The sequence below is a fragment of the Mya arenaria genome, chromosome 12 (assembly GCF_026914265.1).
Source record: "Mya arenaria isolate MELC-2E11 chromosome 12, ASM2691426v1".
Taxonomy (NCBI): Eukaryota; Metazoa; Mollusca; class Bivalvia; order Myida; family Myidae; genus Mya; species Mya arenaria.
This window is the reverse complement of record NC_069133.1, coordinates 62,433,312-62,497,369: the sequence shown is the minus strand read 5'-3', so window position 1 is coordinate 62,497,369 and position 64,058 is coordinate 62,433,312. Positions and strand designations below refer to the sequence as shown.

At 35.3% G+C, this 64,058-nt stretch overlaps 3 protein-coding genes across 7 annotated transcripts in view; all 3 read left to right on the top strand.

The window, feature by feature from the left end:
- Positions 1-3,641: 3,641 nt before the first annotated feature.
- Positions 3,642-32,057, top strand: LOC128211527 (ATP-dependent RNA helicase DHX58-like). Of its 4 annotated transcripts, none has more exons than XM_052916424.1 (13): positions 3,642-3,680; positions 14,851-15,002; positions 22,639-22,731; positions 23,407-23,561; positions 24,439-24,623; positions 25,308-25,506; positions 25,963-26,131; positions 26,294-26,389; positions 26,620-26,792; positions 27,051-27,126; positions 28,181-28,408; positions 28,771-28,938; positions 29,437-32,057. In XM_052916424.1, the coding sequence occupies exons 2-13, from the start codon at positions 14,858-14,860 to the stop codon at positions 30,069-30,071; spliced, it is 2,322 nt and encodes a 773-aa protein (XP_052772384.1). In that variant the 5' UTR covers positions 3,642-3,680; positions 14,851-14,857; the 3' UTR covers positions 30,072-32,057. The 4 variants fall into 4 exon arrangements, with proteins under 4 accessions (XP_052772384.1, XP_052772383.1, XP_052772386.1 ...); XM_052916423.1 differs by lacking the exon at positions 3,642-3,680 and adding an exon at positions 3,692-4,043; XM_052916426.1 differs by lacking the exon at positions 3,642-3,680 and adding an exon at positions 3,994-4,012.
- Positions 32,058-45,369: 13,312 nt separating this feature from the next.
- On the top strand, positions 45,370-55,547 carry LOC128211526 (ATP-dependent RNA helicase DHX58-like). Its single transcript, XM_052916422.1, has 12 exons — positions 45,370-45,489; positions 46,319-46,411; positions 46,938-47,092; positions 47,405-47,589; positions 49,233-49,431; positions 49,940-50,108; positions 50,319-50,414; positions 50,652-50,824; positions 51,080-51,155; positions 51,815-52,042; positions 52,409-52,576; positions 53,082-55,547. The coding sequence occupies exons 1-12, from the start codon at positions 45,447-45,449 to the stop codon at positions 53,714-53,716; spliced, it is 2,220 nt and encodes a 739-aa protein (XP_052772382.1). The 5' UTR covers positions 45,370-45,446; the 3' UTR covers positions 53,717-55,547.
- Positions 55,548-58,897: 3,350 nt separating this feature from the next.
- LOC128211525 (uncharacterized) overlaps positions 58,898-64,058 on the top strand; it is a 14,082-nt gene continuing 8,921 nt past the window's right edge. For both annotated transcript variants that reach the window (XM_052916420.1, XM_052916421.1), the window contains exons 1-2: positions 58,898-59,458; positions 59,898-60,038. In XM_052916420.1, the coding sequence (XP_052772380.1) occupies positions 59,900-60,038 (139 nt within the window). In that variant the 5' untranslated portion in view covers positions 58,898-59,458; positions 59,898-59,899. The remainder of the gene's footprint in view (positions 59,459-59,897; positions 60,039-64,058) is intronic.

The following is a 64,058-nucleotide window of genomic DNA, read 5'->3' as shown; positions in this document are numbered from 1 at the left end:
GGCCTTGACTAGTACCTATCTACATATAAATCCACGGGCTTGACTAGTACCTATCTACATATAAATCCACAGGCGTGACTTGTACCTATCTACATATAAATCCACGGGCTTGACTAGTACCTATCTACATATAAATCCACGGGCTTAACTAGTACCTATCTACATATAAATCCACGGGCTTGACTAGTACCGATCTACATATAAATCCACAGGCGTGACTTGTACCTATCTAAATATAAATCCACGGGCGTGACTTGTACCTATCTACATATAAATCCACGGGCGTGACTAGTACCTCTCTACATATAAATCCACAGGCGTGACTAGTACCTATCTACATATAAATCCACGGGCGTGACTAGTATCTTTCTACATATAAATCCACGGGCTTGACTAATACCGATCTACATATAAATCCACATGCGTGACTTGTACCTATCTACATATAAATCCACAGGCTTGACCAGTACCTATCTACATATAAATCCACCGGCGTGACTAGTACCTATCTACATATAAATCCACGGGCGTGACTAGTACCGATCTACATATAAATCCACGGGCGTGACTAGTACCGATCTACATATAAATCCACAGGCGTGACTTGTACCTATCTACATATAAATCCACGTGCTTGACTAGTACCTATCTACATATAAATCCACAGGCTTGACTGGTACCTGTCTACATATAAATCCACGGGCTTGACTAGTACCTATCTGCATATAAATCCGCAGGCGTGCCTATTACCTATCTACATATAAATCCACGGGCTTGACTAGTACCGATCTACATATAAATCCACAGGCGTGACTAGTACCTATCTACATATAAATCCACGGGCTTGACCAGTACTGATCTACATATAAATCCACGGGCGTGACTTGTACCTATCTACTAATAAATCCACAGGCGTGACTTGTACCTATCTACATATAAATCCACAGGCGTGACTTGTACCTATCTACATATAAATCCAGAGGCGTGACTTGTACCTATCTACATATAAATCCACGGGCTTGACTAGTACCTATCTACATATAAATCCACAGGCGTGACTAGTACAGATCTACATATAAATCCACGGGCTTGACTAGTACCTATCTACATATAAATCCACAGGCGTGACTAGTACCTATCTACGTATAAATCCACGGGCTTGACTAGTACCGATCTACATATAAATCCACGGGCGTGACTTGTACCTATCTACTAATAAATCCACAGGCGTGACTTGTACCTATCTACATATAAATCCACGGGCTTGACTAGTACCTATCTACATATGAATCCACGGGCTTGACTTGTATCGATCTACATATAAATCCACAGGCGTGACTTGTACCGATCTACATATAAATCCACGGGCGTGACTTGTACCAAATATATAAATCCACAGGCGTGACTAGTACCTATCTCCATATAAATAAATCCACAGGTTTGACCAGTACCTATCTACTAATAAATCCACAGGCGTGACTAGTACCTATCTACATATAAATCCAGATGCGTGACTAGTACCTATCTACATATAAATCCACAGGCTTGACCAGTACCTATCTACTAATAAATCCACAGGCGTGACTTGTACCTATCTACATATAAATCCAGAGGCGTGACTAGAACCTATCTACATATAAATCCACGGGTGTGACTTGTACCTATCTACATATAAATCCACAGGCGTGACTAGTACCTATCTACTAATAAATCCACAGGCGTGACTTGTACCTATCTACATATAAATCCACAGGCGTGACTAGTACCTATCTGCTTATAAATCCACATGCGTGACTTGTACCTATCTACATATAAGTTCACAGGCGTGACTTTTACCTATCTACATATAAATCCACGGCATGACTAGTACCTATCTACATATAAATCCACAGGCGTGACTAGTACCGATCTACATATAAATTCACGGGCGTGACTAGTATCTTTCTCGAGCATGACCAATCTTTTCGAAATATTCTTACGCTTAATGCAAGCAGAGTCTACAGATATGATAATAAATAAATTCAAAGTATAACGGGGCTTTATGAAGGCACATAATGAATACAATTATGAAAACAAAGAAAACATTGAGTCTTAGGAGTACAAGGTACAGCGGCTGAAAGTTTAAGTACCAAATTATTGTTTGAAACCTCGTTCTTCAGCAGTTGAACAAGGTTGGAGGTGAATGGGGTATATGGCGTGTTTTAAAACACAAATAAACATTTAGTTTAAAGATGTCTGAAGGGAACTATACATATACTATATATATTTTCAAATGCTGTCAAATTACACATACAATTATTATAATTATTTATGCAAATTATTAAAAAGAGAATGTATTGTAATATGAGAATTCTTCCATATATATATATATATATATATATATATATATATATATATATATATATATATATATATATATATATATATATATATATATATATATATATATATATATATATATATATATGTATCATATATATTATAATTGTTTCATCGTTGACAATAGTTTTATTTACATTTTTGAAACGAAAATGTCGGTCTCCAATGATGCTTCAACATTATTTTTGCTTTTACTATTTATTTCCATAATGGCTATTGAGTGTACATGAGTCGTATATAATTTAGTATGCCCTCCAAACCATATGCATTAGACATGCTAATAAAGTTTCTGTTTATCAATAAAAACAGGATCCTCGCGTAAAATTCCTCGGGTTCGAACTAGAGATTGCTTTTTTGAAAAAAAGCGCTAGTCTCACCTATTGTGTGGTCGTACCTGAGAAAAAATAAATGATGGACATGAAATTTGTAATTTTGGACTGGAGACGATCGAACAGTGAAGTTTGGTTTATTCACCCGTATTGAATAGTGAACACTTACTGTGACCGTGACCTTTGACCTACTGATCTCAAAATCAATATGGGAAACCGTTTTTTCTCCTTAAGTTTACCGCGAATAAATGAATACTGCCATGAATGGGGGAGACATAATCACACTCTCGCTTTTTATTCCCTATATGTATTGATGTATCTAAATATTGCCCTCGACCTATGCCAATTATGAATTAAATAAACATATTTATATCAGTGATTATTAATATGCATATGCAACTACCTCAAGACGCTATGCTGAAAGAACTGACAGTCGACAGCCATTCATCGCTTCAAGCGCTTTGATTATTTTTTCCAAATCTTGTGCAACATATACTTCAATAGCCGAGTTGTGGGAAGTGAGCACTTAAAAGGAAAACCTTTAGCCTGCGTTATAAATACCCAATTTTTACGTCCCAAACCACGTGGGAAGACCAAACTGACAATGGCGTCTTCGCCTATTTCGTCGGAGGATTTTGTCCTTTCTGTTAACAGTGTTTTAAACTGACCTTGGTTCTTTGTTTTTACAATAATAAAACGGATGATTATGTATTCCGACCTGATTTTTCCTAATGTAAATGGAAATTATAATTCATAAGACGTAGAAGAATTATAAATGGGTTTATCTTTATTAAGAGTATATATTTCTCACCCTTCTCTTCGACAGGCAGAGCGGTAGTGCATAGCATAATAGTTTAATGCAACCTGTATCGTGCACAGCACCGGAAGCTGCGCACTGGATGTCACAATTGTCCAAGTCTACGCAGCGTGCCGAATAAGATTGTTCAGCTTTATAAATTTTACTTTGTTTTCGTGAGTACAGGTTAAGAGTACATCACATCTTTCTTAGTATACACTTATGTACATCATTGGCAATCCGGTTTAAGTTTTTTTATACTCTTAGCTTTTTGTAATATGCTGAAAGCGTCCTTTGTTGTACTTAGCATGTTGTTAGGGGTCGTATTACCAAAAACATCTTAATATTTATACTCAATGTATCATCTATCCGTGTATACCGTCTATCGATGTAATCCGAAACATGCCGAATAACGATCACGTGAACGGGTACCTGCACTTCGGATTGTTTATATTCATTCAAGAGAACTGTCAGCTACAAACATTTGAAGATCGTGTCGTTTCTGCGCGTAAGAATTCCCCAGAAATTAAAACATATACGTAATTACATTTTTTTTCTATATTCTAATTCAACTTTCTAAATGTAAGCCATTGCTATTGCTAGAATCTCGCAAAACCCAGTAACAGTAAGCAACGGAAGTCTTAGTACACCGATAGATGATACACACAGGCTAAAAGACAAAAAATACCTATCTGCGTTTCTATGGAACTTAGGTAATTTCGTGTCTAAATATAGAACGGAATTTGGAATTCCAAAAGTTCGCTAGCTAAATATAGAACTGGAAGCTGGAATTCCGGTATTTTCCAGTACAAAAATAGAACCTGAATAAGGAAATGCGCACGAATTATATCTTGGATACGGCATTTATCGTTGTTTACGTTTTCGAATATGGGACAATGAGTAAAGAAACGTTCCCCATTTTTTCTCTGCATGATTGCATGCTTGTGGCAGAAGTAATGGGAGGTCCGAGCGGGAGTCACAACTTTACACGTTATCAATACGAAACAACGCCCTGTGAGTATATTTGTAAAACTAATAGCTATAGAAGCAAAAATTAGTGTCAGTCACGTTACTTGACACAGGTTTAAAAACTGTAAGTGAGATACGTTACACATTCTACCCGATGTCCATTGCCACCCAACTAATTTGAGTAATGCCTGGGGTGGCGGGGGCCGGGGGGTGTTGGGCAGGTGGGCTGACTTGAAACCCGAAAAGGCAACTCTTACAATTGTATTTTTACGAGACAACAGAACGAATGAATACTAAACCACCATTAATTTATCCTCGCAAAAACTGCTCAGTGCATGTACAGTCTTTTTTTTCCAAAAGTAGTACACCTTGACTTGGCTGTGGGATTGTTCCCAATGTCGATTTAACTGCTTGTGAATTATTAGTGATGGATTGACCAGGGGTTGGTGGGGGCACTTATGGTAAGGTCACAATTTATAATATATTAAGCGATCAGCACCCCCTCCCCTCCAATCTTACACAGTATCATGGTATCATGAACAAGGTCTGCCTTCCTAGAACCTAGTTATTAGGACTGAAAACTAGAAAGCTACTTAATATATATAATTGCATGTGCACATTTTTGTATTATAATCAGACTGAATATATTTTATATCTTTATATTTAGACTGGCGTGAGCTTGTGTCTGCTGTGTGAGTGAATACGATGTCATTCTTTTCACTTTCATTTCCTGAGGAATGAAAGAACATTATGGATTATGTTTTATTAAAAGATTTTGAATTTAGATGCATTGATTTTATTTTCAAGTGCTACGGACTTTTTCTAATTTTAATTTCAATTTGATATTGTTTTTCCTTTAAGCTATCACATCCAATCAAAGAGACATATGTGTTAGGCGGTCATACCTGAGCAATATAATGCTCGGGCAGAGTATCGTCGCGCCGCTCATGATTAAATGCAAGATCGGGACAACTTGGTACAGACATAAGCATAAGAACCTCTACCAAGATTTTCTCCAAAACAAACAATAATATTCAAAGCAATCAAAGGTAATCTACTTTATTTTATTATTTTGGTATCATTGCTGCCAAAATGGATTTTTTTATAAACGTTTATTGTTTATATGTCAAATATTGTTAAGCATACTGATAAGTGAATACAATTTTGCAATTTACTGCCTTCTAAAGGCTGTGTCCAATTTCGAAAACATGTCCGTTTTTTCCCCCCAAAATATAATTGTTTCCCTATTTGATAAATGCATATGAAGTTAATGAACAAAAAAGCAATGTTTTTTTTTAATAATCTATTGACAAGACTAACTCTTTAACAACATAATGATGCATAAAAAAGTATAAACATTGCATATTTATCATTTTATTAGCTATTTTGGTCTGACTTTGTATTTTTTTAAAGACAACTTTTTTACCAATTTGCAAGGCACAGGCGGTGAAAATAAGTAAAAAAAATCGTGTTTATACGTTCATGACACTAGTTTGGAAAAATATTTGTCATGGCTTCGCAAATTTATTATACTAAACCAGTTGATTATGTAACAAAAAATCTTAATTGATAATGATTACTGTTGTTTATTCATTTATTTTGCCCCCATTCGAAGAAGAGGGGGTACATGTACATTGCACATGTCGGTTGGTCCGTCCGTCGGTAGACCAAAGCTTGTCCGAGTGATGACTCCAGAATGCCTGGACCTATACTCACCAGACTAGACATGGAGGCTGGGCCTGACCAGTAGATGACCCCTATTGATTTAAGGGGTCATCTGGTCAAAGGTCAATGTAACAGTGAGCTTAAATGCAAAATGGTTGTCCGAGTGATAACTCGACAATGCCAGCACCCATGGCCCACAAACTTGACTTTGAAGTTGGGCCTAAGCAGAAGATGACTCCTGTTGTTTTATGGGTCATCGGATCAGTCACAGTGAAATTGAATGCAAAAAACATGTCCGTGTGATAACTCGACAATGTCTGCACCCATGACCCTCAAACTTGACAGTTAGGTTGGAGGTTACCAGTATTTGACCCCCATTAATTTTGAGATCTTTAAGTCAAAGGTCAATGTCACAACTCATAGTGTCATTAAGATGTACGTCATTTTTACTTATTTCCTAGTGCTATGAGGAAACATGTATATCTGCAAATATCAGTCATCATATACAAGTATCAGTCATCATCAGAACATGATTAACAACTGTACCTACTATCCTCACACTTCGAACGGTCATAATCTTAAAACTACCTCAAAGGCATCCAATGTATAAAACAAAACAGCTGCCATTTCGGTCCATGCATATTTCATTCAATTATCCATAGATTCCGGACAACATGGCGCTCAGGGGGCATAATGTTTGGCAAAAATCTATTGTTTGATTATGATTCTTTATGATACTCATTTACACTGCATAACCAACTTATTTCAAGCGGTTTATCTTATGCAGGAACCATAGGCCTTCTAGTAGATGCCATCATATCGGTTGTGGAAAAGAAGTCATGAGGCCTAATAGGAATCTCAGGCCAGGCTTGTATGCCAATGACCTCGGCCATTCTCCAGCTGCCCTTTCACAAGTTCACACATTACCGGTAATCGTTACATGTATGTCTGTATTAGTTATCTCCAACCCATAGAGAGTGAGAGATACTGTTTATGTTACCATGAAACAGCTAATTTTAATACAGAAATTTCTTGCTATCAGATCCATTTCTTGTGTAAAAATAATATTGGTATCCAATCCGATAGGATATGAGATTTTCCAACCGGGTTGAACACCAGCCTCCAACCTGTTGAGCGAGGTGCAGACACTTTAACCATAGAACTTCTCTAACCTTATCAATGTTTTTTGTGCAATGGATCAAAATGGATATGCACATTGTCATGATATTATCATATATACAAAGGCAACATAGCGACAACTCATAATTATTGCATTTATTTAAGAGTTTATTATTGTTCATAAAATTCTAAAGATAAAATAAATTAAGCTCATAACACTTCTTCTCAGGTGTGCATGAAATAACCTTTTAGTCTACCTTTTTTTCCGAAGTTATGCTCCCAGGCATGTAGCATGTTACTTGTGTTAATTTTGAAGAAAATAATGCTTATTATGTTTTGTTAATTCAGCTGAATCTCATGCACATTGATGAAATTTTAATAAGCCCTCCACTCTTCCGAGACTTGGGCTCGACAATTATGAGTGGGTGCATTAATTAGGATAAATACGGTATGTAACAAAGGACTGTTATGAGAACAAGGAAGTTACATATTTTAACACATTGTTCTGAGATTGAATGCAACTTGATTGATAGAACTGTTTTAGGTATTACAAAATAAAAATTCTAATTTCAATGCAACTATGAACCAGAAAACTATTTATATCTTCTTCAGTATGCCCACAAGCAGTTCCACAACTAGTGGGAGAGATCTTTACAGGTAAACATTATGGCTATACGTAAGCAGCTTTTTTCAAGAAAATGTTAGGATTAAGAAACCCAGACAATATCAATTTAAATACCCACAGTTAGCTGGTTATACATATAATCAGTTAGCAAATAATAACAGTTCAAGTGTACTAAGATGCCACAAAAACTATCTACAATTGGTAATTGAAACCATTTCCTTTTTTGGGGGAAGCAGACAACTACATCTTAGCAATTTGCTCTTTATGTCCTATAGTTTGAATTGCAATATGCTATGTCAGACAGCATGGTTTCTAAGTGTCTAGAAAAAAAATACATTAGAATTAATTTTATATTATTTGTATCCTTATGTTATACAAATTAAGATCAAAACAGTGGTTTACTAAAATAGTGTATCTATGTTAAGTTTTATATATACTTTAAGCAGATAACGCACAGCAATGGTTAGTGCACATGGAGATTTCAGTGCAAGCAGAGATGAGTTGCCGAACTATAGGTAACCTTATAGACTGTTATACTATAATTATCATTGTTAGCTCACTTACACTTACACAAACAATACAGTGTCTTATAGCAGGAATGGGAGTTTTCATATACATATGAAAAGCTTAAAATGCAGTTATTAAACAAAATCATTTTATTGTGTGTTATTTTGATTTTTTACAACAACTATAACAATGATAATTTTGGTGGTTGTGGTGATGGCCGCGATGATGATGATAGATATACATGTACGCAGTTCTCTGGCTTTAAGCTTTTACTTTTCATACTGGGACACATCAATTATCCAATTGTAAATAATATCTGTATTTTAGTTTTTGTATTTATGTTTCTTAAAACCATTACAGTGCATCAACATGTGGAAGAAGTGTCAGTGCCAGTGCGAGTATAAAGATTTGGCTACAAATTACGGGTAATTTTTCAAGACTGCATCATTTATCATTCTTAGAAGTTGACAAAACGGTCAATCTTTCAGATTGCAATTGTAATATTTGTTTTTTTGTGATAAATATTTATAAATTTATACAATCAAGTACTGTAACAATTCTATTTTATTCAGTGGTTAACACTTACAACTATAATGTTAGTTTACAATGTAATATTTTACATACATCAATGTTCATTTTGAAAATCATTTTACTCATTTTATTCATTTTAAATGTAATGAAATGAATAAGTTTCCCTTTCAGCCCATTTCAGATGGTGACAGACCATAATGTGACCAGTGAGCTATACAACATGTAGGTATCACATTCATGCACACTTTAAACTACTAGATGTGTATGTAAAGTAATGTCTATTCATATAACGAAATATCAACTTTTCAGCAGCACATCATCCAATGGTTTCAGGCCATGACACAATCTAAAACAAAGGATAAAAGCTGTCAATCATGAATTTATGAACTGTATATGTTAGTGCAAAGAAAAAGAAATCATCAAAATCTATTTATGTACTGTATTTATCCGTATAATGTTAACTTACATGTATCATATATATGGAATGTTATGAAACTTTATACATTGGCAACCCAGTTTCTGTGATGACTTAGTTCGGGGTATTAAAATCCCTTTAAATGATAGCTCAAGTTTCTGTTTATATTTGTACATACAACTAACTTATTGTTTGCAGCAGTGACACAGTGATTTGCACCTGTTCCTGCTATACTGTTATGCAAACTTTACGGGAAGAGAAGATTCGGCTCCAGATCAGGGTGCTCAGAAAATAGCTCTGCAAAGAATGAACATTGGATACTTTTTTGTTTGTGTGTAAGATCTTAATATATTTAACGGAGTGAGCACCAAAAGCTATATTTTACAAGTGGCGTAGCACAAAGGTACACCACCTGTGAAATATTGGCTTTAAGTTTCACAATGTTAAATATATTCCTATCTTACACTGGAATCAACACGTTCTTTTAATTATATGCATAAAATGATTTGAAACATTCCTTAATGGAAGCTTTTCAAAAAAGTGGGCCAGATTTAATGTCATTTCAGAAATGACATCGTTGAAATCGTGTACCAGCCCTTTGCTCGTTGATTTGTAACACCTTTTTGTGGAGGCATGCTTAAATCTAAAAATGATGAAAGATATCAAAATCTTATTTCACCTATTGAAAGAGTGAAATATCCTTTTCAATTCACCAATGAATCTCGACATCATCGTAAAGCATGTACTAAAAAACTTACATGTACTTGTTAATAGTATGTGTTGGCGAAGTAATCCCTGTTTTGTAACCGATGTTGAGGAGCAACTTTATTGTCGATGTTGTTAGCATTTCCACCGTCATCGATCACGTCTGGCATTGGTATGTTCTGTGCTTAACAGATTTTGTGCAAAACAGCAGAACAATTCTGTAATTCAGAAGAAACAATGGATTGTTTGGGTTCAGAATATCAGGAATTAAAGTATACTAAAGTGTATTCTTATTCTTTCAATGTATTAGGCTTTGATTAAAAGAAGGTTAAATAGTAAGTACCTGTCAGTGTTGGGTGTTTGTATATAAAACAAATCAATATCAACGGAATCTTTATTCCCATTAAGAATGTGAATGCGTCCGTTTCTAAATAATGCCATACATCAACTTTTAAATATCTATACATGTAGCTGGTACAGTGGGTTCATGATTTGTATTATGTGGTATTCTATGCCGTTACTTTCCTGTACGTGGGGGAATGAGTTGAATAAAACAATATGTGATCAGTTAAATTTCTTTGTTATGATTATGCATGTAAGGATGTACATAAAACGCACCTTAAAGCTCATACTAACACACGCCCATACTGTATTTGTATTTCACCAGAAACATCCCTAATTGGTTTTTACGTTTTGGCATCTGCATCTTCGTGTGGAAATAATAGCCAAAATTTTCATCTCAATGTCATCTGCCCATGATACTGTCTGACAAGTTTCTAAGCCAAACATGATTTATTGTTTTATTATTTAAACTGCTCTTCAGACCATGGATACATTGAAACATAGGGTCATCTGCAGGTCATGCCAATATAACAGTTTTGTTTTTACATTTGAAATAGTGCATGATTCCTTTATACAATTTATTTAGCGCTGTCAAGCATACTTTTTAATACCTGCAAGCTTCATCAGGCTGCACCCCGATTGCACCATGGGGGGGGGGGGGGGGTCACCGAATCATCTCTTCAGTTGACCTATGCCTCTTTCCACCTTGGCTCTGGTAGTTTTATGGGATCTGAAATTAAAACCATGATACATTTACATTGAAGAGTGAAAAGAAGATCACTTTCTTACCACCGCCTTGATATAATAAATGCACCATGAGAGCACATATATGCACCAATTAATTGTTCTCAGAGTAATCAAATAATTCAGAAAGAAAAAAGGGTAATAAAGGGGGCATTGTTGATTTTCTTTACATTGACAAAAATAGGTTTAAGTATATCTCGTGAAAGCTTCTCGTGTTACAGTGTGCCGTACTACATGATAGATCTGGATGTCAACAACCCTGTTAATAACACTCAAGTTATACAATTTTATTTCAATGTTGACAAATGTTTCAGTAATTGTAGACCTTTTTCTACTTTATAAATTTCATTGAGATCATCATAAAAAGACATTCTGTCACTATGGCCTGATAAATGATATGCTTGACTGCAGGCGTATTGGTCACAAGTTCGAAACTTCATGCTGGTGAAAAATTTTAATACTTCTTTTTTTACTAATGTAACTTTTTGTTATTATGTGTTTTTAAAGGTTAAGTTCATGTACCCACATATTTAACACAATAAATGGAAAACATTTACGTGTTATATGCTGTTTGGCTACCAGACTGGGGATTAAGGTATGGGGAAAGTAGCCATCTTTGCCCCGCATATGCACTTCCCCATAAAGATGGTATTGGCCATTAGGGATGTGACCTTCATCAAACCGAGGGTATGACTAAATTACGAAAATAGGCTGTATTGTATTTCATCTTTCATTTTGTTTTATATTATACTCAACTGAACTCGATATTATTTTATTAAATCACAGTTACATTTAAGTAAAAGCCTGTGAAAACTCAATACTACTACAGTTTGACACAAGTATTAAGAGGTGGATTTATAGCGGCTTCACAACAAGTTTGGAATTAATCATTATACAAAATAATTATAATTAATTGGTTAGGGGATTGTGGTAAGTTTTAATTAGTTTTATTTTCATAACAAAAAAAATTCACATATTTGAATTAAGGTACAATAAAATCGATACAGTAATGAAATAAAGAAAAACAATTGAACACATGATCAGTATCGTTTAAAGTGATTAACTAAGATTTAACAATACAAAACTCCTTAAGTAAGCGGGTTCTTACAATATAAAACTTCACCAAAATTCAGGATATAAGTAGTAGAAACGACAATGTATGTTGTTGTTTTCCTGATAGAGTTAAAAAAGGACATATAAGTTAATAGTGCAGTTCGTCACCGTTATCGTTTAGATAACAAAACATAAACTTTCTGTTGATATCGCTCAAAATACTTTTATTTTCACCCAAAATAGTTTTAAAAATAGCCAGTCTTTCAAAAAGTTGAATAAATATCGACTAAATTCGAGAATAATACATTTTTTTTAATCCTATTAAAGGCAAATGAAATCGCCAATTTTGTGTACCAAACATCGGCGAACGAATCCGTTGCCTTAAGCCATAAGTTATTTCAATACCTAGGGACCGGGAATTAGGAGACCGGATAAGACCGGAAACTACGATGAGAGACCGGGAAATAGTATCGTCCCGTAACATTTGGAACTCCTCGGCCATTTTTACCGATAAATCGATTTCGTTTTCGATAAAAAAGGCCGAGGAATTGCGAATGGCCCCGAAATTTGCGTTTCAAGTCATAATGGAAATCTTAATTCGGAATCATAGGAATAAAATAGAATAATTTATTTTGGATTTAAACATACAGTTCATCATCCATTAACATGATCATACATATAAACAATAGTCAATATACCATTTAGTATTACATTTAGAAAGCATTACAAACATATCAAATATATACTATTACTAAGAAGAACATGCATTAAAACATATTATCAAAGGAAATGTTAACAAATTTCCAACTAATAAGCATATAGCACAGTTTTAAGCCTTATTTTTATGAAACATACATGATACAAAAAACAAACAATAACAATAACAATACAATATCAATGAATAAACAACAACACATCATTGAGTTAACAAATTATTTCGTATTTTACGCGCACAATTTATGAAAGTCACTATTTTCAGAATTAGTGTCTCATTTATTGTGTTTATCACTCTAAAATTTTTATCATGTTAGGTCTTTCAATATAATATTAATATAAATATCGCATAGGTACCTAAATAGGAAAACGGATAAAGGACTTACCGAACTCGCTTATTTAACGTTCAAGAAACTTTCCTCAACTTTTAAAGAAGGTTCGATCTTCCTTAACATTAAAGGAATAAATCGTCGCCTTTAAGGAATATTTTAAGATTTTGTAATATCACTTAAATTATTCTTAAAGAATATTTAAGGAATGTTTGTGCTAATTAAGTATAAAGTTAATAATAAGATGCTTCTGTAATACGGGCCCTGGTTTCATAACTAAAATGCTGTCTATTTGAGGAACAAAGAACATTCGGTAACATCTGATTTGGGTTTTCACTTTACCAAAATTGCAATAGTCAATATGCCCCACTCTGTATTGGTATTGGGACATTCTTTCACTAAAAGACTACAAGCGGCGGCCTTGTGTGTTTCTAACCAAACAACGAACATGAGTTTGTCTCTTGATAGCATGCAAGTCTACTGGCACGGCGTAGGTAGTGGAATCATTTTACCTGCTGATAGGCCAATTTTTATGGGACAGCTCATATTTAGTATCTGAACTTGATACTGACATTTCATTTCTTGATGATGGTAGCAATGATTTATGAGACCACTGTATTTGTCCACTGGCCAATTAGTTCGCAAGGTATTCTTGTTTGCCAATTCCATGTCCCGAAACGGCAGCAAAAGGGTTGTCATTTCCGTTATTCTGTAGCGTCGAGATCAAGTTGCTTTTATTGCTAGTGCAAGGCAAGTGGTGCTTCTTGTTCGAGCAAGATGTCAGAGTGTAAGTAGCCTAATATTACACGGTTCACACAATACTTTGTTGCCAAAAGTATAATCCATATATACACAGTAGCCGTGACATGCCTCGATATTATATATGTCCGTACGCAGTTTCCTTCGTTTTGCAGAACGGCAACTTACATGATCGGGACATTTGCCCATGTTCGACGTCAGTCTACATTTCACAACTTTTGTGTACTACTTTTTAGTTTCATTCATGCTTATAATTTGCTGTAAAACATTTGCAGACCACACCCTAAAATTGGTGCTGATATTGTCATTGCCTTTCGCATTCTCAACACGGTACAACAACTACGCGCACTCACTTTTTATAAACATTATCTTTGTTCTTGTGCGTGGATTGTTCATAAACCTGGGGCAAGTACTCCTTTTTGGAAATTAAATTACCTTGTCAGTTATGAAAGCTTGTCTTCAAGAGAGATCTGTCAAATATATATGGAGGAACATACTAATGGGGTATTGCTTGTGTACCTCCACAGTATTCATCATTTATATAAATACTAATGTGGTATTGATTGTGTACCTCCAAAGTATTTAGCCTTTTATAGCTGTTAATGTACTAATGGGATATTGTTTGTGTACCTCCAGTATTCATAATTTATATAAATACTAATGTGGTATTGATTGGTACCGCCAGAGTATTTAGCCTTTCTATAGCTGTTTATACATATATTTTGGTTATGTACCTTTACAGTATTCAGAACTTTAATATTTGTATATACTGAAGAGATATTATGTGTGTATCACCAATGTATTCAGATTAGTGTCTAGAGCACTGCATTTTTGTGAAAATACTAACCTATAACAGTTAATTATTACAGCATCATCATGGAAAAAACAAATCCTAAAACGGCAAAAGGGGGGAAGAGGAAACAAGAACAGTCTTCGCAACCTCCACCAAAGCACAACAGACTGTCCACGTTTCCTGAAGAGACAATGTCTAAAGACGAAGATATGCTGGCGGAGAATGACGGTACGGACAAATCGATCCATAGTTTTTGCTCAAACTCCTCTCTGTAGGCTGATATGTCATTTGTTGATGAAAACGAGCTAAGCGTAGACAATGATAGTTTACTTTTTGTCGACAAAAAAGTGATTTATCTGGGTATATTTTCGACAGTACATCATCGATTAGATAGGAAAATAACTCACAAAGTCCTGAATGGTGAATTTTTAGAATTAGCTTTATTTATAAATAAGGTCAACCATGCTTAAGAAACCACTACTATCACAAAACTCAAAATTCCACAGTCATCTCAGTACGAAAACCTGCTACTCATCCCATCACTTCTATACAAATACATGTATGGAACAAACTTTTCCAATTCTTTGCTGACATCTCCACTACAAAATATCCAAATCAGGCAACACACATGTCTATCATACAGCAAATGTCCGATACTTGTACGACACGCCAGTGGACAGCTACGAAGAAAAGGCCAGAAAACTACGTTTTGCAACTCAATCAGTCCCTTACAAATCGGGTCAGTGTAATAAAACCCGCTGAACTGTTTCGCACAACTGTAGTAACATGTTGCCCACCGCTGCAATAATACAACAATAGAACACAGCAACCTGACGAACAAACCAGTCACAACTCACCCACACAACAGTTATACAAAATTGACTAGTTTTTCTTTGCCAACACCATTCAACAAAATAACCTCCAGCCATACCTTGAATGTTATGATAATCTCAAAACTTAATACATTGTCACACTTTAAAGGGGCTGTACACCAGATTTTTAGTAGAATGTGTTACGCTTGGATATCATAATTGTAAAAAGTACCAAAATGTAAAAATAAAATAAAATAATATTTTAATCGAGTGACATAACTAAGCTATACACCTAACTCGCTAATATCACGTGATAACACCGACTATCCCGCACAAAGAATTAATTCTACTAGGTAGACATACCCAGTAATCATTTTTAATGGAAACATACGAAATAACTGCTACACTTAAATAAATTGTAAACTATGTGGTACTTCAGTTAGTAAGTTTCGATGCATTGTACACATTAATGTCAAGTTTATGACAGTTTTCGACAATTTTCTTTTTTTTTCTTGCAAATTGATCATCTGGTGAACAGTTGCTTTAAGCAAAGGTTTTTCATTAGAATCTGTGGGCTCTTTAACACAACACATTGCAAATAATGACAAATCTGTCAGTATGCACACTACCTTTGCTAAAAATAAGCGGAGGTCAAATCAGATCATGTATAGGGACCTTACAAAAACACCATTAGGGAATTTCATTTGTAGCCCTCTCGGTGCAGTATCTAAACGCGCACCCGAAAATGAACTCGGCGGTTACTCTTGAAACATTTGACCATATCGCAGCTCTTAAGTGGTAAAACCGCAGCAATTACAAGGGCTGACATTCAAGAGGCTTTTTAATCCTTATCTCACTTTAAGACTATCATAAACTAGGTTTCTTATGTGACAACGAATACTATTTGTCACAATTTTGCCAATGGGGGCTCTTTCATATGTGGTCATATTTGAACCCTTCTCATCTGTTCTGAAATGGATTTTGCAAATAAGCTTCATATTTGATCAGTGTTCCATATCAGAGATGATTTCATATTTGTTGGAAAACAAGGAACATATTCCTTAAAGGTGAACTGAACTGTAATTTCTACTTCTTAATTTTATTCATTCTTTCTACTAAACGCGCTCAAGTTTAATATACAAAGCGTAAATTTTGCTTCTACGGTCTACCGTTACCACGGAATCCGGCCTATGTTCTGCCCATTCTATGGTTGCTAGATGAATTAAAGCCCTTGAAAAGAGTGGAGACTGTGTTGTCTCCCTTTGTTTTAAGTGCGCATGCCCAGCGAGTACCACAATGCATTGCTTTAATTTCCCGGAAAATGTTAGATATTTTTGGGTTTCTGATATCGCCAACATATTGATGTAAGAATTATATCTATAAAATCTACGAAGTCGGTTTGAATAGCGATACGAAATGTTTTATATGAAGTCAGTCTGTATCCTTGCGATAAATATAGACGTGTTACTTCCCTTGGATTAAAATAAGCCATTTTAAATGGAGGCCATGACAACACTACTTTCAGACACCGTCAATGACAGAGAAGTCAGTGGCACAAAATAAGGTAGCGATAATGAAATGCAGACGATCTTAAAATTTTACGACCGTGCTCGTATGTTGGAGCAGCTGGTTGAAACGGATTGATTTATCAAACAAGAATTGCAGTGTCAATTAATTGTAATATCTTGCGAGGACTTGGACAGGTTTATAAAAACATAGGAGAGTTTTTGACTCAAGGAAATTGGAACAACCAGCATTCCATAATATTCCTTTACATTTGGCTGTTTTAAGTCAGCATTTTTAATGGAATGCTGTGTTGCACTCTACTTAGGAAGGTAAAATTGTGAGTGATAAAGGTGAGTGATTTGATAATTACATGTACTTTTACAATTACTTTTTGTACTTTTATCAAAGAATGACCCCCACAATAACAGTTAACAGTAAATCTGTCAGGAAAAGTGGGCTAAATGACGGGCTCGAAGCTATGATCACTAAAACACTAACTGATGCCTCATGTTCGTATGGGATTACCCACAAACTTCACCCCTCTCCCTTTTATCTAAAGACTTATCAAGACACCCATGCATTTAACATCAAAGTAAACCTTGGATGAACAGTGCATCCGGTTTTGTACTCTAGCCAAAAAACACTCAAAAGTTATCATGGAATTCTTATTAAATTAGCTAACCAAGCTGCTGCTTCCCCAAATACAATCCACAGTACAACAATAAGGCAACTATCAATTCATTGCTGGATTTTCATCCCCCGACATCGTTTTTTTTCGCCACCACTTAGAAATATTGACGCATATAAAAATGTTGATCTTGTGTACCGGTATGCATTTGCATATCGGTCCAGTACTGTCTAGGAACTGAGATTATTCTTCGATGTAAAACATTAACTTGTAAAATAGGAGAAATGTTATGATCTTGATTGTGGTTCGCCTAGAAACTAATGTTTATGGCCCCTTTAATATGCATTAAGAAAAAGCATGAACATTCATCTAATGAACAACAAAATACCCCCATTTAAAAAAAAGATGGTTGAAAAGCAATTAATCTAGCAATTAATTTATATTGGCCAGAAAGAGACTTTTATATTTTAAAGACTGTCATTCACATTTTAAATACAACAATGGTTGGTTTTCATTTAAGTGATACTCACCTATTTTGCCTATTTATTTTAAGTATGTTGTAAAATAAATCTGTAAACAAATCATTGAGCTAGAGTTATGGGCCTTTAGCCCCCATAATCACATGATTTTACACTTTTAGGAACCGCTTAAAAGGGAGTGATCCATAAAAAAATAAAAAAAATAAAAACAAGAAAGACTGAAAAAGTCATAAATCAACAACTTAAAGAGTTTGTGGAAAGTTCAGTTCATAATTCTGGGTGAAAATAAGGTTCAGTGACTTCACTAGAAATTTGTACTTTTTACTGTCATCAAAAGGCTGTTGATACTAGCTAAAAGGCTGCTGATCCTTCAATTGTGCAATTTTTAATAGAGGCTTCATTTACCATGGGAAATTCAAGGGTGGATTTAGTATTTGATACTGGAAGGCATAATTTAGGGGCAAAAACAATTAATTTGCGGCCCTACATCAGAACTGAAATGTATTTGGTTAAAAGCGTTGGCAGTGGTGTTTGAAATTTTCACAATTTCTTGATAGAAATGGTGCATTTTAGGGATATCATTTTATTACTCTTTTTCTACTATATTGAAACAAAACTGATCTTAGATATTGGGAGGGGGGCCGATGCCCCCATCCCACTGGATCTGCTTGTGAAATTCTCTATCAAATTGTGACAAATCAGTAAAAATCAAATTAATAAGTATTGTGAATAATGTTTTTTCAAGACATTATCTAGATCTGCGCTATGTGCAGTAATAGAAGAAATTTATTGTCATGTCTAAATATAAAATTAAAACTGCACTCTCAGAGATCCAACGTTTTGACAACTTTTTATTTTTTTCTTGGAATGAGCCAATTTTTGCAAAAATGCACTGAAACTAGTTTATAAGACTGCTGACAAAAAAAAAAGATCTCAGATTTTTATATTTAAGTTCAAAAATTGATGTTTTATGCATTTTTCTTAAACCGTTAGTAACCATTTAAGCCATAAAACATGAATTTTCAAATGGAAATATGAAGTTCTATGATCTGATCTTTTGTCAGCAATCTTATATCATATATTTGCAGATACTTACGCAAAATTTGCTCTTTCCAAGACAAAGAATTAAAAAGTTGTAAAACCGCTATATGTGTGAGAGTGCAGCTTTAACATCAGTCTTTACCACTTTGTTGTTTAGACTCTAGAGTTGCAAGTTTGTCCTTAATCTTCCCACATGACTTCATTCTTTGAAATTGTATCACACTTACCTTAATTTATCTAGTATTTGTATAACTCTGTCAGATTCCGTGAATGGCAGATTGTGACTAAGCATCCCATACACTACAATGCACTGGTTTGGAACTGCCAGTGCATAGTACATTCATGGCATACTAGTCATGTTCAGATGTTTGTAGCGATTTCACCAATTTCCTATGTAGAGAATACATGTCTTTGGTCAAAACCAGCATGAACCATGATGAAGTTCTCTCACCTTTAGAATGAACAACATATAATTGCATGCACTTCTCTGCATATTTCACAATAGAAAGTTTTGCAAAATTAATGTTATAAATAGATGCATACATTTGAAGTTTCTGCTAAATGATTGAACATTATGTGCAGGTTTTATCTAGCTAACCTTCATGTAAAATTTGGTTGACATTTGAGAACTTTTGCTTAGCAAATCATCTATTCCATGGCTAATTTACATAAAAGGGATGTTACTCTTTAGTCAAGCCTATGGTTAGAGACGGCCTTTCTTTAAATACAAACTTTGATAGTACTCCATCAATAAATACATAGGTTTTTGAAGCTACTTTTGTTGTAACATAGCACGAGATTCCTTTTGTCAGTCAAATGACTGCCACTTAATCAGCTTGGCATTGCCATCGTTTTGCGTGCCTGTTATGCCAAGTTTTTCATGAGAATTTAAGTGACTAAATTTTTGATGGCTGGCAATTTTTTTCTTGGTCTTTCAACATCACATCTGTTCAAAGGAGTGGATTGGACAGAGGCAAAGCTGTTGCCTATTTGGGGTACTTAGGGGTAACACACCTAGCCCCAATTGAAATTCTAGAACCGCCCCTGCATATTAGACTGATTCTGGTACACTCAATTATTCACAGATTCAGACTTCAGCCTGGTTCTGGAACACAGGATCGTCAGTTTGAAACTGTTTCAAACGTTCAGTGTTTGACTTGGTTGAACATATTGATTCGTTTCATTTCCTTCTGTTAACTTTCAAATTAAAAGCGCCTACTTAGGAAGATTAAGCAGAATCCATATGTTTTACTCGTTATTTTGGTGATAAAACCATGTTAGTGGACGCGGAAGTTGACATGTCGATTGACTGGCTCCCGTTTCATCTTCATTCTCTATCAAAACCGAGAGGCAGTACCAAGGGAAGCAACTACGCACGTATAGCAACGCCAAGGGAGGCAAGTCAGTCGAGTTTTTCGGAAAATGCCGAACAGGGGGTAGTTTGTAACAAAACTGCCAGCTTATGAAAATGATTTGAACTGAATAACATATCGTATCAAACTTAAAAATTATCAATCTTTTATATCGTTATGTAATAATTAAATGTCAAATATCAGTTCAGTTCTACTTTAAGCCTCAACACATTTCTTTATTTTTAAAAAAAAACTTAGGACTACCAATAAAACTTTTCAAAACTGTTTACGCGACTACAATAGCCGAAGTCCACGGAATTTTAAGGCTCGCACCAAAACTGGGAAAAAAACTACAATCGATTCCGCTCAGCATTAAATCAAGACAATTGCTGCAATGAAAGAACACTTTTGTCAACAGTGTCCCTTGCTGCATTGACAAGGCGTTCATACGAACGGTTCTGGTCAAGGTTCAGTACCTTTGTGTCGTCTAAGACCGGGACCTTTTGTAGTTTACCTTCTACCACAGACACGGTAGCCTCATTCGTTGCATGTCTTCACCCTCAACAATATTCTCCTTCAACAATCAGTAGTCATTTATCTGTTATTTCCTACAAACATTTGATAGCTTCCCACACTGAACCATGCAACTCATTTATAGTAAAGGTGCTCACAAAACTAAAACTTAAGCTGAATGCAGGAAACTTTACTTCTGATAGATATCAACAACTTGGTTAATACTGTTGTGTATGTCTTTACAGCCGTAACATACATTTAACACGTGTGTCAGGCTCTTATTTTGATTGCATTTCATCATATTTTTCAAATGGTTGAACTCTTACTCTCAAAAATCTAAAAGGTTCATGGAATTGTACAATTTGCAGATATCACTTTCACAAGAACTGCAATCCACATAAACCTGAACAACTACAAAATAAACAAATACCAAAAAAAAAAAAATATCATCATTATTCCGCATTCAAACGTTATCTGTCCGGAGAAACTTTCACTTCAAAATGAGAGGCACCACTCATGGTCCATTACTCACCTAATCAGTAAATTTAGGCACCTATTTAACAAACTCCTTGAATTCGCACATCTGTCACATAGACAATACAGTTTACAAAGCTTTCGCACAGGAGCTTATACGCAAGCAGTCACATCTGGCAAATCTGAACAAGTCATTATGCTTATGGGCAGACGGAAATCTAGGGCTTTCAAGATATATATCAGACTCTCTCATATAACCTTATAACATTTTCACTATGGTGATATTGGCTGTGTATCACCTTCATTTCTAACGACGGGCATGATATTGGCTGTGTGTCTTGCACCATTACGCACCAATCCTCACTATCGCAGTTTGCCACAATAACACAAAACCACTATGTTATATCAAGCCACATCCTTTCTGTGCACATACTCGTGTTACTGTTAATTTCATGGGTGAAAGTTTTCAGTATTGATACTGAATTCAGTATTTTGGAAAATATTTATCCTATATAATGTATTGTAAAAATGGCATTTCCCTATGTAAACACCCTATTTTCAGTATTTTGAAAAATTCAAACTTTCACCCATGTAATTTATGTTTCATTTTTTTGTGTTTTACTGCCGATAAATGTTTTGATCATTTGATGTAATGAAGCTGCTTTTCAGCTTGCCATTGTTTTTTGTTCTACTTTATTTGTGTTCATTACGCCATACGACGTTGAATTCCATGGGTGTCATTTACTTTTCACGTATTGTATAAATATATATGCAGTGTTTTGCTTGTGGAGTTTTGTATTGATGTTCCATGTTTGTGGTATGTGATTGTTTTTTTTTGTGTTCTTTGGCGTTGACCCCTTGACATTAACCTTTTTAACCTTTTTGCCCATCTTGATGAGACTTTTAACATTCATCAAACTTTTAAATACATACTATTAAAATCATATGGATAAAACCGACTTACACCTGTCCATTTTTATTGTGAAAATTTAATATAGATACTTTACTAAAACTTACTTACTTTAACTGTTTAAAGAGTTACTACAATATATGTTTTAGGTATCCAGGGTACTGAAAAAAAAGAAGAGAATGCAACACGAAACGAGCAAACTGTCATGAGCGATGAAGAGTTTGAGATAAATACTGCCACAGGTACGTTAACAAGTATTCAGTTACTGTTTGTATTTTAGTATTCTGGTTAAACAGCCTTATGTGGTGGTGGTGGTGATGGTGAAGGTGGTAGTCATGGTCGATGTGTTGGTAGTGATAATGGTGAGGTGGTGCAAGTTGTGGTAATGGAGGTGGTGGTTGTAGTGGTGGTTGTAGTGGTGGCGGTGGTTATGGTGAAGGTACCGGTAGTGGTGATAATGGTGATTGTGACGCTGCTGGTGCTTAAAGTGCTAGTGATGGTGTTGGTTATGGTGATTGTGGTGGTATTGGTGCTGGAGGTGATAGTTTTGATGATGATGTTGGTGGTGATGATGCTGAAAATGGTCGTGTTGTAAGTGATAATGGTGGTTGCGGTCATGTCATTGGTGTCGGTAGTGGTGATAGTTGTGTTGGTGGTGATAATTGTGATGGCAATGATGGTGGTAATGATGGTGATAATGGTGCTGGTGGTTAAAATGGTGATAGTAATGGTACATAATGGTGAAAGTAATGGTGGTGGTGGTGGTAATAATGATGGTTGTGGTGTGGCTTGTGGCGGTTGTGATAATGTTGATGACGTTTGTGGTGAACATTTAAGAAAAGTAAGTATTTGTAAGTGTTTGATGAATATCGAATTGAAGACAATTGTGTGGCAAGGCGTTGGGTTTTTTTTTCCAGATCAAGAGGATCTTGGATCGAATGTCGATGAAGAGGATATAAGTCTACGAGGTTACCAAGAGGAGTTAGCAAAAGAGGGTTGTGAGGGTAAAAATGTCATAGTTGTTGCTCCTACAAACTCGGGCAAAACCAGGGTAGCATGCAAAATTATGCAGGTAATTCATTGTTTTTTTTTAAAAATCATCTTTCAAAGAGTTTTTTGGAAAAAGTGTGAAACAGTTAATGTGAAGGCCAATCGTCCTAAACTTTTATATATGATCATTGCATGCACTATTGCAGTAAAGCAACAGTTTATATTCAATTTTTTTATTCAGTATTGTTTTTATTATCGAAACAAATGATGTATTTGTATTGCAGAACATTACTATTTCATTATGTAAGGAATGGATTGCGGGATAGATGTCATTATCGAGATGTGAACGCATTTGAGGTGATTAAAGTGTATCGATTCCAAGTGTACTTTGATGTCATTATCAGGGATATGAACGCAATTGGGTTGATCCAAGTGTGTGGAGTCCAAACGTACTTCACCAGCCCAATTGGGTTAAAATCCCCGATAATGACATCAATCCCGCAAGCCATTACTTATATTTACACCGACAGTTCATTATTTCATTCCAGAATTGTTAAAAAAATACTTCATTTCATTTAAGAAAACCTTTCAGTAATCCTTTCTTACACATTCTGTAAATAGAACAAAATTAAAACACTTACGGCAACAATACATTTAACATATCATAAATTAACACTTTCTTTAATGTTGAATTATATTTACGGGACCTGCGATCCGAACATATTCGAAGATGCTGCGTTCATCGAATGATAACCTAAATTGCCAAAAGGCAGTTCATTTGAGGAATGGAAGTTGCGGTGTAATTATTTAAGGAACAAATTGCGGGATTGATGTTATTATCGGGGAATGAACGCAATTGGGCTGGTCAAAATGTGTTGAGTTGTCAATCTAGGTAATTAATGTACACTTATTACGCCATATGATGCATACTTAATTTTTTTTCACAATTATTTTTTAAGGTTCACCTAAGACAGAAAAAAGCAGAAAGAAAGATGGGTCGTATTATATTTCTTGTCGAAAACGAAGCTCTAGCCATTCAGCAAGGAGAAGTATGTGCAGAACTACTTCCAACTTACAGGACAAAAGTGTTCAGCGGAAACGTCCACAGGTTGAAAAAGCAAATGCTCTGGGATTTCCTTGAAAGGCAAGTCTGTGTGTAATGGTTATGAAAATTATTCTTATATCATATTACAATAAGGCATTGTGAGATTAAGTGTCTTATTCAATGTTTGTTTGCCCTTGCCTTTAAACAAAATGTTGGTTATTTTTAAGGCTGCTTGGGCCTGTCACTGTATTTTCCCTAAGTTTGACCAACGACCATTTCATTTTAGGGTTATGTGACCTTGAATATGATTTGCAGTTTGTGAAGCGAACTACACCCACCGTATCGATATCGTTCTGTTTCTTGGTACGCATTACCATCATAATGGATAGTAGTGCTTAGCGTGTTTTTCGAGACTTATGGCCAATTTCGAGTCTGATTTGAGTTGTCTGGAAATCGGGATTTTACCACATTTGGCCATGTTGTTTTAAATATATCAATCTGAATCTTATCACACATTTCTTGACCTATTGGCATGTCGTTTTTATTGACCTCGGCCAACTCTTGGTTAAATGCCGCTGAACATAAGTTTTAAACTTTTGTCTAAAGTAAAGCATTGCGATTGACATTGTGGCATATAAGAATGACTATCCTTGATAAAATCTAAAACATTTATAATGTCTCTTATTTGATTATTTGCCTAGGTTAATCAATACCATCCTGTGTCAAGGTGGCGTTTGGATTTAGTAATCACTCCTGTGATAGCTCTAGTTTAATTTATTGCAGAAGAGACATCTTTGTTGTAACGGCACAGCTTTTTTTGAATGCTTTAAAAGCAAAGAACATTGAAAGCGTCAGAGAATTTTCTCTGATTGTGTTCGACGAATGTCATCACTCAAACAAACAACACATGTATAATGAAATTATGAGCCGATATCTTGACCTAAAACTGCGGGAGAAAGTTGAGTCTTCTGAACTGCCCCAGGTGAGTATCCATCGACGTTGCGTTTGTTATAACATCTCACCGTATTGAATGGCTTGTCGGTCAATAGTAAAAACCACTTGTCCTATCTTGTTAAATAGCAAATCATTTTTATTATTGAGCGACAAGCCTTCTGGTAAGTGTTGACATTTATTTTGAAAAGTTGAATAAAAGGTAATAATTATTACAACTTGCAATGACCTATGCACGATTTATATTGGGAACCATGAAATAAAATGCTGTAAAAAGATATATTTTAATTATAGCAATTATGTTAAAATGGGCGAACTGCAACACTACATCCTCCTATTAGCTTACCTCGTTAGTCTCTTATCGGCCTCGTTTCTATATATGGAACTAGATTCACGTATTTTTTTGTGTTGTTAAGCTTTTTAAATTAAACGATCATATTAAGATTCTACAAATTAATTGTAATTTCTACATAAGTCTTCTTTTCAGATTGTTGGACTTACTGCATCTTTGGGCGTTGGTGGAAAAACAGAAAAGGTTCAGGGATTAAATCATATGAAAAAAATAATGGCAAACATGGACGCAAAGTTTCTCTGTACTGTTAGGACGCCAGATACAATTGAGCAATTGAAACGATTTGCGAACCCGCCGGTTGAAGGTAAATCATACAAATTGACAACTGACTATTTTAACGAAAGTATTGCGTTTTAAATAAAATTAATACATTTTAATTAAATAACAAATTGATGAATTTTTTTATAGAATTGAATTACAATACAGCTATTTAAAAGGTAAACGAGTGTTATTTTTGTTATTACAGAATTATTGCCCGTACATGGAAGAGATGTCGACTTGTTTAAAATTGCTGTACAGGAAATAGCCAAAAACATGTTTGACTATATGACACAAGCTCCAGGTAAATTTAGGATATAAGTGGATATTGAACATTTTGACGGGCTTGAATTTCTACAAACAATCTATAACATTGTTTTGGCAATGTTTTCAGTATAATTAGGATGATATTGTTTTGTGATTTCTCCTTAAATTTTAACTTTAAAAAAATAATTAAAACTATGAGAAACATTGATAGAATGTTTACCCTAGAAGAGCTGTAAGTTTTACTAATTCGAAGTTTTATTCATCTAGCTGTACGGGATGCTGCTTCTAATGACAAATTTATACAGACGATATGCAGATTTCCAGCATCATTTGGAACCGAAAAATACCTGCAATGGAATGCGGATTTCATGAAAGCTATCGCCAAAGTCGAATCAAAAGACATCCGCCGAGTGATCAATCCTCATCGAATACATTTAGAAGTAATTCTGTAGCATTTAATTCAGCGGTTGGTAAAACCACATTGATCAAACTACGATTTTATGAAATTTATACGCATGATTTGTTTGTTGATTTGTTAAGAAAAGCATTTCTAAACCGCGGGTCATTTTTAAAATCGTAAATCTATGAAAATTGCTTTTGATGAAATAGCGCTACAAAATATGATGAGCTTGTGTTCAAATATCGTACGATATTTCGTGTAAAGTTGGACACAGAAGTAGTTTTATGTGTCTTTCCAGATGTACAACAAAGCCTTAATGGTTCATCGTGATGCAAGGATAAGAGATGCATTGGACATTCTTAAAGAGTTTGCAGGTGATGTTTATATCTAGCCGTTGAGTAGTTGAATCTGCTTTATTAGTTTACCTTATGTGTTTGACAATTCTTTATTGTCACAAAGTTGATGCTGTCTGGTAAGACTAATACTTTTTGCTTATGTTGAAACAAGTGTAAGGCTGCGCCATCATCAACTAGTCTTTCGCTCGACTATTCGAAGAATAAGGAGGGCTATACTAATGGCCCCCGCGTCGGCGTCGGTGTCTAGTTTATGTTTTAGAGGAAGTTGGGATTTTCACAATACCCTTCATTCAATTCACTTAATAGTTCACACAGTTGTTCAGTGACATCTCATTATGAGGTGAGATAACTCCATATTATCCTTGATACAAGATATGGCACCTGATAGACTTAGGAACTTAGGTTAAATTTTTAGGGCAGGTCAAAGTTTAATGGCAATTCTGGATTTTAATTTAAAAAAAACACTTCTATACAGAGGTTACATAACTCCTTTTTAACCCTAAATACAAATTATGTTGCCTTATTAGTTAACCTTATGTGTTTTACATTTCTTCATTGTCTTCAAGTTGATGCTGTCTCTGGTAGGACTTATATTTGTATTTGTAATTTACTTATAATTATTGACTAATGAAGGGACAAGTGTAAGGCTGCACTTTTATTTACTAGTTTATACAACCAGTGTTTTTATGTTTCACTGAGCGTTCTAAGGCGGTATGCCCAACATCTGCTGGCTAAAAACAGGTCCTTTGCAAGCTACTGGCTACTGTGCTGTCTTTGTAGTTAACATTGGTCATTCTTGAAGAGTTTATCGAACACTATAGGAAAGTTCCAGCAGAACATCCTACATACACCTTACTCATGGCTATTGGTGTTTAAACTTAGAATACAAGCAGTTTTAACACTTATTTGATTAAATTAATTTTGCTTATATTGTAAATCCAATAATTTACCAGTCCATAGTTTGCGTAGTGTACAAGTCTCACTTTGTGCGCAAAAATAAGGGTGAAGAAAACTTTGATTCATATTGATACATGTGTCGTTGCAATCATTTACACACATCCTTCCTTCTTAGAACCACGAATAGAAACATTCGCCAACGAACCAGAGAACCCCAAACTGATCAAACTAGAGGAGATACTGTTAAGGGTCCTTTCCAGTAACCAGAATGCCCGTGGAATCATATTTGTGCGAACAAAGGAGTTGGCTCAAGCATTGGTTAGATGGGTGAACGAAACAGATAGTTTGAAGGGACTTAATGCTTCCGAATTCACCGGACAAGGTGCTGCAGCTTCGGATGGAGGTCTGGTATTTCAATGATTAGAAATGTCAGAGGGCTTAAACAATATGTGTATAAAACGATGAATTACATTTTTTTTAAGTGACACTCCAAAAATTATTCCTCTCTTGTACAATTAATTACCAACTGTTTGCATTTATGATATTTAACCAAAACGATCTGGAGGATTTAGAGTAAAACAAATCCAGCATTTTTAAAAGTAGCTTTTTGTCAAGCTCCTTTATTTACGACCACAGTTTATTCTTAAAATCTATTACTTGGTACTTCAGACATCAGCTTGGAATTCTATTGATGTATTTAATCATGTTTGAATTTCTTTGTCTGTTTGATCTTTGGATTTAAAAGGCTAAAAACATTTCTTTTAGGGATGACAAAGAGTGGCCAGAAAAATGCGTTGCAGTTCTTTAAAGATGGACAACACCGACTTCTTATTGCGACGTCTGTAGCTGAGGAGGGTCTTGATATATCTAAATGCAACCTTGTGATTCGCTATGAGCATGTCACTAATGAAATCGTCAGACTTCAATCTAGAGGTAAACACTTAATACAATTAATCAGCCAACTGATCGAATTGCGAATATTAACATTAGTTTATTATTTGTTTGCTCTATTGTGAAGCTATGCAACTATATAAATTACTTTCCAATCTATTTCTTGGGTAGAAACCAGTACACATGATCTTTTTGAGAGACCCAGAAAATGTACCCCTGGTGGGGATCGAGCCCTCGACCTCTCTGGTGAGAGGCGGAAACATTAGTTATTAGACTACTCGCACCATCTACAGTTACATACACCGACGATGAAAGAGACAAATATGTTGTCTTTAGTGTGTAAAAGTGGATACAAATATATATAAAAATAAAAAAGGAAGTTTTGTTTATGCCGAAAAAAGCAGTGCGCATCACAGAATTGAATATTATTTCAAAGCATTATTAAGATTATGTTATAAACACAAGATAAGAAACAAAATGTTTTTAAACGTTGTAACAGTTCATATATATCTTTCTGATACCACCATCTACCAATTGTAGGGCGGGCGAGAGCAGAAAATAGCTTGTACTATGTTATTGCGGAGGAGGGGTCTTGGATTCTGGAAAAAGAAGAAAGGAATTTTCGGTGTGAGAAACTTATGGAGAAAATCGTCCCCGATCTACAATTGTTCATTGAAGACCCTGCAAATTTCTGGGAGAGGGAGCTCTTAGATATTCAAGAAAAAATGAAACGGGAGGAGGAAAGACAAGCTCAACAGAGAGCAGTACACATGGCAACTACAGGTGCCCGCTTTGAATGCTTCAATTGCAGTTCTCTAATTTGCTTGTCCGACGACATTAGAGTCATAAAAGGGGCACATCATGTTATCATTGATGAAGAAGCAAAACGACGTCTTATTCTCAAAAAAGGGGCTACCGACTTTGAGGAACCAGAAGGCGCCAAATATGGAGGGGTTTTGTTGTGCGCAAATGAGGAATGCCAACGGCAACTTGGATCGGTTTGTACTTACAACTGCACTGAGTTTCCATTGATGGGGCTCAAGAACTTCAGGGTTGTTGATCAATCTGGAAAAGGCCGTCAGTTTAAGAAATGGAATCAGGTCAATTGCAGACTCGAGGAGTTTACATTTGATGAGTTGAATGCTGTTGTTGCCGAAAGACTTGCCATAGTGTAGGTTACTGGCATTTTGCATTTGACGGAACATCTCGTTTTGTGAAATAACAAACGGACTGTACTAAATCTAGTTATTCGACGCCCTTTTAAATACTTGATCAAAAGTTACAATGTTGTTGATTCTAATGCGATGGTATTTGCATTTTAAAATGTACAAAAGCCTATCTAAAACACTGATTTCGCTGACATTTGTTGAAATAGTATGTTTTAAATTCGATCATTTTTTTAATGTGTTAAATTAATATCTGTAAAATGAAGATGTTGGTACTCATGAAAGCTTCACATATTAATGTCATGCATTTTGATAATTTGTACGTCGTAGCAACCAGGTCTTTATATACTAAGTGATTGTGTGATTAGCAAAGTTTAAACGCAGTGGCAACAATAAAACATGACGCTTTAATTTTAAACTTTGTAAATGTTGCGACAAGTGAGGTTATGCGCATATACACTTGTTTAAACCTCCATTTAACTCGTAGTCCAGATAACTTGCGCTTCTTTGACTGATCTAAGGTGGTAATCCAATCATTCATTGATACAGCTATTGTAATGTATGTGTGGTCTGGTTGTGGTGTCTGTGCATTTGCGTCTCTCGTTCACTGTGTTTCGGCCCTAACTTTATGCCTCTTAACAGGGGTTATACTTGATGTTTGTACTACTTAGCGTGTCCCTTCAGTTTTCATTATGGCAAATTATAGCAAGTTGTTGATTTTGTTAAGAAAACACAACCCGTATTAACTGAACGTTATTTCTTTTAATGGTAATGGTGTGTGTTTTTTTTTTTCCAAAAAAGAGTCAAGTAGTATGCACGTCATTTTGCTGATATTTAAACATTGATTTGTCAGCCTCTTTCTACGCCCGAACCAAAACGAATCGTAGGGCTTATGTCTGAATGTACCAAACCTTCTACATGGTGAATTATTAAGGTACTTCATGGCATTAACACCAGGAACATTTGTTTAACTTTGTCAAGAAGAAGAGTGTGTTACCTATAGTACCTTCCTCTATGTATGTAATGCATTCAGATAAAAGGTATACCAAACGTTAATGTCTAGTATAAAGTAATTCCCCAATCTATGCATATAGATACAGGGTACAGCATACCGTCCATGTCTAGTATCTAGTGATAGTGCCTAAGGTTTCGTTATACACATACGCTTGTCATTGCAATAATGTCAAATGTTGATGCCTATTTACACATTTAATGTTCGTGTCATTTTGAAGAAGTATTGCCTACACATATTTTTAATTAATGTTGAACTACAACCATTCTAGGCGAAATATGTGTGTTTGTTATTTGTTTGGAATATTTTTCACACATTCTTTCTATGCACATCAGCCTCTTTGAAACGACACCAAAGCGATATTGGGTTGGCAGGCATTCAGAATTCATGGTCAAGTACATCGAATACCTTAATATTAGTCAAATGTAATAGCTGAGGCGAAATTGTGGCATGTGAAATTCAAATTTGTGTAATATAAGATTAATCATCGTTGAAGCACTCGTCTGGTATTGTGTCGGTTTAAACAATATTCATTTTTTATTTCCAGATGTATAAAGTTTGGTCATTATCAAATCATTCACTGTTGCAATGATACTTATAATAGGTAGACAGGTGATATAAGCAAAACAAATTAACCATGACAAAATACAGAGCATTAAAGCTTATAACATGTCTTGATTTAGTAATGTATTGTGTGGGTCAGGTTTTTTCCCCCCATTTATGCGAGCAATGATCTAAAACCACAACTTTGTATTTCCGCTTTAGTATACAAAGTTTTTGGGTTTCTGAATTTTTGACTACGGTGCTTGCTTCTGTAGTTTGTATTGTATTATTCATAATGAAGTCACGTTTATGTCAGGAATTAGATTATGCTTGTCGAACTCGTCATAAAGGACTTTTTTTTTTATTTCATCTCGTTTTTAAAAAAACCATATTTGATGTATTTAAAAGTCAAATCTGTGATTATGTAATAAATTTCTGCATTTGAATATCTTTTTTGGTTATAACTGTGATGACTGTAGTTGCTAAGTATTGTTTGTTTTGTGTGTTTGGTTGTTAAAAGTGGGAAAATGAGAGAGGCGAGGACACTGACAATATTGTATTGTCGATTTGTAATGACATCGGCGCTCAGGTCACAATAGAGGAAATAGACCGCACTGAATGAGGCCATAATAAAGTATTTTTCAATGAAGACTTGAAAAAAACACGTGCAAATCTGCTCTTCCATGCTTGTGGTCGAAGTTTGGTCGTGTCGAAGGCGCCTGGTCGTCAGATGGATCAGTTTTTGTAAGGCTCAAGCACGATGATTCCTTAGCTGTCAAACAGATTGACTGTATCGACGACTTAAACCAGTTTAAATCTAACGCAGATATTGCGAGGTCAACTGCACCAGTGGGTATCACATTATCTTCAAAATCATAATCTATTGAAGCATTTTCAAATTTACTTACATGATTGAAATTTTATCTTTGTGGCTTCTTTAACAGAAATGATTGATAAACTACGATACAATTTGTTTTTGTAAGATATTTTCCATGATTTAACAATTTATGCTAGGTTTAAAAAATGTTCAATTTTCAATAAAATACCAAGAGTATGTACTTATAATAATGTGTCTACAGTTAATATGATTCATTACATGCTGGCATATTTGTTGCATGAAGATGATTATTTACATAGACTGATTTAATTACTTTTCTGGTCATCTTGAACTACTTTATTTGTTGTGTCTCCCTAAACTTATAAAATTAATTGATAAGGCCACAACAAATTGATCATTTGTTCTACGGATTTTGCCAAAAAAAAAACGGAGGAGCGAGCGAGCGAAATAAAAATAAAAATACTTTTTCCTTAATTTAAGGCAAATCAGAGGCGAGCGCAAGGCGAAAAATTAAAAAAAAATAAAAAGTTACCAAATTTATCATACAGTGTATGTCAAGAAATGCTTATTAATTGCAAACATAGGTTCAGTTATTAATGAAAAAGTTTTGATTGTATCACATGCAAATCTGTCTCAATATTTAACAAATGGCAATAAGGTCCAGTGCTTTACTATTAACTTCAATTTAAACGTGAATTTATTGTAAAGACAACATTCCTCATAGTAACATACAATTATTTGAAGACCAAAAAGAAAACTATTGTATTCATTCCGTAACTTACTATTACAAAAAAAAAACATTTTAGACTTGTAAGAGTAATTCATGATTTGAATCAGGTCTAAGTTTGAACCTCTTGAAGCACATGATTAAATTGTAGTGACTTTGACATTGCAGAAGATCGAAAATGTAAATAACACAGAGAACATATCTAAAAAAGACACTGTGGATTAAATTGCGGGACAACATAAATGAAGCAGTACCAAACAAATCTGCAAATGTGGCACCAGTCATTATATTAGAGCAGATGGTGGAATAAAGATATTTCCCTTTAAAGAACCCTACTTTACCCCGAACCTATGGTTTATAGGTCCGTGCCTTGAAAAAGAATATCATGTCGGCCTCCATAGCTTCAATGCCCATAAGAAACAGGCCACTTTAATTACAGGCCATTTTATACAAATCGATCAAAGAAAACAAGTGGATAAAAACGAAGAATTGAGAACATTAAAACAGTCATTTTACTTATAAAAGGTTTTATTTTCTGGTTTTACTGATGGGTTTTTTATACTGTCCATGTGTGTAATGCACTAGTCAATTGTAACCACGCCCCAATGTCCGGGGAATAGAGGGGATTTTGACTTTCGGTCCAGCCAACCCCGGGTAAATCCACTGCATTCACCCGGCACTGTGGGGCCACCTGGAAGGTAAAAATTTGGCCCATTTCCCCGACTATCCCTGCTATACCCAAGGACCTGGGGGGAGGGGGCGTGGTTACCGTGGATTGACTGGTTCATAAATATAATGTACAGGCTGTTTCTAAAACATTTACAAGTCCTACTATTTTTATCTGTTTATAACGATAATGATTATATGAAAACTGAGAAATGCATTTTAGAAAATTTAAAAAATAACTCACGAAAACATGTTCAATTGTTGTAAGTCGTGTGTCCGTGTATTTTAATATAAGTTTTGCGCTCAAAATTCGATTTAGTTATTATTTAACACAAAATTTTGAGTACAAAACAATGAATTACTTAAAACACACATAAATAATTATTGCTTTCGACTCTGTGAAACTGTTGTTGTTTACTGAAGACTGTAATCTATTGACTTTGACACTGATTTTCATTTAAAACGTGTATTTTACATTACGAAAACTGAAAGTAACCCGAAAATTAATACCGGAAATAAATAACAACGGTGCGTCCTGCAAAATATTCCCGACATAAAAGACTGTCAACAAATATCGGCTGTTTTGCGGTTACCCGGTCCTGATTTTGTCCTGACACGAGGAAATTTTGCTCGCGAAAAATGTAAAGCATGGAAATACCTTCAAAAAAGGCGAAGTCGACGTTGAAAGATTAAATTCTTCGTAAAAGAATTTCAGAAAATAGAGGAAATTCAGAAGTAAACAAAAAAAAAAAATAATATGCGCGGCCAAATAGTAAGTGCGGGCGCAAAAAAAAGTTTTTTTTTTTTTTTTTTCGTTTTTCAAATTTTAGGTTCGGCAAATCCGACGAACAAATGATCAATTTGTTGTGGCCTAACGAAATAATTTGATTTGTTAATAATTACCATGTTAAATTCAGAAGTGGAGTTTAGTCTATTGTTTTCTAAAAAATGTACACATAATTTGTAAAATGTTAAAAAATAGCATTAAAATTCAGTCAATGAGGTAATGGCATATGCTTTTTGTTAATATGCATGCTATAGAACAATACTCATTTGCAATTCATTATCGTCTGTACATGGATATTCTTTCTTAAATTCTTGTCATTAACATGAAGCACACATTCATTTCTACTATGGAATGTCATTGCTATTCTTAGGCATTCTTATTTTTCTTTTTTACATAATATACTCGACTACGCTTCCAACATCCAAGTTTTTTCCGTCTGTTTATTTGTACTTGTACTTTAGTCTATACGCTCTCTTTATATTTTGTCAAACGTCCTCATATAGATCTTTGAACATGGTCAAAATCAGATATACTATGTCCTCCATACGCACTATCATATGATTACTCATATACATGCTCATTGCTTTTCCTCTCTTTCTTTCACTATCAGTGTAGTGGTGGTGTGGTTCTGGATACTTCATTTTCTAATGAAGAAACATCTTGGCCGAACCTTGTTTGTAACATTGTGTCGCCGATAATACTAGCATATCTCTTTTTGTTAGATCAATTACATGAATAGGCAAACAAAAATAAACGTCGTTCGAAATGCTAAATATAGGTACAACGGCCGTTTCCATCTTACTGTGAATCTTTTCTTCCTTCTGAGCTTATCAAGCTCTTTGAAATGAAATATCACAGCTACATCTAACTTAGGTATTCTTGCACGTCAAATATTCCAAGTTAAATACGTTGATAAGATTTATCTTTTGCGTTTTATCTTTATTAAGAATTGTTGGGATAAGAGTGAGGTTTGTGCACATAAACTGATTTAAACCCCCAGTAAATTTATATTTTACTGACCGTTCCAAGGCGGTACCTAACAATTCTTGATAAACATACCAATTATTTATATATATATATATAGTATTTATGCACTGTGCTGTTTGTAGAGTTGTGTGCTGTTCTATGTTTCTTGTTTGTGAATTTGTGTTATATGTCTTTGGCGTTTGCCCATTGCTACTAAACCGGGTTTATGTTTAAACTTTTTGCTACTGAGCATGTTTCTGTAGCTTTTTGCATATATTTTGATTAATGTATGCGATCGAAGTGCAATTGGACATTAAGTCACACGGCAAGTGAAACGTTTAGTACAAATGCAAGTTCTCTATCATTGCTTGTGCTTTATGTTGTCCATGGTAGTTTTAACTTGGTTGCATATTTTTTCTTTCACTGTCAGGTGATATTTAACTTAATCCTGGTCCCATTTCAAAGCACGACTCTTCCCCTGGTAGTTCACATAACGATATGTCCACAAATCTTTCAACTTTTCTGTGTTGTCCGAACTACCCTTCTATTATGCACTATAATATTCAAAGTCTTCTACCGAAACTGGATTTATTGTCAACTGAACTAAGTTCTTTCGATATCCTTACCTTTTCTGAAACTTGGTTAGCTAAAGCAATTACAGATTCTAATCTCTGGCTTCTCAAGACCAGTTCGGCGTGATCGGCAAGGAGATTCATATGGTGGTGTTGCCGTTTATATCAAAGACGCTATCAATTTTTAAAGAAGGAATTATTTTGAGTTAATTGCGCTAAAGTGTTCTATCGTCCTCCTTACTCTGATAATAACTATTATAGCCTTATTGAAGATTATATAGGTTTGGCAAGAGAAAGTGGTATTGAGGATATTATCATTACAGGTGATTTCAATCTGAACACATTAATCGATAGTTCGGGGCGCAAAATCAACTCTTTATCACAACAGTTTGCCATTGAACAATGCATCTCAGATCCAACCCCCTTTACAGAAAATTCTTTCTCAATTTTCGAGCTTTTATTTATTTTCAATTCAAACTTTTTAGTCCAAAGTGGAGTTGGAGAGTCATTTCTAGATCAAAACGAATCATTGTCGTATTTTTGGAATTTTTAGATACCATAAACTAAACCGACAAGGAAGGTTACTCGGCGTAGAATATGGAAATATGACAATTGGAACTATACGGAACTTTGCCTGAGTCTTTCGGACACTAATTGGTCACTAGTTAGGAAAACAAATATTGATTTGTTCACCTCTTATTTTACTAAATCAATTGTTGATATTTCCAAAACAATGTTATAACTATCAATTCTCTTGAACCTCCTTGGATGAATAATGACATTAAAATGAAAATTCGACAGCGTAAAAGAGCTTATAACTCATTGTTGATCACATAAAATGTTTAACTTTGAGCGACTATCTTGTCTGTGTACGTCGTCTGTAAAACAAATCTTTAAATATTTAATAACATTAAATAAAGCCAAATTACGCTTAACACTATCATTAGTGCAATTCAACAATATCATTATCATTGTGTCATCTACATTGTAAACTGTACAAATGTCCGTCATTAAATATGTACTTTTGCTTAGGTTTGGAGAATGACTAATTAAGATATATTTATCTTTCGTTCTAATCCTTTTCTAGATTGTACATGTGTTTTCTGTTTGTCTTTATGTTATGTGTGTATACGCTGATGAATAAAATATGTTTAAACTAAAAGTGGACATACCAAATGCGCTACTACGTCATTGTTGTGATGTTAAGCCTTTTTTTAAATCATGTTTTTGATTGGTATTGTTCCAATAAGCGAATTGCATGCCAAGAACCTCGTAAAACAGCGAAAAGACGAATGGTGAATGCTTGCTTAAAGCAATTAATTTTTTAAATGTAATGTCATAATTTGAAAAGGTATTTTTATGATTGTGTTTATTTATTCATTGTTTTACATTACCGTTTTTGTCTCTATATGAAAGAATTCATACATTGCAATGGTATCAGTATTTCTTTATCACTAACTTAGGACTGTATTTATAAGGATAAATAAGGAAACGTAAAATAGGTATTCTTGTTATGGATGTAGTAAAGCTTACAGTAAATAACTTAATATAAGAGTTGTTATGTGTTATATGTAAATACACAATTTAGATGATAGAGCTTAAGTTCGTTTAACTAATATTGCATAAATCTAACACAGCTGTTAACTTTCGAATTGTTCCCAAATTGTCCTACCTAAGTAGGAAGAAAGGACATTTATAGTTTAATTTTTTCGAAAAGCAATATCTTGCTTATGTGAATGTTCCATTTATTCAGAAATGAACAAATTGTGTATCTGACTGGTTTCTTTCTACGTATAATTCCGCGGGCGTGTCCATTGTCTTTCTAAATATTATTAATCGGGCGTGACTAGTATCTTTCTAAGTATAGTTCTACGGCCGTGATTAGTATTTTTCTATGAATAATTCCTCAGGCGTGGTTAGTATCCTTTCTACATATAATTCTTAAGGCGTGACTGGTATCGTTTAACGTATAATTTCTAGGGTGTGACTAGTATGTTTCTAAGTAAAATTCCTCATGCGTGACTAGTAATTTTCTGAGTATAGTTCCTCGGGTGTGGTTACTATCTTTCAACGTAAAATTCCTCGGGCGTGGCTAGTATCTTTCTACACACATTTCCTCGGGCGTGTTTGGTATATTTCTACGTATAATTCCTCGGGCGTGTCTAATATCTTTCTGAGTATAATACCTCAGGCGTGACTTATATCCTTCTACGTATAATACCTTAGGCGTGACTAGTTTCTATCTGCGTATAAATACCCTGGCGTGACTAGTATCTTTCTACGAAAAATTCCTCGGGCGAGACTAGTATCTATATACGTATAGTTATTTGGGCGTTTGAAGTATCATTCAAAATATATTTCTTCGGGAGTGACTAGCATCTTTCTACGTTTAATTTCTCGGCGGTAACTAGTATCTTACTACGTATAATTACCCAGGTGTGACTTGTATCTCTTTACGAAAAATTCCTCGCCATTGTGACTAGTATCTACCAACTCTCCAGCTCTCCAAATCAATAAGAGACCTTTCTTTTTCAAATGGAGATTTCGCCAAGTCATTTTGAAATATCGTTTTGTTTTAAATTTGCTGAAACAATGTCATTAGTTAACTCATTGAAAGTTTCAAAGTGAATTCTTAGACTTATTGCAAGCAGAGTCCACACATATGAAAATAAATAGATACAAAGTATAACGAGGCTTGATGAAGGCATATAATGAATACAAATATGAAAACAAAGTAAACATTGATATTTATATTTATGCAAAAAGAGTTTAAAGTTGTCAGAAGGGAAATATACATTCAGTTTCAAATGATGTCAAATTACACATGAAATTATTATAATGTTGAATCTATTGAAAACAGAAATATCAACATTATGCAAATTATCAAAATCCCCGGAAGTGAATGCATAACTATATCTTACAATTCCGTATTTCAAATATGCATGTAATTTCGACTCGAACGGTGTTCCATGTGAAAAACACAATGGTAAACTAATCTATATGAACTCAATATTGTTTAATCATACTTAACTTATTTAAAAAAAAGATACATATTGCTAAGTACAAAATCCATTGGCATTGAATTGCAAATTGCATATTAGAAACTAAGGGCAAAACTCAGACAATCGGAACCCCATCTGTGAACGCAATATCTTCTCAATTAAACCAGCCATTACAGGTATTGCTCTTGAAGACCAAACAGCGGACGCAAAGACATCCGAGCATACAGAGAAGTCAGAGTGAGCCAGTGTTAAGTACATACAGATACAGAAAACAACAGCATGTTTTGCTCTCATCCCTCGGTATGGACAACATCGAATAATTTTCCCCGACTTTGCGTAGAGATAAAAAGGGGTTATCATCATCATCACAATCTCGTTATTCTAAATACATCGCTACTATCCTCAGTCCACTCAATAGCTGTTCCCTGTGCAGTTATTAATTTGCTTCATCTATCCCCAGTACACCTTCAGCTCATCAAAAATATGAATATCTCCAGAACAACAAAACATCGTATTGATATATTATACAATACTAGATGCTATAATTACAATAAAATCTCTCGTATCAGTTTTATGCTCTTTTTTTTTTTTTTTTTTTTGTTTTATGTTTTAATTCGTACCATCTTACTGAACATTTGTAAGCGATCATGCAACTTTCGGCAAGAATTGTGCTATTATACAGGAGAGGAGACACATTCCCATCATAGTTGTCTATTGCACAGAACCAAGCTGTTCAAAACATTTTTATTTTGATAAATATATCACCTATATATACAAAACATGATAAATAACAACTTGCCATATGTCAAAATCAAACGCTTATCGATTTATCACTTTTTGAGCTATATTCGGTGTCCGTTCCCACACAGTGAGCCATACCAAACACGTCTTTTTCAATTTTTGCGTTACTGAGATGGTTAGCCGTCAACAGTTACTATACATGTATGTATGTCATAACCAAATTCCATACATGCCTGTCTTAATTTACCTCCTTTTAATATTTTTTTTTAATTTGATTACCGTTATCATGCATATCATCATAAAGTAAAAAACCGACAAAGTACAATTTTGTAGACCGCTTAATTGTCGAAGGTTGAACAAGATTTGCCTAAAACTTAACATTCTTGTTTCGATGTCAATTCGAATAGGAAAAATCCTGTACCACCACACGCTATTACGTTTGGTGTTGTGGAGCGAAGGCTTAAAATATGTTTCAGAAATTATACCTTTTCTAATAACTCTAAGATTCATGTTGGCAAATCGATTAAAAAGAGTTGGAACACCCTAAATGCTTGTCAGATTGTCCGCACGTTTCGGCTCGACTTCCTAGTGGTTTATGGGCTCATCTTGGGAGTACAAGGTACAGCAGCTGATTTCTTTTACCAAATTATTGTTTGAAATCTCGTTTCTCAGCAGTTGACCGTGGTTCAAGGTTGGAGGTGCATGGATAATATGGCGTATATTGCTTTTAAAACACAACAGTGTGTAAACACAACAGTGTGTGTTGGATTTGCTCTGAATAAAATCAGGTCAAATTGCGGGTTCGTGTATAAAAATCAGGTTTATAAAGTAGTTAGGGCTTCTGGTAAATTCAATTTTGAGGGTTGTCGTATACCAGTTCATAGCAAATTTGATAATGATTATATGAGCCGTATGTTGAATGGTTCCTTTGGTCTTTAGGTTTGCGACTGGCTTCGTAACGGTTTATCTGTGGATTACAGTTTGACAATGTTTAAAATCATGAAGGCGCTGAAAAGATTCCATAGCATATTTTGAAGAACTTGAAAAAAAAGATTTAGTCTATTCAGGAAGAGTCCGTTTGAAGATGGTTTAGTTTTTTCTCCATTAAACACGGTGCCAACAGTTAACCCGGATGTTTACAAAAAGACATTCGCCATGGCTAGTCCGCCTTCTGTGGGGATGGTTTTTCAACGGTGCATTTCAACTATATAACTATTACTTTAGAGGTAACTAGGAGAGATTACACTCAGGAGATATTGAGAGAGGTCACTGCCTATTTTAAGGAATTGCTAAAATAGGTACATTTCTGTTGACAGGGATCTTGTTGCGATTATGTTGTAGAGAAACTACCAATAAACATCCTATTCATGATGTAGCTCATAAACATTAATGGTGATGGGACAAGTTTTTGCCTCTTTTCAATGGTGTTCACTTATTGACCATAGTGAATGGTCATAGGCAGATGGAATGTTTAGCTTCTGGATACAGGGGTTGTCTCTCTCTAGGGTTTTTCATAGTGGTTTTCCTGATATTATTTCAGATTTTAGTCTTCGTATCAGTTCATAAGAATTATAAGCTGTTGTTATTTGCCTGAAGATTTGGAGTAGTCAATTAAAAGGTAAGAAAATTATCATTTTTAGTGATAACATAGCAGCTTGTTTTGTCGCAGCAAGGTGTCATTTATTGCAGGATTTGTTAAGAGAAATCTGCTGTGTTGGCAGCAGTTTATTATTTTCCGATTAAGGCTGCTAGGCGTATACTAACCGGCTGGATGACGCGTTGTCGGGGTGGCATTTGCGGTCCATAAATAAATTGCAGTTTTAGGAGTTTAATCCCGAAGGCTTGGTTTTAAATGAACCATTGGTAACAGATGAAGAATTTAGATTTGTGCATGATTGTTTTTTTATGTTTTAGATGTTCAGCGAATGTATTTAAAGCATGATTTGCAAATTTATATAGCGTTTGGAGTACTAATAAGAATTTGCGAGTACAGTAGGCGGGTTTTATTTTGTTTTGATGGTATTTTAACTTGTGTTACGTGCCATAATCTACCGTAACGTTGCAGTTGTATTCTCAGTTCCTCAGCAGATCTTTTAGGTCTGTGAACAGTATCACGACTGACATTAGAGGTGGTATGATTCTGCATGCTTGTTTAGGCCTTAACACTGATCATACTAATAATTGTATTTTGAATTTGTCCTTGAGATATTTATCTAGTTGGAAACCTCACACCGTTAAAAAGGCAGAACCGGTCACACTGCAGATTCTTATTCTAATGCATTCTTCCGACCCTTCTAATTCGGTTGTTTGGTGTCTTTTTTATTTGCCTTTTTCTGGTTGCTCGTAAATCTTATTAAGTTCCCTCTTCTGCATTTTGCATTAATGTGGCTGATTTCTTATTTTTGAAAGTGTGCGTTAGTTTGGAGATTACATATCAGTTCATTAAACTATTCAATTTGGTGAAAGGGCGGCTATTAGTCCTTTACTTAGGTTAAAAGATTGATAGTTATTTCCCGTTAAAGCTTATGTACATTCATAAAACATCAATGTGGAGCGTTGAATGGTTCTTGAATTACATATCTGTTATTTCAGAATAAATTAAGAGCTTTTATCAGTGCTGTTGGTCTGGATTCGAATTTATTTATTTTATTTTCGCAGAGTTTTTGCGACATTGTCCTTTCAGTCAGAACGGAGATGTTATAATTGTTGGGGTGTAGGAGGTCAGACGCCTATAAATGTTATTAAGATTTCACTTTGGTTGACAATATTGTTGATATTTAAACTTTAAGCGATCACAATTTTTGATTTCCTATCTGGCTTGGTTTTTTATCTGATATTTTAGTCAATATTATATCAAACTCAATAGCCAAGCATGCATCACGCAGGTATTGATTTTGCTGCAGTTTATCTCTTCTCAGGTATTAACATTGCGCAGATCCATTAGAACGTTTTCCACATCTGTTATCCATATTTTTAGCGAGTATTATTGCAGCGTAGTTAAAGTGAAAAGAGTTCTTACATTGTAAACCGTCCATATACATCCGATGTTGTTTTCGATAGAGAATGGCCGAGGAGTTCGAAATGCAGACGCTTTTAAAGGGGCTGTACTCCATATGATGAAATAGCGAACAAAGAGAAAAATGACGAAAACCGACATAAACTTGGTATCGATGTGTACAATGCATTGAAACTTACTAACTAAAGTACCACATAGTTTACAATTGATTTATTTTTTCGCAGTTATTTTCCGTATTTTTCCATTAAAAGAGATCACTAGGTATGTCTACATAGTAGAATTCATTCCGTATGCGTGATTGGCTAGTCGATGTTATCACGTGTTATTACCAAGTTAGGTACATAGCTTAAATATTCCAACCGTTTAGGGTAAGCCTTCGTACTTCGTACCACAGTGGATACAACACTGGACTCCATTTTTGGCGACACTGGTTCGAACCCGGTCTCCGACTCGATTTTGTTTTTACATTTTGGTATTTTTTTACAATTACGATATCAAAGAGTAAACATTTTATTAAATAATTGTCCTGAGATTCGTTACAGAACAAAACATTTTTGGTGCCTATCTGGTGTACAGTCCCTTTAAAAGCTATTAAGATTTCACTTGGGTTGGGTTGACTAATCTGTTAATAATTAAACTTTGAGCGGTCACAATTATTCATTATCTATCTGACATGTTTATCTTTAGATATTAGGGACAATATAATACCAAATTGCAAAGCATGTACCAGGTATTGATTTTGCTGCAGTTCATCTCTTCTCAGGTATTAAATTGCGCATTTGGCAGATCGATCAGAACGTTTTCCATATCTGTTATCCATACGTTTAGCAAGTATTCATGTGGTTACTATTATGACACCAACATCTGCCCAGTGTTTGAATAATTAGTGAATATAACAATTTAATCACAGTGATTCGTGATCCACACGCAATACATATCGTAAAATACGGTAGTCCGTATTCCATACCAGTGCAATACGGCCGTATTCCACTCTTGTGACGTCACGTCATAGCAAGTGTCTTTGCGCGATGTTAAAATGACGTCATAAAACAAAATAGTGCATCGTTAAAATGACATTTACTATGGTAACATGTGGCATTTTAGTGATCTAATCAGTAATGTATATAATAAAAGGGTTATTAGTACTGCGTTTTGATCCGGAATGTCGTATTCAACTCTCGTGGATTTTTGCAGATTTTTAATTCTCTCGCTCAGCGCCTCGTGAAATCCGAATCTGCAAAAATCGAGTCGAATACAACCTCCCGGATCAAAACGCAGTCATAATCCCTATTTTATTATGTACCCATCATAAATCCACACGCAAAACATATCGCAAAATACGAAAGTCCGTATTCCACTCCAGTGCAATACGGCCGTATTCCACTTCTGTGACGTCACGTCATAATATCGTTGCGCGATGCTAAAATTACGTCATAAAACAAAATAGTACGTCGTTAAAATGACATGTGGCTTTTAAGTGATCTAATCAGTAATGTATGTAATAAAAGGGTTATTAGAACTGCGCTTTGATCCGGAATGTTTATTATATTATTGTACATGTATTCAATGCCCTTCTGTGTGAATCACAATGTCGCATGTGTGCTATCATTATTTTTTTTTTTTTTTTTTTTTGCTTTTGCTTTGTTTTGTGTGGGAGATTGCGGCTTCTTTGATGTCAGCTGCTGTTGATTTAATATGTGACACATTATATCGTGTCATTTGATAATTATTTGTTGAGAAGTACATGAAGTATTATATTGACCTTCACTTGTGGATGTGAAATATCTTCGTGTGTAGTAACTTATTCGTATTAAACCTAGTCTTTAACATATTGGGTTGGTCTTTCTCAAGACAGAATTGAATAGGTTATGATTTACGCTTGTTTCATTGTTAACGTTAACAGTTTTATTAACATTTTTTAAAATGAAAATAATGGTCTTTGAATGATGCTTGAACAATTATTTTGCTTTTACCATTTACTATTTTCCAGAATTGACTATGCCCGGCAGACCAAATGCATCAGAATAAATGCATTGGACATATTAATAAAGTTCATGATTAAGGTTTCTATCTACGATGGCAAGATCCTCGCCCAAAATTCCTGGGGATCGAATCACACACGCTCTATTTATTCCCTATGTATTGATGTATCTAACTATTGACCTCGACCTATGCCAATTGTAAATAAAATGAACATATTTAAATCAGTGGCTTAAAAATATGCGTATGAAACTATCTCAAGATTCTGAGCTGAAAGTTCTTGAAACAAACGAAGAATTCTTCACACACTTTCTATTAAATTCGGCATTACATGACTACAATCAGAACTAAACAGGCCGACAGCCATTCAACGCTGTAAGCGCTTTGATTATCATTTTGCAATGTGCAACATCTACCTCAATAACCGAGTGTATTGTGCACTTTTCCCCTTAGACTGCACAACTTATATCCTGGATCGAATATTTCAATGTGACGTCACAAATCACGTGGGAAGATCAAACTGACAAACTGACAATGGCGTCTTCACATATTTTGTCGGAGGATTCAGACCTATCTGGTAACAATTTGTCTCTTTCACTATTTATAAAGTGTTTCAAACTGACCTTTGTTATTTGTTTTTACAATAATAAACGGATGTTTATGTTTTCTGGCCTGATTTTTTTATCAGGAAATGGGAAAAATCACCTGAACAACGACAACGTTTTCACTTTTGAACAGATGGATTTTAATATCACAAAATATATGCAATGTACATTATCATAACAAGTAGGCCTAGCTTAGTAGCATTAATGCTTTAAAATTTTATAACATCATAAAAACACACACCTTACACACTAACATGTATACATGTACGACTTTAAGTACACACAGTTCTACAAGGAAGTTTGGAGAACCATTTTTATTACAAATTACATGAAAGAATATAGCAGTTTCACTAAATCATCATTTCCATTTGCAATCACGTTTATTATGTTACTGCTTATCTATAGTTTTGTTTTTAATGCTACACTGTAGAGAGAAATTGTTTAAAAAAAAACGTTGAGTTACAGAATGTAAATCTGTTCGTTCTACTCTGACACATATGTAGTCTCGTATATGTTATCAACCGAAACCAATAATGAACATGCATTACATGCTGGTTAAACCTGCAAACAATCTTATCTATCTAGTTCATGGTTGATCGTGATTTAGGAGTATTCATGTTTTCGATTTAATAATAATTAATGCCCTAGATGGCGTTCCGTTCAGTTCCGGAAAATACCGATAGGCTTAATGGTATACATTTTATTGTAGCAAAAAAGCATTTTTATGGTGAAAGTTTAATATATATATACTTTACTGAAACTTACCTACTGATTAAATAGTTACTACAATGTATGCTTTAGGTGTCCACGACACTGGGAAAAATGAAGGGAATGCGACACGAAACGAGCAAACATTCCTGGGCGAGGAAGAGTTTGAGATAAAAACTGCCACAGGTACTTTAAAAACAGTGTAATATTTAGTATTCTGATTGAACAACCTGATGTGGTGATCGTGTAGATTATTGTGGTTATGGTAATGGTGGATGTGGTGGTAATAGTGGATGTGGTGGTGATGATGGTGGTGAAGATGGTGATTGTGGTGTTGATGATGGTAATGGTGGTACTGATGGTTGGTTATGCTGGTGGTGGTAATGGTGGTAGTGGTGATTATGAAGATGGTTGTAGTAGTGGTGGTAATGGTGATGGTGTCGATAGTGGTGATAATGGTGGTAGTTGTGTGGTGAAGGTAATGATGATGGTGCTGGTGGTGATAATGGCGATGGTGGTGCTGGTGGTGAAAATGGTGATGGTGGTAATGGAACGTGGTGGTAATGGTGATGGTTGTGGTGGTGATTGTGGCGGTGGTGATAATGAAAGTAACGGTTGTGTTGAACATTTTGGAAAAGTAAGTATTTGGAAGTATTTGATAAATATCAAATTGAAGAAAAAGTGTTTGTAGCAAGGTGTTCATTTTTTCCAGATCAAGAGGATCTTGGAACGAATGGCGATGACGTGGATATAAGTCTACGAGGCTACCAAGAGGAGTTAGCAAAAGAGGGTTGTGAGGGAAAAAATGTCATAGTTGTTGCTCCAACGAACTCGGGCAAAACCAGGGTAGCATGCAGAATTATGCAGGTAATTAATCTTTTGAAAAATCATCTTCCACAAGAGTTTTCAGGAAATAATGTGAAGAAGTTATGTAAATGCTAAACATCCTACCATTGTATATGATCATTTCTTGCATTATTTTATGAAAGCAACAGTTCGTTCTCATACATATTTTTATTCAGTATTTTTTTTTATTATTAAAACAAATGATGTATTGTTATTGAACACTACAATGACATTACATAACCTAATGGTATCTGATGAGACTGCATTTGAAGTAATTACACTTATTACGCCATATGGTGCATACTCGATTCTTTCACAAAATTGTATTTAAAGGTTCACCTAAGACAGAAAACAGCAGAACAAAAGAATGGTCGTATTTTATTTCTTGTCGAAAACGAAGCTCTAGCCATTCAGCAAGGAGAAGTATGTGCAGAACGACTCCCAACTTACAGGACAAAGGTGTTCAGCGGAAACGTCCACAGGCTAAAAAAGCAAATGCTCTGGGATTTCCTTGAAAGGCAAGTCTGATAAAAACATGATGCAATGAAATTATTCTTATATCATATTACAATAAGGCATTATGCGATTCAGTCTCAGATTTGATATTTGTTTGCACTTGCCTTTAAACAAAATGTTGGTTATATTTTAGGCTACTGGGCTTGTCCCTGTCTTTTCTCTAAGTTTGACAAGTCATTGCGTTGTTACGTTTATGAACGACTTATGGTCTGAATGCATGCATATGTTTATATTAAAAATAGAAACATTTTTTTGGTGTTTTTGTTTACCTTGTGCTTCTAGGTGAAATTATTTTCTAACCCGACTTAGATGTTGAACTGTTTTTATACCCCCGTAAATACAGCGTAAATACAGTTAACTGTAGTCGCCATACGGTTGGTTGGTCGGACGGGTGGTCTTTTGGCAAAATATTCTGAAGCACTGTGATTCTTGGCACTCATAACCATCATGTTGGGGTAGAAGTGCCCATGACCGAGATTGTCTAGAATTATATGCCATTGAATATTTGTTTTGCCTTTTGGCTATATTGGAGTTTTTGGGGGCAAATATTTTCCTATTTTTAAAGGGAACCATTACCACAATGGTGTTAAGTAGTGCATTGATTATTTTTCATAACATACGGCCATTCGAATGTTTTGCACACTTGGTTAGATATAGGGAACTTCTCAAACAGTTTAAGAGGTATTACCCTGATATCTGCTCCCAGAGTTTTAGCGATATCACTCAGATACTTGGAACACACTTTTACCATGATGGGCAGTAATGTCTGGCTTATTTTTCGTATCCTATGGCCATTTGATGAAAGGGTTATGTGCACTTAAATATGATTTGCACCTGGGCTATATTGGAGTTTGAAAAGCGAATTACTCGCACAGTTTAAGAGGTAGAGCTCTGACACTTGGTACATATTATCACCATTGTAGGTTAATGTGCCTGATATATATTTCGTGATCTACGGCCATTTTATGTTAGATATGTGTGCCATTTAATACGAGTATTTTACACATTTGGCTAATTTAGCGTTAATGGAGCGACTTTTTCCCAGTATTTTAGATATATCACTCTGATACTTGGTACACATTACAACCTTGATGCAGAGTAGCACTACGCGTATATTTGTGACCTATGACCATATTATGTTAGAGTTATGTCCCCTTGACTGTGGTTTGAACTCATAGCTGCTATTGGTGTTTATGTAGCGAATTTCTTCAACGTTTCAAAGACCTCGCTCTGATTCTTGGTACGCGTTTCCACCATAATGCATAATGGTTCTTGGCGTGTTTTTCGTGTCCTATGGCCATATCGAGTCACAAGTTGAGTTCGTGGAGCAAACTCTGATACAGTTTTAAATATATCAATCTGAATCTTGGCACACTTTTATTTATCTATTGACATGTCGTTTTTACCGACCCCGGCCAACTCTTAGTTAAATGCCGCTGAACATAAGTTATACACTTTTGTCTAAATTAAAGAATTTAGATTGACATTGTGGCAAATAAGAATAACTTTCCTTGGTAAAATCTAGACACTTTTATAACGACTCTTATCTGGTTATTTGCTTGGGTTAATCAATAACATCCTCTGTCAAGGTGGCGTGTGGATGTAGAAATCACTGCTGTGATAGCTCTAGTTTTATTTATTGCAGAAGAGACATCTTTGTTGTAACGGCACAGATTCTGTTGAATGCTTTAAGAGCAAAGAAAATTGAAAGCGTCAAAGAATTTTCTCTGATTGTGTTCGACGAATGTCATCACTCAAACAAACAACACATGTATAATGAAATTATGAGCCGATATCTTGACCTAAAATTACGGGAGAAAATTGAGTCTTCTGAACTGCCCCAGGTGAGTATCCATCGACGTTGCGTTTGTTATAACATCTCAAAGTATTGAATGATTGTCGGTCAATAGTCAAAACCATTTGTCCGATCTTTTTGAATAGCCATTTGTTTTTTCCTATTGATCGACAAGCCTTCTGATAAGTATTGACATTTATTTTGAGAAGTTGATAACTATTTTCACGATAAAAGTGCGGTAAAAGTGTGTACGTGGAGCCTGTAAAGATTATTACAACTTTTAATGACCGATACACGATTTATATTTGAAACAATGAAAACATTGCTGTAAATATATTGATATTAATACTAGCAATTGTGTTAAAATAGGCGAACAGCAACACACAATTTTTCTAGTAACTTACCTCGTCCATCTCTTATTCGGCATCGTGACTATATATGGAAGTAGATTCAAGTAGCATGTACACTAAGTTGAGTTGCTGTGTTTTTTTTTAAAATAAACGATCATATTGAGCTTCTACCTTTGACTGTAATTTCTACATAGCTCTTCCTTTCAGATTGTAGGGCTTACTGCATCTTTGGGCGTTGCTGGAAAAACAGAATGGGATTCGGGAGTAAATCATATGAAGAAAATAATGGCAAACATGGATGCAAAGGTTCTCTGTACTGTTAGGAAGCCAGAAACAATTGAGGAATTGAAACTATATGTGAACCCGCCGGTTGAAGGTATAAAATACAAATTAACAACTGACTTTTTTTAACGATATTTGGTTAAGCGCCATTTGGAGATATGTAGTGATGAAGAAAAGGGGGAAGTATTGCGTTTTAAGAGAATGAATATAAAATTGAATAACAAAATGAATAATTATAAAAAAATGATATCGAATTACATTACAGCTATTGAAAGGGAAAACAAGTGCTCTTTTGTTATTACAGAACTATTACCCGTACCTGGAAGACATGTCGACTTGTTCAAAAATGCTGTAGAGAAAATAGCCAAAAACATGTTCGACTATATGGCACAAGCTTCAGGTAAATTTAGGATATAAGTGGTTATTGAACAATTTTACGGGCTTAAATTTCTACAAATAATCAATAACATTGTTTTCAGTGGAAATGTTTTCAGTATAATGAGGATAATATTGTTTTGTGCTTTCTTTTTAAATTTTAACAAGGATTTTAAAATAATTTCAAACTATGAGAATATTGAAAGAATGCTAACCCTGGAAGAGCTGTAAGTTTTACTAATTTAATGTTTTGTTCATCAAGCTGTACGGAATGCTGCGTCCGATGACAAATTTATACAGACGACATGCAGATTTCCAGCAGCATTTGGAACCGAAAAATACCTGCAATGGAATGCGGATTTCGTGAAAGCTATCGCCAAAGTCCAATCAGAAGACATCCGCCGAGTGGTAAATCCTTGTCGAATACACTTAGAGGTAATTATGTAGCATTTAGTTGAGCACTTGGTACATGCACATGGGTCACGCTACGATTTTACGATATTTATACGAATTATTTGTTTGTTGATTTTGTTAAGAAAAGCATTTCTAAACCGCGGGTCAGTTTTAAAATCTTTGGCTTTTGATAAAAAATAGCGCTACAGAATATGATAAGCTTGTGTCAAAAATAGATTTTTCTTACGATGTTGAGTGTAAAGTGGGATACATAAGTAGTTTTATGTGTCTTTCCAGAATTACAACAAAGCTTTAATGATTCATCGTGATGCACGGATAAAAGATGCATTTGATATTATTCGTTCGTATGCAGGTGATGTTTATATAAAGTCGTTGAGTAGTTGAAGTTGCTTTATTAGTTTACCTTATGTGTTTTACAATTCTTCATTGTCTTCAAGTTGATGCTGTCTCTGATAAGACTTATATTTTTACTTATGATTGGACAAGTGTAAGGCTGCGCCTTCATCAACTAGTTTATACGCACACAGCGTGTTTCTGTTTCACTGACCGTTCTAAGGCGGTATCCCCAACATTTGCTAACACATATATGTTGATGCATGTGTGTTCTCTCTGCGTTGGTTTATACATTGTGTGTCTCACGTTTAACTGTTTGCTTGACATTAGCCTTATGCCTAAAAAACAGTGCTTTTACAAACTATTGGCTACTGTGCTTGTCTTTGTAGTTCAAATTGGTCTTGAAGAGTTTATGGAATACTATACGGTTGTTCCAGCAGAACATCATACATACACCTTACTCATGGCTCTTGGTGTTTAACCTTAGAATTAATGCAATTTTAACACACATTTGATTTAAATAATTTTGCTTATATTGTAAATTCAGTAATTTACCAGTTCATATTTTGCATAGTGTACACGTCTCACTTTGTGCGCAAAAAGTACGGGTGAAGTAAACTTTGATTCATATTGATACATATGTCGTTGCAAGCATTTACAAACATACTTCCTCCTTAGAACTTCGGGAAGAAACATTTGCCAACGAACCAGAAAACCCCAAATTGCTCAAACTAGAGGAGATACTGTTAAGGGTCCTTTCCAATGACCAGAATGCCCGAGGAATCATATTTGTGCGAACAAGGGAGTTGGCACAAGCATTGGTTAAATGGGTGAACGAAACAGATAGTTTGAACGGACTAAATGCTTCCGAATTCGTCGGACAAGGTGTTTCAGCTTCAGTTGGAGGTTTGGTATTTCATTGATTAGAAATGTCAGAATGCACAACGAATTTGTGTATAAAACGATGAATGATATTTTTTTTATTTAACCTTCCCAAATTCTTCCTCTCTTGTGCAATTACTTGTGATTTTTTTTACATTTATGATATTATACCAAAACGATTTGGAGGATTTGGAGTAAAACAAATCCAGCATTTTCAAAATTAGCTTTTCGTCAAGACCTTTTGTTACGATCACAGTTATTTCTTAAAACATCACACCATGTATTTTAGACATCCGTTTGTTATTCTATTGATTCATTTAATTGTATTTGTTTTCCTTCGACACTTTAGTTTGATCTTTGGATTTAAAAGGCTTAATACAATTCTGTTAGGGATGACAAAGAGTGGCCAGAAAGATGCGTTGCAGTTCTTTAGGGATGGACAACACCGACTTCTTATTGCAACGTCTGTAGCTGAGGAGGGACTTGATATATCTAAATGCAACCTTGTGATTCGCTATGAGCATGTCACTAATGAAATCGTCAGACTTCAATCTAGAGGTAAACACTGGAAAATGTTACAATTGACCTATCAGCGAACTGATCGATTAGCGAATATTAGCCTCAGTTTATGATCAATTTTTTTCTTGCTCTTCTGTGAAGCTATACACTTTCAATTTCTCTCCAATCTATCTATTGGATAGAAAACAGTGCACACGTTCTTTTTGAAAGGGCCAAAAAATGAACCCCTGGTTGGGATCGAGCCCTCGACCTCATTTGTGAGAGGCGGAAACATTAACTATAGTCCACTCTCACCCTCTACAGTTTTATATACGGTGAAGGAGACACATATGCTGTCTTTAGTGTGTAAAAATGGACCTAATATTTACAAAAAAGAAAAAGGAAGTTTTTTTACGCGGCAAAAGCAGTGCGTATCACAGAATTAAAAACAATATTATAGAGCATGATTAAGATTATGTTATAAACACAAGTTAAGAAACAAAATGTTTTATACGTTGTAACAGTTCATGTATATCTCGCTGATACCACCATCTACCAATTGTAGGGCGGGCAAGAGCAGAAAATAGTCTGTACTATGTTATTGCGGAGGAGGGCTCTTGGATTCTGGAAAAAGAAGAAAAGAATCGGCGATGTGAGGTACTTATGAATCAAATCGTTCCCTATCTACAATTGCTCATTGAAGACCCTGCAAACTTCTGGGAGCGGGAGCTCTTAGAAATTCAAGAAAATATGAAACAAGAGGAAGAGAGACAAGCTCAACAGAGAACGCTGCAAATGGCAGCTACAGGTGCCCGCTTTGAATGCTTCAATTGCAGTTCCTTTATTTGCTTGTCTGACGACATTAGAGTCATAAAAGGGGCACATCATGTTATCATTGATGAAGAAGCAAAACGACATCTTACTCTCAAAGAAGGTGCTCCTACCTTTACTGAACCAGAAGGCGCCGAATATGGAGGGATTTTGTATTGCGCAAATGAGGAATGTCAACGGGAACTGGGATCGGTTTGCACTTACAAATTCGCTGAGTTTCCATTGGTAGGGCTCAAGAACTTTAGGGTTGTTGATCAATCTGGAAAAGGCCGCCAGTTCAAGAAATGGAAACAGGTCAATTGCCGAATCGAGGAGTTTACATTTGAAGAGTTGGATGCTGTTGTTGCCGAAAGACTTGCCATAGTGTAGGCTAGGGGCATTTTGCAAATGTTTTGTGAAATAACCAACGAACTGTACTAAATCTAGTTACTAGTGTTCGATGCCCTTTAAAATACTTTATCAAAAGTAACAATGTTGTTGATTCTGATGCGATGGTATTTGCGTTTTAAAATGTACATATGCTTCTCTTAAACACTGATTTCGCTTTTTGTTGAAGCAGTGTGTTTGTTTTAATTTCGATCAATTTTATTGTGTTAAATTAATATCTCTAAAATGATGATGTTGGTACTCATGATAGCTTCACATATTAATGTCATGCAATTTGATACCTTGTACAATATAGCGATCATGCCTTTATATAGTGATAGTGTGATTGGCAAAGTATCAACGTAGTGGTAACAGTATGACATAAGGCTTATATTTTAACCATTGTAAATGTTGCGACAAGTGTGAGGTTATGCGCATATACACTTGTTTAAACCCCCGTTTAACTCATGACCCAGTGAACTCGTGCTTCTGTGATCTAAGGCGGTAATCCAATCATTCATTGAGTAAGCGATTGTAATGTATGTTTGTAGTGTCGGTACATTTTCGTCTCTCGTTCATTGTCGTTTTGGCCCTAACTCTATCCTGTAAACAGGATTTATACTTCATGTTTGTACTACTGGGCATCGTCCTTCAGTTTTCATTGTATAATGTCAAATTATAGCAAGGTATTGATTTTGTTAAGAAAAACAACACCCCGTATTAACTGAACGTTATTTCTTTAAATGGTACTTGTGTTTTCTTTTCCAAAAAGAGTCATAAATGCGCGTCATTTTGTTGTTATTTAAACCTTTATTTGACTGCCTTTTTCTAAGCCTGAGCCAAAACAATTCGTGGGGCGAATGCCTGAATGTACCAAACCTTCTCAATCAACATGTTTAATTATCTAGGTACTTTATTGCATTTATACCCCGAACATTTCTCTTTATTTTGTCTAGAAGAAGAGTTTGTTACCTAAACTAGCTTCTTCATGTATGTAATGCATACAGATAAAAGGTACAGCATACCGTCCATGTCTAGTATGAAGTGATTCCCCCATCTATATAATGCATATACATACGGGGTACAACATACCGTTTATGTCTAGTAGCTAGTGATAGTGCTTAAGATGTCCGTTATACAAATACGCTTGTCATGACAATAATGTTAAATGTTGATGCCTGTTGACACATTTAATGTTCGTGTCATTCTGAATATGTAAATTTGTAAACTTAATGTTGTTCTACAATCATTCTAGGCCAAATATGTGTGTTTGTTATTTTGTTCAGTATATTTATTTGCATATTCTTTCTTTACACATCAAACTTTTTGAAACGATACAACTTTATTTTATTTTTATTTTATTATTGATGAAGTCATGTGTTTTGTCGGAATTGAAGTACGTTTGTCGAGCTCGTTATAACGGACGTTTTATTTCAACTTGTTGTTTGAAAACATTTGATGTATTTAAAAGGCAAATCTGTGGTTTTGTAATATGTTGTTGATTGATATTTTCCAATAAGCGAAATGCATTGCCCAGAGACTCGAAACCGCCAATAGATGATTGATGAATGCTTGCTAAGCTAATTTATTTGTTTAACGTTCTGTCATAGTTTCAATAGATAGTTCATGATTGTTTTGATTTAATGATAATTCATTGTTTCACATTATCTTTATTTGTCTATGAAAGTATTTATACATTGCAATGTTATCAGTATTTATTTCTCTATTAAGAACATTCATATATTGTCTGTGATGGCTTTGTCATTTTATGTCAGTACTTTAATAACTGTATTTATATGGATAAACGTCGTGGATGTAGTAAAGCCTACCGTTAATCAAAGTGTTTGTTTTTTGTTGTATGTAAATATGCCTTGTTGATGACGAGCTCTATTGCATTAGTCTAACACTTATGTTGACTTTGAAATTGTTCCACAAATCATCATACATAAAGGGGAAAAGGAAAAAGTTCAAGGTATAGTTTTATTTTCCAAAAGTAATTACATTTATCTGGCACAAGTTTAGCTTGCATTCATTCAGATTTAAACAAACTGTGTATATGGCTAGTATCTGTCTGTGTATAATTCCTCGGACGTGTCCGGTATCTTTCTGTCTATAATTCCACGAACGTGTCCAGTATCGTTCTACGTATAATTCCTGGGGCGTGTATATATAGCATCTTTCTAAGTATAATTCCTCGGGCGTGTCCAGCATCTTTCTACGTATTATTGCATAAAATGTGTGTTTTCGGGTCGTTATCGTGGTGTGTTAAAACGCAAAAACCCGGGCGTTATCGGAAGAAAACGTGCAATATTCAGTATATTCACGTGTCGTTAATGCCCGGCTTTTTGCTTTACATAAGTGCTATCAGGGCCCGCATCATAACAATGGAGGCTGAGCGACCTGGTTTCTAACCGAAAGTTGGTCAACGATGCAAACTTTTGCACAAAAACATATTTCAGCATATACAAATATCAAAACATGAAATAAACCAATTATCACTTACATATTTCAATCTGATTTGTCTTTCCTGGCAACCTGAGGTGTGTTTACTAGATAGTACTTTCTGCAGTTACTTTGACTATTTGTTTGCTTTAAAAGCACTAAATTAAGTCTACAACATCTACAACGTTACGACACTCGTGCTAAGCACTCGGGCTGTACACCATTTTGCGGGCCTTTGCAAATGGTTACGACCCCAAAAATGTGTATTAACCCTATATTATTCCTCGGGCGTGCCTAGCATCTTTCTACGTATAATTCATCGAGCGTGTCCAGCATCATTTACGTATTATTCCTCAGCAGTTCGAGCATCTTTCTTCGTAATATTCCTAAGGCGTAACTAGTATCTTTCTACATATAATTCCTCGGGTGTGTCCAGCATCTTTCTACGTATTTTTCCTTGTGCGTGTCCAGCATATTTCTACGTTTAATTCCACGGGCTTGTCCGGTATATTTCTATTTCAAATTCCTCGGGCGTGGAAAGTATCGTTCTATGTATAATAACTCGGGCGTGTCTAGTGTTTTTCTACGTATGATTCCTCTGGCGTAACTAGTATTTTTACGTATAATTCCTCGGGCTGTAACGCACGATGTTTACGTGAAAGGTTGTGTCCCATACAGTTGTAACGCACGATGTGAACGTTATAGGTTGTGTCCCCCATAGGGATGTAACGCACGATGTTAACACTGTAGGTTGTGTCCCCCATAGGGATGTAACGCACGATGTTAACACTGTAGGTTGTGTCCCCCACAGGAATGTAACGCACGATGTTAACACTGTAGGTTGTGTCCCCAATAGGGATGAAACGCAAGATGTTTACGTTATAGGCTGTGTCCCCCATAGTGATGTAACGCAAGATATTTACGTTATAGGTTTTGTCTCCCATAGGGATGTAACGCACGATGTCTACGTTATAGGCTGTGTCCCCCATAGGGATGTAACGCATGATATTAACGTTATATGTTGTGTCCCATAGAGATGTAACGCACGATGTCTACGTTACAGGTTGTGTCCCCCATAGAGATGTAACGCACGATGTCTACGTTATAGGCTGTGTCCCATAGGGATGTAACGCACGATGTCTACGTGAAAGGTTGTCTCCCATAGGGACGTATCGCACGATGTTTACGTGAAAGGTTGTCTCCCATAGGGATGTAACGCACGATGTTTACGTGAAAGGTTGTGTCCCATAGGGATGTAACGCACGATGTTTACGTTATAGGCTGTCTCCCATACGGATGTAACGCACGATCTCTACGTTATAGGCTGTGTCCCCCATAGGGATGTAACGCACGATGTCTACGTTATAGGCTGTGTCCCCCATACGGATGTAACACACGATGTCTACGTTATAGGTTGTGTCCCCCATAGGGATGTAACACACGATGTCTACGTTATAGGCTGTGTCCCCCATAGGGATGTAACACACGATGTCTACGTTATAGGCTGTGTCCCCCATAGGGATGTAACGCACGATGTCTCATAGGGATGTAACGCACGATGTCTACGTCATAGGTTGTGTCCCCAATAGGGATGTAACGCACGATGTCTACGTCAAAGGTTGTGTCGCCCATAGGGATGTAACGCACGATGTCTACGTTATAGGTTGTGTCCCCCATAGGGATGTAACGCACGATGTCTACGTTTTAGGCTGTGTCCCCCATAGGAATATAACGCACGATGTCTACGTTATAGGCTGTGTTCCCCATAGGGATGTAACGCACGATGTCTACGTTATAGGCTGTGTCCCCCATAGGGATGTTACGCACGATGTCTACGTTATAGGCTGTGTCTGCCATAGGGATGTAACGCACGATGTTTACGTTATAGTTTGTGTCCCAAATAAGGATGTTACGCAAGATATGCCCCCCATAGGGATGTAACGCACGCTGTTAAAGTTATAGGTTGGGCCCACTTTAGGGATGCAACGCACGATATTTACGTTATAGGTTGTGTCCTCCATAGGGATGTAACGCATGATACTTACCTTATAGGTTGTGCCCACCCCATAGGGATATAACGCATAATGTTGACGTTAAAGTTTGTGCCCCCGATAGGGATGAAACGAAAGATATTTACGTTATAGATTTTGTCCCCCATAGGGATGTAACGCACGATGTCTACGTGATAGGCTGTGTTCCCCAAAGGGATGTAACGCACGATGTTTACGTGATAAGCTGTATCGCCCATAGGGATGTAACGCTCGATGTTTACGTTATAGGTTGTGTCCGCCATAGGGATGTAACGCACGATGTTTACGTTATAGGCTGTGTCCGCCATAGGGATGTAACGCACGAAGTTTACGTTATAGGCTGTGTCCGCCATAGGGATGTAACGCACGATGTTTACGTTATAGGTGTATCGCCCATAGGGATATAACGCACGACGTTTACGTTATAGGTTGTACCCACCCTATTAGGAATCTAACGCATTTCGTACTCTTGCTACAGTATAGGTTGCGCCCCCCCCCCCTTGCGCGCACACACGCACACACACACACACGCGCACGCACACACACACACACACACACACACACACACACACACACACACACACACACACACACGCCCTCTGTTTGCGTCGTGAATAGTGCCCCATATAACATACGTTATAGGTTGACGGTCCACACCACATAGCGCACATGTGTTTTGGCATTTTGGAAATGATTATTCTGCTATAAAAAATACCAAATACTGAATAAATATCCTGAAGCATTTCAAGTCCGAAGTGGAATTAAATAAGACTTACATGGATCTAGGATTGGGTATTTTTTACTGAATCGGATGTTGTGTCACCCAGTGTCTACTGTATAATTTATAAGTTTAATTTTCCTTGAACCACCAAAAATAATTTTATATTGAACTCGAGTTCAATTCACATAACAAACAAAACATTGGTGTGTGCGTTTGCAAGGCATGTTTAAAACGAAAGTGAAAGTACGTTTTATTTCTAAAAATCTAAATTTATCTCTATGACACGTCATCGCAAACACTTACCATACTTTAACCCGGCCTTGCATTATACTACCACCGCTCTCACGGAATAAAACAATCTATTTAAATCTTGGGGATTTCCAAAGTAGTGAATTGGACTAATAAGCTAAGATTATGTTTTGACAGACGAAAAAATAATTTTGTGTTTGTTGATTTGTGTCGGGTTTATTTACTTTATACAGAATAAAGCGGCCTTAGCCAGGATATTTATATTGAAATTGTTGCCTGCTGGGCTCGTTCTGTACCATTCATGTAGGTTTTTTTGTATTTCAGTATTGTTTATGGTAAATGTGTATTTATAATTTATGATGGATTCAGTTTTCAACGCTTTTATATCTATATTCCACAGATTACTAAAATATTTGCGTTGGTAGATCTTATTTTAATGTTAAAATACATAATAACGACAAGTGTAGAAAACTTTAGAGAGGCTGATGTATTTTTGACATAAAGAGCATTTTCTGACAATGGTAGAACTCAAGTCACGCCTGGAAATCGCACACACTAACTTTAATGTGGGATTGGTGTAGCGTTAACTCACTGTTTAACAATTAAAATTTAAATGAACAATTACGTTCATACATGCTGCTATGTATCGGCTGCCTTCAAACCCTATTCATGAATTTAAAATCACTTGATTTTGTTAATTGTTATATGTATATATACTAGTAGATGGTGTATCTGTCTTCAGAAATGGCAGAACTTGAAGGGTCTAGTATTGATGATTTGCCCAGAGATGACATTATCAAGGCGAATATTCTGGCATATCTTCCTCATATTCGCACCTTCATTCAATCAACAGATCTTCTCAGATTGAAATGTTATAGCAAAGGTATGTCAAAATAACTTGATAATTTGAAGTTAAAGCTAATCATTTAAGCCATAAATAGTTTAAATGAAAGCTGACTTGGTTAAGCCTGTGGACCACCAATACCACCCCCCATTTCAATACATATCCGTTATCTAGGCCCACGACAACGAACAGTCTCAAGCCTGAGTCTAGACTCAGACTCAGAAAAGCACCTTTATTAAATTACAAAGAATCATCTATATTCCATTTGTTGTACAAAAAATCTATGTCAGCTTCAAATAGTCATAAAATTCAGCTAATTTCATCTCTGATACTTAACTACATGTAGAAGGAAGTTTCAATATAATAAAGATTTGCAATTTTGCCACTTGAGTCTCAACTCAGACTTGAGACAATTAGTAATCATGGCCCCTGACCTTTAAATGTGTAATTCTATTTAAATTAGCCTAATTTTAGTTGTTAGTGTGTAATTTATATCTAAAAACCTCATTACCCACTATTGAATAAATGTAAACGTTACCTGAAAATGTTGTGTGTTTTTTAATCAAATCTGCTTATTGCTGAAAAAAGTTCTTAGCATGTTTTTGTGCAATTATATACTATATTGTGCCCCTACTGAAAATATTTATAAGTCTGAAGCAAAACAAAGCATGTCATATCCATTTTATCATGTATGCTATTTAGAAATGTGTTTTATTTTGAATGTAGCCCATGGTTTACTGTTCATAAGCATGTAATGTATGTTTTATATAAGGATCTCAATGTAAATATTATTAATACTACCTATAGGTAAAGATTGAATTCCAATATGCTCACTGCCTATTATGTTATGTTAAAGTAATACATTGACTCCAAAATGTATGTATTCATTTCTTTTACCTTTTGAAAAGGTTATTTAATTTTATAATTCTTTTTAAAGGATCAAAATTTAAAATTTCATAGAAGCTTCTTTTTGATACTCTTTTAAAATATAAATCAATTCTAAACAGTTATTATATGACATTGTTATAAGCATTCTATTTGTGACTGACTTGACTCTGGGGTGGCTGGAATGAATAATTTAGGGTGTGTTGGTATTGGTTACAAATGAATTTGTAAGGCTCAACTTGAATTAGGGTTAAACTGCAAGGGCTTGGTGTTGTTGGCACGAATGATGTATATTTATTTTGCATATATGATTATATTGTTTCAAGTTTAACTCTTAGAATTTTATTGAAATATCATATTATTACTTTTTAAACAATATCAGAGGACTGAATGGCCATATTTTAGTGTCCATCCTATGTGACCAGGGGCGGATCCAGGATTCGACTTGAGAGGGGGCGTAACTTAGGGGCATACACTTTTTACTTGCGCCCCTCCCTCATAGGGGTTTTTGGGTTCCTTCCCCCATGAACATTTCAACAATTTATATCCCGAAATGGTGCACTTAGGGCGTATTTTATTACTTTTCTTCTCTAACATTGAAATAAAAATTAAACTTGGACGATGGGGGGGGGGCCCGGGTGCGCCCCACCCTTAATCTGCTAGTGATGACCATGACCTCTGATCTACAATATATAATAGGCATTGGATGGGCTTTAATGTGTTCACAATCTGCTTTGCTAAGCAGTTGAGGAGCAATTTTTATACTTATTTTTTGTTTAGAGCATAACTTAAAGGCTTTGAGATATTGACTACAAACATAATATACAGTTATATCTCGTTGAGGTGAAGTGCAGTGAACAAGAACCATGACCCTTGGTGCAGTTTCTTTTCAGTTATTGGCCCTTTGTTAAGTTTCATACTTTTCCTTTTTTCCTTAAAAAGTGTTTGAGGTATTGTCTTCAAACTAAATATACAAATATATCTCATTTTGAAGAAATGGAGTGCACGTAAACCATAAATTCGGGGGATTTGTTTAAGTTGTTGTCAATTGTTTCATATTCCTTAGTCTAAAGGCGTAGATGATACTGTTCTTAATTAGGCGGGAGATTCACTTCACTTCAGAACTTTATATGTTGTTAAGTCATTGACTTCAACTGTACAAGTCAACTCAATTAAAAACTATGCTATACTTATAAACAAAAGAATGACATTTCCCTGATGTTAAGCTCGTTATTTCTATATAATAGGACAATTAACTTAAGTGATGCCTTCTCACAGACATAAGGCATCCAATGAATATACATCATTCCAGTGATACTTCTTATTACAATAAGGTGGTGAAGTGGGGGTATTCATCGCATCCAGTGACAGCTTAAGTTGTTTTGGGTAAAGTAAACTATACCTTGAAATAGCATCTCACTATCGGATCATTTATCTAAACATTAACAATTTTCAGATGTTACATTGCTTCCACACATTATAAAGAAAATCAAATCCTATTATTTAAATCATAAGTATGTGAAAAATGTTACAATTACACATTGTTTAACACGATAGAAAAGCTTAGTTTCTAATCAAGAATTTAAATAATATTACATAATTTAAAAAATAGGCTACATTCTTTCCTTTATAATGTCTTAAGTACTAATCCATATGATAAAGGAATGCAAGTTAAATATTTTTCGTTTCGAATTGAATAAAAAACGTAAAACAATGTTGCTCGTTATTGAAGAAATATTGCCTTAATGTATTCGGGATTTTCTTTAAAGTGTACAAGTCATAAGAGCTTATGCCCTGTCAGTGTGTGCATCCGTGCATCCATGCGTCTGTCTGTATGCAATTGCTTGTGAACGCGATAAAGTCTTCAATTTTTTCTCATTCAAATTTACACCGTAGTTAGATATCTATTAGAGATAGGTTCCTTTTTTAAACCATACAGATCCGCCAATACATGACTAGATTATGGCTCTTGAAGTTATTAAAATAGTTATTGAAGCCAAGTCAAAAATTACATTCTAAAAGAGACAACCTGTTTTTTAGAGTGTGCAGTTATTTTCTGTGTAACTTTCCCTTGCCTTTGTTAACAGTGTTAAAAGTATAGTTAAAGAAACACATAATGTACTCAGAGAGTGTAGTTGGTCGTCCTTCCCTTTGTTAAAGAGGGTTAGTTGATTTTCAGCTCTACTGGCCAAGGGCAAGTGTACGTGGTTCGTGCGTCCGTCTGTACACAATTGCTTGTGAACGTGATAAAGTCGTCAGGGCCCATACCCATGATTTTTGTATGCAGCATCATATAGTGGTATTGTACCAAGTTAGTTAAATTTATGCCCATTGGGTCAAAGCTGGCGCCACTCCGGTCTACACAATTTCCCTGGAGATTTATATACGGAAATCTGTCAAAGTCTACTACAACTACTTCTTTCAATATTTGTTCGGAAAATAATTTCAACACTACAGATGGGATTGAAATAAAACTGATAGATAGATGCCAATGAGAGGAGGTGCAGTGCACAAGAACCATAATCCTATCATGCATACTCATTAAGGTATCTCCCCTTAACCATTTTAATAATTGGTGCTTGTCCGGGCCATAACTTCAAACCTACTGATGGGATTGAAATAAAACTTAGTATATAGATAGATATCAATGAGAGGAAGAGCAGTACAGAAGCACCATACTCTTCTCATGTGTATTAAGGTAGCTCACCCCTAATGAAACCCCAACTCGAAACTCTTCAATTTTATGATGGTAAAACCTATGTAGTTAAGCACAGGATTAAAAAGCTTTTGAGAGTTTAAAGGTAGCGGTCCGATTCCATCCAGAAGCATTTATTCCCTTTACTTTTCTATTTGATGAAAGTAACTTACTTTTTTACAAGAGTTAATATGTTATCATTATACAGCAATTAAATACATGTTTTTAATTCTTTAATTTTAATTCTTACGCCTATGATGTTAAGCACAGGACTACAAATCTCTTGAGGGTTTCAAGGTAGCAGTTCGAACCTATCCAAGCCGGACAAATATTAATGTTTTGGATGACTTTGAATGTGACCTTTTGAGATATTTTCTTATCTTTGAAGCTACTGCAATGGAATTTGGACTATGTTTAAAGATGCACTATTACTCCCAAAAAAGATTTTTCCAAAATAAAACAATAGTTTTCATTTACCA

Bases quoted from the DNA above. Each gene is read 5' to 3' on its own strand.
- LOC128211527 (XM_052916423.1), top strand. From the start codon at position 3,907: ATGCCGAATAACGATCACGTGAACGGGTACCTGCACTTCGGATTGTTT. The intron at 22,732-23,406 runs GTACGTTAACAA...TTTTTTTTCCAG, and splicing joins TGAGATAAATACTGCCACAG to ATCAAGAGGATCTTGGATCG. The intron at 24,624-25,307 runs GCAAGTCTGTGT...AATTTATTGCAG, and splicing joins CTCTGGGATTTCCTTGAAAG to AAGAGACATCTTTGTTGTAA.
- LOC128211526 (XM_052916422.1), top strand. From the start codon at position 45,447: ATGGCGTCTTCACATATTTTGTCGGAGGATTCAGACCTATCTG. The intron at 45,490-46,318 runs GTAACAATTTGT...TGTATGCTTTAG, and splicing joins GGAGGATTCAGACCTATCTG to GTGTCCACGACACTGGGAAA. The intron at 50,825-51,079 runs GTAATTATGTAG...GTGTCTTTCCAG, and splicing joins CTTGTCGAATACACTTAGAG to AATTACAACAAAGCTTTAAT.